Here is a 72,089-nt window from a genome sequence, read left to right as displayed (position 1 = left end):
TAGTATTGTCATGTCATGTCATGTCATTTGCCGTGAGATTGATGTTATGTCATGTCCCGAGAAATTCATGTCATGTCATGCACCTTGAAATTCATGTCATGTCCAAAAATATCATGTCATGTCATGGCCCGAGAAATTCATGCTTTGTCAAGTCCCCAGAAATTCATGCCATGTCATGTCCACAGAAATTTATGTCATGTCATGTCTTGTCATGTCCCGAGAAATTCATGTCATGTCATGTCTTGCCCCAGAAATACATGTCATGTCATGTCCCCAGATATTTATGTCATGTCATGTCTTGTCATGTCCTGAGAAATTCGTGTCATGTTATGTCATCCTTCGAGAAATTCATGTCCTGTCATGTCCCGAGAAATTCATGCCATGTCAAGTTTCCAGAAATTCATGCCAGGTCATGTCCCCAGAAATTTATTTCATGTCATGTCTTGTCATGTCCCGAGAAATTCATGCCATGTCAAGTTTCCAGAAATTCGTGCCAGGTCATGTCCCCAGAAATTTATTTCATGTCATGTCATGTCAAGTCCCCACAAATTCATGCCATTTCATGTCCACACAAATTTATGTCATCTCATGTCTTGTCATGTACTGAGAAATTCATGTTATGTCATGTCATGTCCCGAGAAATCCATGTCATGTCATGTCTTTTCCAGAGAAATAAATGTCAGGTCATGTCCCCAGATATTTATGTCATGTCTTGTTTTGTCATGTCCTGAGAAATTCATGTCATGTCAAGTCCCGAGAAATTCATGTCATGTCATGTCCCGATAAATTCGTGTCATATCCCGAGAATTTATGACGTGTCATTCCAGAGAAATTCATATCATGTCATGTCCCGAGAAATTCATGTCATCTCTTGTGCCCATTAATTTATGTCATGTCATGTCCTGAGACATACATGTCATTTCATGTCCCTAGATAGTATTGTCATGTCATGTCATGTCATTTGCCGTGAGATTGATGTCATGTCATGTCCCGAGAAATTCATGTCATGTCATGCGCCTAGAAATTCATGTCATGTCCAAAAATATCATGTCATGTCATGGCCCGAGAAATTCATGCCATGTCAAGTCCCCAGAAATTCATGCCATGTCATGTCCCCAGAAATTTAAGTCATGTCATGTCTTGTCATTTCCCGAGAAATTTTTGTCATGTCATGTCATCTCCCGAGAAATTCTTGTCATGTCATGTCCCGAGAAATTCATGTCATGTCATGTCCACAGAAATTTATGTCATGTCCTGTCTTGTCATGTCCCGAGAAATTCATGTCATGTCATGTCTTGTCCCGCGAAATACATGTCAAATCATGTCCCCAGATATTTATGTCATGTCATGTCTTGTCATGTCCTGAGAAATTCGTGTCATGTTATGTCATCCTTCGAGAAATTCATGTCCTGTCATGTCCCGAGAAATTCATGCCATGTCAAGTTTCCAAAAATTCGTGCCAGGTCATGTCCCCAGAAATTTATTTCATGTCATGTCTTGTCATGTCCCGAGAAATTCATGTCATGTCATGTCCACACAAATTTATGTCATGTCATGTCTTGTCATGTACTGAGAAATTCATGTTATGTCATGTCATGTCCCGAGAAATCCATGTCATGTCATGTCTTTTCCAGAGAAATAAATGTCAGGTCATGTCCCCAGATATTTATGTCATGTCTTGTTTTGTCATGTCCTGAGAAATTCATGTCATGTCAAATCCCGAGAAATTCATGTCATGTCATGTCCCGATAAATTCGTGTCATATCCCGAGAATTTATGACGTGTCATTCCAGAGAAATTCATATCATGTCATGTCCCGAGAAATTCATGTCATCTCTTGTGCCCATTAATTTATGTCATGTCATGTCCTGAGACATACATGTCATTTCATGTCCCTAGATAGTATTGTCATGTCATGTCATGTCATTTGCCGTGAGATTGATGTCATGTCATGTCCCGAGAAATTCATGTCATGTCATGCGCCTAGAAATTCATGTCATGTCCAAAAATATCATGTCATGTCATGGCCCGAGAAATTCATGCCATGTCAAGTCCCCAGAAATTCATGCCATGTCATGTCCCCAGAAATTTATGTCATGTCATGTCTTGTCATTTCCCGAGAAATTTTTGTCATGTCATGTCATCTCCCGAGAAATTCTTGTCATGTCATGTCCCGAGAAATTCATGTCATGTCATGTCCACAGAAATTTATGTCATGTCATGTCTTGTCCCGCGAAATACATGTCATGTCATGTCCCCAGATATTTATGTCATGTCATGTCTTGTCATGTCCTGAGAAAATCGTGTCATGTTATGTCATCCTTCGAGAAATTCATGTCCTGTCATGTCCCGAGAAATTCATGCCATGTCAAGTTTCCAGAAATTCATGCCATGTCATGTCCCCAGAAATTTATTTCATGTCATGTCTTGTCATGTCCCGAGAAATTCATGTCATGTCATGTCCACAGAAAATCATGTCATGTCATGTCATGTCATTTCATGTCCCCTGAAACTCATGTCATATCCTGAGAATTCATGACGTGTCATTCCAGAGAAATTCATGTCATGTCATGTGCCGAGAGATTCTCGTCATGTCAATTCATGGCATGTGCCAAGAAATTCATATCAGGTCATGTCCCCTGAAATTCATGTCATATCCCGAGAATTCATGACGTGTCATTCCAGATAAATTCATGTCATGTCATGTGCCGAGAGTTTCTTGTCATGTCATGTCATGTCATGTGCCAAGAAATTCCTATCACGTCATGTCCCGAGAAATTCATGTCATCTCATGTGCCCATTAATTTATGTCATGTCATGTCCTGAGACATACATGTCATTTCATGTCCCTAGATAGTATTGTCATGTCATGTCATGTCATTTGCCGTGAGATTGATGTCATGTCATGTCCCGAGAAATTCATGTCATGTCATGCGCCTTGAAATTCATGTCATGTCCAAAAATATCATGTCATGTCATGGCCCGAGAAATTCATGCCATGTCAAGTCCCCAGAAATTCATGCCATGTCATGTCCCCAGAAATTTATGTCATGTCATGTCTTGTCATTTCCCGAGAAATTTTTGTCATGTCATGTCATCTCCCGAGAAATTCTTGTCATGTCACGTCCCGAGAAATTCATGTCATGTCATGTCCACAGAAATTTATGTCATGTCCTGTCTTGTCATGTCCCAAGAAATTCATGTCATGTCATGTCTTGTCCCGCGAAATACATGTCATGTCATGTCCCCAGATATTTAGGTCATGTCATGTCTTGTCATGTCCTGAGAAATTCATGCCATGTCAAGTTTCCAGAAATTCATGCCATGTCATGTCCCCAGAAATTTATTTCATGTCATGTCTTGTCATGTCCCGAGAAATTCATGTCATGTCATGTCCACAGAAAATCATATCATGTCATGTCATGTCATTTCATGTCCCCTGAAAATCATGTCATATCCTGAGAATTCATGACGTGTCATTCCAGAGAAATTCATGTCATGTCATGTGCCGAGAGATTCTCGTCATGTCAAGTCATGGCATGTGCCAAGAAATTCATATCAGGTCATGTCCCCTGAAATTCATGTCATATCCCGAGAATTCATGACCTGTCTTTCCAGATAAATTCATGTCATGTCATGTGCCGAGAGTTTCTTGTCATGTCATGTCATGTCATGTGCCAAGAAATTCCTATCACGTCATGTCCCGAGCAATTCTTGTCATCTCATGTGCCCAATAATTTATGTCATGTCATGTCCTGAGACATACATGTCATTTCATGTCCCTAGATAGTATTGTCATGTCATGTCATGTCATTTGCCGTGAGATTGATGTCATGTCATGTCCCGAGAAATTCATGTCATGTCATGCGCCTTGAAATTCATGTCATGTCCAAAAATATCATGTCATGTCATGGCCCGAGAAATTCATGCCATGTCAAGTCCCCAGAAATTCATGCCATGTCATGTCCCCAGAAACTTATGTCATGTCATGTCTTGTCATGTCCCGAGAAATTCATGTCATGTCATGTCTTGCCCCCGAAATACATGTCATGTCATGTCCCCAGATATTTATGTCATGTCATGTCTTGTCATGTCCTGAGAAATCCATGTCATGTCATGTCTTTTCCAGAGAAATAAATGTCAGGTCATGTCCCCAGATATTTATGTCATGTCTTGTTTTGTCATGTCCTGAGAAATTCATGTCATGTCAAATCCCGAGAAATTCATGTCATGTCATGTCCCGATAAATTCGTGTCATATCCCGAGAATTTATGACGTGTCATTCCAGAGAAATTCATATCATGTCATGTCCCGAGAAATTCATGTCATCTCTTGTGCCCATTAATTTATGTCATGTCATGTCCTGAGACATACATGTCATTTCATGTCCCTAGATAGTATTGTCATGTCATGTCATATCATTTGCCGTGAGATTGATGTCATGTCATGTCCCGAGAAATTCATGTCATGTCATGCGCCTAGAAATTCATGTCATGTCCAAAAATATCATGTCATGTCATGGCCCGAGAAGTTCATGCCATGTCATGTCCCCAGAAATTTATGTCATGTCATGTCTTGTCATTTCCCGAGAAATTTTCGTCATGTCATGTCATCTCCCGAGAAATTCTTGTCATGTCATGTCCCGAGAAATTCATGTCATGTCATGTCCACAGAAATTTATGTCATGTCATGTCTTGTCCCGCGAAATACATGTCATGTCATGTCCCCAGATATTTATGTCATGTCATGTCTTGTCATGTCCTGAGAAAATCGTGTCATGTTATGTCATCCTTCGAGAAATTCATGTCCTGTCATGTCCCGAGAAATTCATGCCATGTCAAGTTTCCAGAAATTCATGCCATGTCATGTCCCCAGAAATTTATTTCATGTCATGTCTTGTCATGTCCCGAGAAATTCATGTCATGTCATGTCCACAGAAAATCATGTCATGTCATGTCATGTCATTTCATGTCCCCTGAAACTCATGTCATATCCTGAGAATTCATGACGTGTCATTCCAGAGAAATTCATGTCATGTCATGTGCCGAGAGATTCTCGTCATGTCAATTCATGGCATGTGCGAAGAAATTCATATCAGGTCATGTCCCCTGAAATTCATGTCATATCCCGAGAATTCATGACGTGTCATTCCAGATAAATTCATGTCATGTCATGTGCCGAGAGTTTCTTGTCATGTCATGTCATGTCATGCGCCAAGAAATTCCTATCACGTCATGTCCCGAGAAATTCATGTCATCTCATGTGCCCATTAATTTATGTCATGTCATGTCCTGAGACATACATGTCATTTCATGTCCCTAGATAGTATTGTCATGTCATGTCATGTCATTTGCCGTGAGATTGATGTCATGTCATGTCCCGAGAAATTCATGTCATGTCATGCGCCTTGAAATTCATGTCATGTCCAAAAATATCATGTCATGTCATGGCCCGAGAAATTCATGCCATGTCAAGTCCCCAGAAATTCATGCCATGTCATGTCCCCAGAAATTTATGTCATGTCATGTCTTGTCATTTCCCGAGAAATTTTTGTCATGTCATGTCATCTCCCGAGAAATTCTTGTCATGTCACGTCCCGAGAAATTCATGTCATGTCATGTCCACAGAAATTTATGTCATGTCCTGTCTTGTCATGTCCCAAGAAATTCATGTCATGTCATGTCTTGTCCCGCGAAATACATGTCATGTCATGTCCCCAGATATTTAGGTCATGACATGTCTTGTCATGTCCTGAGAAATTCGTGTCATGTTATGTCATCCTTCGAGAAATTCATGTCCTGTCATGTCCTGAGAAATTCATGCCATGTCAAGTTTCCAGAAATTCATGCCATGTCATGTCCCCAGAAATTTATTTCATGTCATGTCTTGTCATGTCCCGAGAAATTCATGTCATGTCATGTCCACAGAAAATCATATCATGTCATGTCATGTCATTTCATGTCCCCTGAAACTCATGTCATATCCTGAGAATTCATGACGTGTCATTCCAGAGAAATTCATGTCATGTCATGTGCCGAGAGATTCTCGTCATGTCAAGTCATGGCATGTGCCAAGAAATTCATATCAGGTCATGTCCCCTGAAATTCATGTCATATCCCGAGAATTCATGACCTGTCTTTCCAGATAAATTCATGTCATGTCATGTGCCGAGAGTTTCTTGTCATGTCATGTCATGTCATGTGCCAAGAAATTCCTATCACGTCATGTCCCGAGCAATTCATGTCATCTCATGTGCCCAATAATTTATGTCATGTCATGTCCTGAGACATACATGTCATTTCATGTCCCTAGATAGTATTGTCATGTCATGTCATGTCATTTGCCGTGAGATTGATGTCATGTCATGTCCCGAGAAATTCATGTCATGTCATGCGCCTTGAAATTCATGTCATGTCCAAAAATATCATGTCATGTCATGGCCCGAGAAATTCATGCCATGTCAAGTCCCCAGAAATTCATGCCATGTCATGTCCACAGAAATTTATGTCATGTCATGTCTTGTCATGTCCCGAGAAATTCATGTCATGTCATGTCTTGCCCCCGAAATACATGTCATGTCATGTCCCCAGATATTTATGTCATGTCATGTCTTGTCATGTCCTGAGAAATTCGTGTCATGTTATGTCATCCTTCGAGAAATTCATGTCCTGTCATGTCCCGAGAAATTCATGCCATGTCAAGTTTCCAGAAATTCATGCCAGGTCATGTCCCCAGAAATTTATTTCATGTCATGTCTTGTCATGTCCCGAGAAATTCATGTCATGTCATGTCCACACAAATTTATGTCATGTCATGTCTTGTCATGTACTGAGAAATTCATGTTATGTCATGTCATGTCCCGAGAAATCCATGTCATGTCATGTCTTTTCCAGAGAAATAAATGTCAGGTCATGTCCCCAGATATTTATGTCATGTCTTGTTTTGTCATGTCCTGAGAAATTCATGTCATGTCAAGTCCCGAGAAATTCATGTCATGTCATGTCCCGAGAAATTCGTGTCATATCCCGAGAATTTATGACGTGTCATTCCAGAGAAATTCATATCATGTCATGTCCCGAGAAATTCATGTCATCTCTTGTGCCCATTAATTTATGTCATGTCATGTCCTGAGACATACATGTCATTTCATGTCCCTAGATAGTATTGTCATGTCATGTCATGTCATTTGCCGTGAGATTGATGTCATGTCATGTCCCGAGAAATTCATGTCATGTCATGTCTTGTCCCGCAAAATACATGTCATGTCATGTCCCCAGATATTTATGTCATGTCATGTCTTGTCATGTCCTGAGAAATTCGTGTCATGTTATGTCATCCTTCGAGAAATTCATGTCCTGTCATGTCCCGAGAAATTCATGCCATGTCAAGTTTCCATAAATTCATGCCATGTCATGTCCCCAGAAATTTATTTCATGTCATGTCTTGTCATGTCCCGAGAAATTCATGTCATGTCATGTCCACAGAAAATCATGTCATGTCATGTCATGTCATTTCATGTCCCCTGAAACTCATGTCGTATCCTGAGAATTCATGACGTGTCATTCCAGAGAAATTCATGTCATGTCATGTGCCGAGAGATTCTCGTCATGTCAAGTCATGGCATGTGCCATGAAATTCATATCAGGTCATGTCCCCTGAAATTCATGTCATATCCCGAGAATTCATGACGTGTCTTTCCAGATAAATTCATGTCATGTCATGTGCCGAGAGTTTCTTGTCATGTCATGTCATGTCATGTGCCAAGAAATTCCTATCACGTCATGTCCCGAGAAATTCATGTCATCTCATGTGCCCATTAATTTATGTCATGTCATGTCCTGAGACATACATGTCATTTCATGTCCCTAGATAGTATTGTCATGTCATGTCATGTCATTTGCCGTGAGATTGATGTCATGTCATGTCCCGAGAAATTCATGTCATGTCATGCGCCTTGAAAATCATGTCATGTCCAAAAATATCATGTCATGTCATGGCCCGAGAAATTCATGCCATGTCAAGTCCCCAGAAATTCATGCCATGTCATGTCCCCAGAAATTTATGTCATGTCATGTCTTGTCATTTCCCGAGAAATTTTTGTCATGTCATGTCATCTCCCGAGAAATTCTTGTCATGTCACGTCCCGAGAAATTCATGTCATGTCATGTCCACAGAAATTTATGTCATGTCCTGTCTTGTCATGTCCCAAGAAATTCATGTCATGTCATGTCTTGTCCCGCGAAATACATGTCATGTCATGTCCCCAGATATTTATGTCATGTCATGTCCTGTCATTTCCTGAGAAATTCGTGTCATGTTATGTCATCCTTCGAGAAATTCATGTCCTGTCATGTCCTGAGAAATTCATGCCATGTCAAGTTTCCAGAAATTCATGCCATGTCATGTCCCCAGAAATTTATTTCATGTCATGTCTTGTCATGTCCCGAGAAATTCATGTCATGTCATGTCCACAGAAAATCATATCATGTCATGTCATGTCATTTCATGTCCCCTGAAACTCATGTCATATCCTGAGAATTCATGACGTGTCATTCCAGAGAAATTCATGTCATGTCATGTGCCGAGAGATTCTCGTCATGTCAAGTCATGGCATGTGCCAAGAAATTCATATCAGGTCATGTCCCCTGAAATTCATGTCATATCCCGAGAATTCATGACCTGTCTTTCCAGATAAATTCATGTCATGTCATGTGCCGAGAGTTCCTTGTCATGTCATGTCATGTCATGTGCCAAGAAATTCCTATCACGTCATGTCCCGAGAAATTCATGTCATCTCATGTGCCCAATAAGTTATGTCATGTCATGTCCTGAGACATACACGTCATTTCATGTCCCTAGATAGTATTGTCATGTCATGTCATGTCATTTGCCGTGAGATTGATGTCATGTCATGTCCCGAGAAATTCATGTCATGTCATGCGCCTTGAAATTCATGTCATGTCCAAAAATATCATGTCATGTCATGGCCCGAGAAATTCATGCCATGTCAAGTCCCCAGAAATTCATGCCATGTCATGTCCACAGAAATTTATGTCATGTCATGTCTTGTCATGTCCCGAGAAATTCATGTCATGTCATGTCTTGCCCCCGAAATACATGTCATGTCATGTCCCCAGATATTTATGTCATGTCATGTCTTGTCATGTCCTGAGAAATTCGTGTCATGTTATGTCATCCTTCGAGAAATTCATGTCCTGTCATGTCCCGAGAAATTCATGCCATGTCAATTTTCCAGAAATTCATGCCAGGTCATGTCCCCAGAAATTTACTTCATGTCATGTCATGTCAAGTCCCCAGAAATTCATGCCATTTCATGTCCACACAAATTTATGTCATGTCATGTCTTGTCATGTCCTGAGAAATTTTTGTTATGTCATGTCATGTCCCGAGAAATCCATGTCATGTCATGTCTTTTCCAGAGAAATAAATGTCAGGTCATGTCGCCAAATATTTATGTCATGTCATGTTTTGTCATGTCCTGAGAAATTCATGTCATGTCAAGTCCCGAGAAATTCATGTCATGTCATGTCCCGATAAATTCGTGTCATATCCCGAGAATTTATGACGTGTCATTCCAGAGAAATTCATATCATGTCATGTCCCGAGAAATTCATGTCATCTCTTGTGCCCATTAATTTATGTCATGTCATGTCCTGAGACATACATGTCATTTCATGTCCCTAGATAGTATTGTCATGTCATGTCATGTCATTTGCCGTGAGATTGATGTCATGTCATGTCCCGAGAAATTCATGTCATGTCATGCGCCTAGAAATTCATGTCATGTCCAAAAATATCATGTCATGTCATGGCCCGAGAAATTCATGCCATGTCAAGTCCCCAGAAATTCATGCCATGTCATGTCCCCAGAAATTTATGTCATGTCATGTCTTGTCATTTCCCGAGAAATTTTTGTCATGTCATGTCATCTCCCGAGAAATTCTTGTCATGTCATGTCCCGAGAAATTCATGTCATGTCATGTCCACAGAAATTTATGTCATGTCCTGTCTTGTCATGTCCCGAGAAATTCATGTCATGTCATGTCTTGTCCCGCGAAATACATGTCATGTCATGTCCCCAGATATTTATGTCATGTCATGTCTTGTCATGTCCTGAGAAATTCGTGTCATGTTATGTCATCCTTCGAGAAATTCATGTCCTGTCATGTCCCGAGAAATTCATGCCATGTCAAGTTTCCAGAAATTCATGCCATGTCATGTCCCCAGAAATTTATTTCATGTCATGTCTTGTCATGTCCCGAGAAATTCATGTCATGTCATGTCCACAGAAAATCATGTCATGTCATGTCATGTCATTTCATGTCCCCTGAAACTCATGTCATATCCTGAGAATTCATGACGTGTCATTCCAGAGAAATTCATATCATGTCATGTCCCGAGAAATTCATGTCATCTCATGTGCCCATTAATTTATGTCATGTCATGTCCTGAGAAATTCATGTCATGTCATGTCCTGAGAAATTCATGTCATATCCCGAAAATTCATGACATGTCATTCCCGAACAATTAATGTCATGTCATGTCCCGAGAAATTCATGTCATGTCACGTGCCAAGAAAATCATGTCATGTCCCAAGAAAATAATGTCACGTCATGTCCCGAGAAATTCATGCCATGTCAAGTCCCGAGAAATTCATGCCATGTCATGTCCCCAGAAATTTATGTCATGTCATGTCTTGTCATGTTCCGAGAAATTCATGTCATCTCCCGAGAAATCCATAACATGTCATGTCCCGAAAAATTCATGTCACATCATGTCCACACAATTTATGTCATGTCCTGTCTTGCCATTTCCCGAGAAATTCTTGTCATGTCATGCCATGTCCCGAGAAATTCATGTCATGTCATTCCACTGAAATTCATGTCATGTCATGTCATGTCATGTCATGTCATTTCTTGTCCCCTGAAATTCATGTCATATCCCGAGAATTAATGACGTGTCATTCCAGAGAAATTCATGACATGTCATGTGCCGAGAGATTCTTGTCAAGTCATGTCATGGCATGAGCCAAGAAATTCATAACACATCATGTCCTGAGAAATTCATGTCATCTCATGTGCCCATTAATTTATGTCATGTCCTGTCCTGAGAAATTCATGTCATGTCATGTCCTGAGAAATTCATGTCATATCCCAAGAATTCATGACGTGTCATTCCCGAGCAATTCATGTCATGTCATGTCCCGAGAGATTCTTGTCATATCATGTCATGTCATGTGCCAAGAAATTCATGTCATGTCATGTCCCAAGAAATTCGTGTCATGTCATGTCCCAAGAAATTCGTGTCACGTCACGAGAAAATCTTTTCCTATCCTGAGAAATTCATGACATGTCATGCCGCGATAAATTCATGTCATATCGCCAGAATTCATGAGGCGTCATTCACCAGAAATTCATGTCATGTCAAGTCCCCAGAAATTCATGCCATTTCATGTCCACACAAATTTATGTCATGTCATGTCTTGTCATGTCCTGAGAAATTCATGTTATGTCATGTCATGTCCCGAGAAATCCATGTCATGTCATGTCTTGTCCAGAGAAATAAATGTCAGGTCATGTCCCCAGATATTTATGTCATGTCATGTTTTGTCATGTCCTGAGAAATTCATGTCATGTCAAGTCCCGAGAAATTCATGTCATGTCATGTCCCCAGAAATTCGTGTCATATCCCGAGAATTTATGACGTGTCATTCCAGAGAAATTCATATCATGTCATGTCCCGAGAATTTCATGTCATCTCATGTGCCCATTAATTTATGTCATGTCATGTCCTGAGACATACATGTCATTTCATGTCCCTAGATAGTATTCTCATGTCATGTCATGTCATTTGCCGTGAGATTGATGTCATGTCATGTCCCGAGAAATTCATGTCATGTCATGCGCCTAGAAATTCATGTCATGTCCCAATAATATCATGTCATGTCATGGCCCGAGAAATTCATGCCATGTCAAGTCCCCAGAAATTCATGCCATGTGATGTCCCCAGAAAGCTATGTCATGTCATGTCTTGTCATTTCCCGAGAAATTTTTGTCATGTCATGTCATGGCCCGAGAAATTCTTGTCAAGTCATGTCCCGAGAAATTCATGTCATGTCATGTACACAGAAATTTATGTCATGTCCTGTCTTGTCATGTCCCGAGAAATTCATATCATGTCATGTCTTGTCCCGCGAAATACATGTCATGTCATGTCCCCAGATATTTATGTCATGTCATGTCTTGTCATGTCCTGAGAAATTCGTGTCATGTTATGTCATCCTTCGAGAAATTCATGTCCTGTCATGTCCCGAGAAATTCATGCCATGTCAAGTTTCCAGAAATTCATGCCATGTCATGTCCCCAGAAATTTATTTCATGTCATGTCTTGTCATGTCCCGAGAAATTCATGTCATGTCATGTCCACAGAAAATCATGTCATGTCATGTCATGTCATTTCATGTCCCCTGAAACTCATGTCATATCCTGAGAATTCATGACGTGTCATTCCAGAGAAATTCATGTCATGTCATGTGCCGAGAGATTCTCGTCATGTCAATTCATGGCATGTGCCAAGAAATTCATATCAGGTCATGTCCCCTGAAATTCATGTCATATCCCGAGAATTCATGACGTGTCATTCCAGATAAATTCATGTCATGTCATGTGCCGAGAGTTTCTTGTCATGTCATGTCATGTCATGTGCCAAGAAATTCCTATCACGTTATGTCCCGAGAAATTCATGTCATCTCATGTGCCCATTAATTTATGTCATGTCATGTCCTGAGACATTCATGTCATGTCATGTCCCTAGATAGTATTGTCATGTCATGTCATGTCATTTGCCGTGTGATTGATGTCATGTCATGTCCCGAGAAATTCATGTCATGTCATGTGCCTAGAAATTCATGTCATGTCCCAATAATATCATGTCATGTCATGTCCCGAGAAATTCATGCCATGACAATTCCCCAGAAATTCATGCCATGTCATGTCCCCAGAAATTTATGTCATGTCATGTCGTGTCATGTCCCGCGAAATTTTTGTCACGTCATGTCATCTCCCGAGAAATTCTTGTCATGTCATGTCCCGAGAAATTCATGTCATATCATGTCCACAGAAATTTATGTCATGTCATGTCTTGTCATGTCCCGAGAAATTCATGTCATGTCATGTCTTGCCCCGCGAAATACATGTCATGTCATGTCCCCAGATATTTATGTCATGTCATGTCTTGTCATGTCCTGAGAAATTCGTGTCATGTTATGTCATCCTTCGAGAAATTCATGTCCTGTCATGTCCCGAGAAATTCATGCCATGTCAAGTTTCCAGAAATTCGTGCCAGGTCATGTCCCCAGAAATTTATTTCATGTCATGTCATGTCAAGTCCCCAGAAATTCATGCCATTTCATGTCCACACAAATTTATGTCATGTCATGTCTTGTCATGTACTGAGAAATTCATGTTATGTCATGTCATGTCCCGAGAAATCCATGTCATGTCATGTCTTTTCCAGAGAAATAAATGTCAGGTCATGTCCCCAGATATTTATGTCATGTCTTGTTTTGTCATGTCCTGAGAAATTCATGTCATGTCAAGTCCCGAGAAATTCATGTCATGTCATGTCCCGAGAAATTCGTGTCATATCCCGAGAATTTATGACGTGTCATTCCAGAGAAATTCATATCATGTCATGTCCCGAGAAATTCATGTCATCTCATGTGCCCATTAATTTATGTCATGTCATGTCCTGAGACATACATGTCATTTCATGTCCCTAGATAGTATTGTCATGCCATGTCATGTCATTTGCCGTGAGATTGATGTCATGTCATGTCCCGAGAAATTCATGTCATGTCATGCGCCTAGAAATTCATGTCAGGTCCAAAAATATCATGTCATGTCATGGCCCGAGAAATTCATGCCATGTCAAGTCCCCAGAAATTCATGCCATGTCATGTCCCCAGAAATTTATGTCATGTCATGTCTTGTCATTTCCCGAGAAATTTTTGTCATGTCATGTCATCTCCCGAGAAATTCTTGTCATGTCATGTCCCGAGAAATTCATGTCATGTCATGTCCACAGAAATTTATGTCATGTCCTGTCTTGTCATGTCCCGAGAAATTCATGTCATGTCATGTCTTGTCCCGCAAAATACATGTCATGTCATGTCCCCAGATATTTATGTCATGTCATGTCTTGTCATGTCCTGAGAAATTCGTGTCATGTTATGTCATCCTTCGAGAAATTCATGTCCTGTCATGTCCCGAGAAATTCATGCCATGTCAAGTTTCCAGAAATTCATGCCATGTCATGTCCCCAGAAATTTATTTCATGTCATGTCTTGTCATGTCCCGAGAAATTCATGTCATGTCATGTCCACAGAAAATCATGTCATGTCATGTCATGTCATTTCATGTCCCCTGAAACTCATGTCGTATCCTGAGAATTCATGACGTGTCATTCCAGAGAAATTCATGTCATGTCATGTGCCGAGAGATTCTCGTCATGTCAAGTCATGGCATGTGCCAAGAAATTCACATCAGGTCATGTCCCCTGAAATTCATGTCATATCCCGAGAATTCATGACGTGTCTTTCCAGATAAATTCATGTCATGTCATGTGCCGAGAGTTTCTTGTCATGTCATGTCATGTCATGTGCCAAGAAATTCCTATCACGTCATGTCCCGAGAAATTCATGTCATCTCTTGTGCCCATTAATTTATGTCATGTCATGTCCTGAGACATACATGTCATTTCATGTCCCTAGATAGTATTGTCATGTCATGTCATGTCATTTGCCGTGAGATTGATGTCATGTCATGTCCCGAGAAATTCATGTCATGTCATGCGCCTTGAAATTCATGTCATGTCCAAAAATACCATGTCATGTCATGGCCCGAGAAATTCATGCCATGTCAAGTCCCCAGAAATTCATGCCATGTCATGTCCCCAGAAATTTATGTCATGTCATGTCTTGTCATTTCCCGAGAAATTTTTGTCATGTCATGTCATCTCCCGAGAAATTCTTGTCATGTCATGTCCCGAGAAATTCATGTCATGTCATGTCCACAGAAATTTATGTCATGTCCTGTCTTGTCATGTCCCGAGAAATTCATGTCATGTCATGTCTTGTCCCGCAAAATACATGTCATGTCATGTCCCCAGATATTTATGTCATGTCATGTCTTGTCATGTCCTGAGAAATTGGTGTCATGTTATGTCATCCTTCGAGAAATTCATGTCCTGTCATGTCCCGAGAAATTCATGCCATGTCAAGTTTCCAGAAATTCATGCCATGTCATGTCCCCAGAAATTTATTTCATGTCATGTCTTGTCATGTCCCGAGAAATTCATGTCATGTCATGTCCACAGAAAATCATGTCATGTCATGTCATGTCATTTCCTGTCCCCTGAAACTCATGTCATATCCTGAGAATTCATGACGTGTCATTCCAGAGAAATTCATGTCATGTCATGTGCCGAGAGATTCTCGTCATGTCAATTCATGGCATGTGCCAAGAAATTCATATCAGGTCATGTCCCCTGAAATTCATGTCATATCCCGAGAATTCATGACGTGTCATTCCAGATAAATTCATGTCATGTCATGTGCCGAGAGTTTCTTGTCATGTCATGTCATGTCATGTGCCAAGAAATTCCTATCACGTTATGTCCCGAGAAATTCATGTCATCTCATGTGCCCATTAATTTATGTCATGTCATGTCCTGAGACATTCATGTCATGTCATGTCCCTAGATAGTATTGTCATGTCATGTCATGTCATTTGCCGTGTGATTGATGTCATGTCATGTCCCGAGAAATTCATGTCATGTCATGTGCCTAGAAATTCATGTCATGTCCCAATAATATCATGTCATGTCATGTCCCGAGAAATTCATGCCATGTCAATTCCCCAGAAATTCATGCCATGTCATGTCCCCAGAAATTTATGTCATGTCATGTCGTGTCATGTCCCGCGAAATTTTTGTCATGTCATGTCATCTCCCGAGAAATTCTTGTCATGTCATGTCCCGAGAAATTCATGTCATATCATGTCCACAGAAATTTATGTCATGTCATGTCTTGTCATGTCCTGAGAAATTCATGTCATGTCATGTCTTGCCCCGCGAAATACATGTCATGTCATGTCCCCAGATATTTATGTCATGTCATGTCTTGTCATGTCCTGAGAAATTCGTGTCATGTTATGTCATCCTTCGAGAAATTCATGTCCTGTCATGTCCCGAGAAATTCATGCCATGTCAAGTTTCCAGAAATTCGTGCCAGGTCATGTCCCCAGAAATTTATTTCATGTCATGTCATGTCAAGTCCCCACAAATTCATGCCATTTCATGTCCACACAAATTTATGTCATGTCATGTCTTGTCATGTACTGAGAAATTCATGTTATGTCATGTCATGTCCCGAGAAATCCATGTCATGTCATGTCTTTTCCAGAGAAATAAATGTCAGGTCATGTCCCCAGATATTTATGTCATGTCTTGTTTTGTCATGTCCTGAGAAATTCATGTCATGTCAAGTCCCGAGAAATTCATGTCATGTCATGTCCCGAGAAATTCGTGTCATATCCCGAGAATTTATGACGTGTCATTCCAGAGAAATTCATATCATGTCATGTCCCGAGAAATTCATGTCATCTCATGTGCCCATTAATTTATGTCATGTCATGTCCTGAGACATACATGTCATTTCATGTCCCTAGATAGTATTGTCATGTCATGTCATGTCATTTGCCGTGAGATTGATGTCATGTCATGTCCCGAGAAATTCTTGTCATGTCATGCGCCTAGAAATTCATGTCATGTCCAAAAATATCATGTCATGTCATGGCCCGAGAAATTCATGCCATGTCAAGTCCCCAGAAATTCATGCCATGTCATGTCCCCAGAAATTTATGTCATGTCATGTCTTGTCATTTCCGAGAAATTTTTGTCATGTCATGTCATCTCCCGAGAAATTCTTGTCATGTCATGTCCCGAGAAATTCATGTCATGTCATGTCCACAGAAATTTATGTCATGTCCTGTCTTGTCATGTCCCGAGAAATTCATGTCATGTCATGTCTTGTCCCGCGAAATACATGTCATGTCATGTCCCCAGATATTTATGTCATGTCATGTCTTGTCATGTCCTGAGAAATTCGTGTCATGTTATGTCATCCTTCGAGAAATTCATGTCCTGTCATGTCCCGAGAAATTCATGCCATGTCAAGTTTCCAGAAATTCATGCCATGTCATGTCCCCAGAAATTTATTTCATGTCATGTCTTGTCATGTCCCGAGAAATTCATGTCATGTCATGTCCACAGAAAATCATGTCATGTCATGTCATGTCATTTCATGTCCCCTGAAACTCATGTCATATCCTGAGAATTCATGACGTGTCATTCCAGAGAAATTCATATCATGTCATGTCCCGAGAAATTCATGTCATCTCATGTGCCCATTAATTTATGTCATGTCATGTCCTGAGAAATTCATGTCATGTCATGTCCTGAGAAATTCATGTCATATCCCGAAAATTCATGACATGTCATTCCCGAACAATTAATGTCATGTCATGTCCCGAGAAATTCATGTCATGTCACGTGCCAAGAAAATCATGTCATGTCCCAAGAAAATAATGTCACGTCATGTCCCGAGAAATTCATGCCATGTCAAGTCCCGAGAAATTCATGCCATGTCATGTCCCCAGAAATTTATGTCATGTCATGTCTTGTCATGTTCCGAGAAATTCATGTCATCTCCCGAGAAATCCATAACATGTCATGTCCCGAAAAATTCATGTCACATCATGTCCACACAATTTATGTCATGTCCTGTCTTGCCATTTCCCGAGAAATTCTTGTCATGTCATGCCATGTCCCGAGAAATTCATGTCATGTCATTCCACTGAAATTCATGTCATGTCATGTCATGTCATGTCATGTCATTTCTTGTCCCCTGAAATTCATGTCATATCCCGAGAATTAATGACGTGTCATTCCAGAGAAATTCATGACATGTCATGTGCCGAGAGATTCTTGTCAAGTCATGTCATGGCATGAGCCAAGAAATTCATAACACATCATGTCCTGAGAAATTCATGTCATCTCATGTGCCCATTAATTTATGTCATGTCCTGTCCTGAGAAATTCATGTCATGTCATGTCCTGAGAAATTCATGTCATATCCCAAGAATTCATGACGTGTCATTCCCGAGCAATTCATGTCATGTCATGTCCCGAGAGATTCTTGTCATATCATGTCATGTCATGTGCCAAGAAATTCATGTCATCTCATGTGACCATTAATTTATGTCATGTCATGTCCCGAGAAATTCATGTCATGTCATGTCCCAAGAAATTCGTGTCACGTCACGAGAAAATCTTTTCCTATCCTGAGAAATTCATGACATGTCATGCCGCGATAAATTCATGTCATATCGCCAGAATTCATGAGGCGTCATTCACCAGAAATTCATGTCATGTCAAGTCCCCAGAAATTCATGCCATTTCATGTCCACACAAATTTATGTCATGTCATGTCTTGTCATGTCCTGAGAAATTCATGTTATGTCATGTCATGTCCCGAGAAATCCATGTCATGTCATGTCTTGTCCAGAGAAATAAATGTCAGGTCATGTCCCCAGATATTTATGTCATGTCATGTTTTGTCATGTCCTGAGAAATTCATGTCATGTCAAGTCCCGAGAAATTCATGTCATGTCATGTCCCCAGAAATTCGTGTCATATCCCGAGAATTTATGACGTGTCATTCCAGAGAAATTCATATCATGTCATGTCCCGAGAATTTCATGTCATCTCATGTGCCCATTAATTTATGTCATGTCATGTCCTGAGACATACATGTCATTTCATGTCCCTAGATAGTATTCTCATGTCATGTCATGTCATTTGCCGTGAGATTGATGTCATGTCATGTCCCGAGAAATTCATGTCATGTCATGCGCCTAGAAATTCATGTCATGTCCCAATAATATCATGTCATGTCATGGCCCGAGAAATTCATGCCATGTCAAGTCCCCAGAAATTCATGCCATGTCATGTCCCCAGAAAGCTATGTCATGTCATGTCTTGTCATTTCCCGAGAAATTTTTGTCATGTCATGTCATGGCCCGAGAAATTCTTGTCAAGTCATGTCCCGAGAAATTCATGTCATGTCATGTCCACAGAAATTTATGTCATGTCCTGTCTTGTCATGTCCCGAGAAATTCATGTCATGTCATGTCTTGTCCCGCGAAATACATGTCATGTCATGTCCCCAGATATTTATGTCATGTCATGTCTTGTCATGTCCTGAGAAATTCGTGTCATGTTATGTCATCTTTCGAGAAATTCATGTCCTGTCATGTCCCGAGAAATTCATGCCATGTCAAGTTTCCAGAAATTCATGCCATGTCATGTCCCCAGAAATTTATTTCATGTCATGTCTTGTCATGTCCCGAGAAATTCATGTCATGTCATGTCCACAGAAAATCATGTCATGTCATGTCATGTCATTTCATGTCCCCTGAAACTCATGTCATATCCTGAGAATTCATGACGTGTCATTCCAGAGAAATTCATGTCATGTCATGTGCCGAGAGATTCTCGTCATGTCAATTCATGGCATGTGCCAAGAAATTCATATCAGGTCATGTCCCCTGAAATTCATGTCATATCCCGAGAATTCATGACGTGTCATTCCAGATAAATTCATGTCATGTCATGTGCCGAGAGTTTCTTGTCATGTCATGTCATGTCATGTGCCAAGAAATTCCTATCACGTTATGTCCCGAGAAATTCATGTCATCTCATGTGCCCATTAATTTATGTCATGTCATGTCCTGAGACATTCATGTCATGTCATGTCCCTAGATAGTATTGTCATGTCATGTCATGTCATTTGCCGTGTGATTGATGTCATGTCATGTCCCGAGAAATTCATGTCATGTCATGTGCCTAGAAATTCATGTCATGTCCCAATAATATCATGTCATGTCATGTCCCGAGAAATTCATGCCATGTCAATTCCCCAGAAATTCATGCCATGTCATGTCCCCAGAAATTTATGTCATGTCATGTCGTGTCATGTCCCGCGAAATTTTTGTCACGTCATGTCATCTCCCGAGAAATTCTTGTCATGTCATGTCCCGAGAAATTCATGTCATATCATGTCCACAGAAATTTATGTCATGTCATGTCTTGTCATGTCCCGAGAAATTCATGTCATGTCATGTCTTGCCCCGCGAAATACATGTCATGTCATGTCCCCAGATATTTATGTCATGTCATGTCTTGTCATGTCCTGAGAAATTCGTGTCATGTTATGTCATCCTTCGAGAAATTCATGTCCTGTCATGTCCCGAGAAATTCATGCCATGTCAAGTTTCCAGAAATTCGTGCAAGGTCATGTCCCCAGAAATTGATTTCATGTCATGTCATGTCAAGTCCCCAGAAATTCATGCCATTTCATGTCCACACAAATTTATGTCATGTCATGTCTTGTCATGTACTGAGAAATTCATGTTATGTCATGTCATGTCCCGAGAAATCCATGTCATGTCATGTCTTTTCCAGAGAAAAAATGTCAGGTCATGTCCCCAGATATTTATGTCATGTCTTGTTTTGTCATGTCCTGAGAAATTCATGTCATGTCAAGTCCCGAGAAATTCATGTCATGTCATGTCCCGAGAAATTCGTGTCATATCCCGAGAATTTATGACGTGTCATTCCAGAGAAATTCATATCATGTCATGTCCCGAGAAATTCATGTCATCTCATGTGCCCATTAATTTATGTCATGTCATGTCCTGAGACATACATGTCATTTCATGTCCCTAGATAGTATTGTCATGCCATGTCATGTCATTTGCCGTGAGATTGATGTCATGTCATGTCCCGAGAAATTCATGTCATGTCATGCGCCTAGAAATTCATGTCAGGTCCAAAAATATCATGTCATGTCATGGCCCGAGAAATTCATGCCATGTCAAGTCCCCAGAAATTCATGCCATGTCATGTCCCCAGAAATTTATGTCATGTCATGTCTTGTCATTTCCCGAGAAATTTTTGTCATGTCATGTCATCTCCCGAGAAATTCTTGTCATGTCATGTCCCGAGAAATTCATGTCATGTCATGTCCACAGAAATTTATGTCATGTCCTGTCTTGTCATGTCCCGAGAAATTCATGTCATGTCATGTCTTGTCCCGCAAAATACATGTCATGTCATGTCCCCAGATATTTATGTCATGTCATGTCTTGTCATGTCCTGAGAAATTCGTGTCATGTTATGTCATCCTTCGAGAAATTCATGTCCTGTCATGTCCCGAGAAATTCATGCCATGTCAAGTTTCCAGAAATTCATGCCATGTCATGTCCCCAGAAATTTATTTCATGTCATGTCTTGTCATGTCCCGAGAAATTCATGTCATGTCATGTCCACAGAAAATCATGTCATGTCATGTCATGTCATTTCATGTCCCCTGAAACTCATGTCGTATCCTGAGAATTCATGACGTGTCATTCCAGAGAAATTCATGTCATGTCATGTGCCGAGAGATTCTCGTCATGTCAAGTCATGGCATGTGCCAAGAAATTCACATCAGGTCATGTCCCCTGAAATTCATGTCATATCCCGAGAATTCATGACGTGTCTTTCCAGATAAATTCATGTCATGTCATGTGCCGAGAGTTTCTTGTCATGTCATGTCATGTCATGTGCCAAGAAATTCCTATCACGTCATGTCCCGAGAAATTCATGTCATCTCATGTGCCCATTAATTTATGTCATGTCATGTCCTGAGACATACATGTCATTTCATGTCCCTAGATAGTATTGTCATGTCATGTCATGTCATTTGCCGTGAGATTGATGTCATGTCATGTCCCGAGAAATTCATGTCATGTCATGCGCCTTGAAATTCATGTCATGTCCAAAAATACCATGTCATGTCATGGCCCGAGAAATTCATGCCATGTCAAGTCCCCAGAAATTCATGCCATGTCATGTCCCCAGAAATTTATGTCATGTCATGTCTTGTCATTTCCCGAGAAATTTTTGTCATGTAATGTCATCTCCCGAGAAATTCTTGTCATGTCATGTCCCGAGAAATTCATGTCATGTCATGTCCACAGAAATTTATGTCATGTCCTGTCTTGTCATGTCCCGAGAAATTCATGTCATGTCATGTCTTGTCCCGCAAAATACATGTCATGTCATGTCCCCAGATATTTATGTCATGTCATGTCTTGTCATGTCCTGAGAAATTCGTGTCATGTTATGTCATCCTTCGAGAAATTCATGTCCTGTCATGTCCTGAGAAATTCATGCCATGTCAAGTTTCCAGAAATTCATGCCATTTCATGTCCCCAGAAATTTATTTCATGTCATGTCTTGTCATGTCCCGAGAAATTCATGTCATGTCATGTCCACAGAAAATCATGTCATGTCATGTCATGTCATTTCATGTCCCCTGAAACTCATGTCATATCCTGAGAATTCATGACGTGTCATTCCAGAGAAATTCATGTCATGTCATGTGCCGAGAGATTCTCGTCATGTCAATTCATGGCATGTGCCAAGAAATTCATATCAGGTCATGTCCCCTGAAATTCATGTCATATCCCGAGAATTCATGACGTGTCATTCCAGATAAATTCATGTCATGTCATGTGCCGAGAGTTTCTTGTCATGTCATGTCATGTCATGTGCCAAGAAATTCCTATCACGTTATGTCCCGAGAAATTCATGTCATCTCATGTGCCCATTAATTTATGTCATGTCATGTCCTGAGACATTCATGTCATGTCATGTCCCTAGATAGTATTGTCATGTCATGTCATGTCATTTGCCGTGTGATTGATGTCATGTCATGTCCCGAGAAATACATGTCATGTCATGTGCCTAGAAATTCATGTCATGTCCCAATAATATCATGTCATGTCATGTCCCGAGAAATTCATGCCATGTCAATTCCCCAGAAATTCATGCCATGTCATGTCCCCAGAAATTTATGTCATGTCATGTCGTGTCATGTCCCGCGAGATTTTTGTCATGTCATGTCATCTCCCGAGAAATTCTTGTCATGTCATGTCCCGAGAAATTCATGTCATATCATGTCCACAGAAATTTATGTCATGTCATGTCTTGTCATGTCCTGAGAAATTCATGTCATGTCATGTCTTGCCCCGCGAAATACATGTCATGTCATGTCCCCAGATATTTATGTCATGTCATGTCTTGTCATGTCCTGAGAAATTCGTGTCATGTTATGTCATCCTTCGAGAAATTCATGTCATGTCATGTCATGTCATTTCATGTCCCCTGAAACTCATGTCATATCCTGAGAATTCATGACGTGTCATTCCAGAGAAATTCATGTCATGTCATGTGCCGAGAGATTCTCGTCATGTCAATTCATGGCATGTGCCAAGAAATTCATATCAGGTCATGTCCCCTGAAATTCATGTCATATCCCGAGAATTCATGACGTGTCATTCCAGATAAATTCATGTCATGTCATGTGCCGAGAGTTTCTTGTCATGTCATGTCATGTCATGTGCCAAGAAATTCCTATCACGTTATGTCCCGAGAAATTCATGTCATCTCATGTGCCCATTAATTTATGTCATGTCATGTCCTGAGACATTCATGTCATGTCATGTCCCTAGATAGTATTGTCATGTCATGTCATGTCATTTGCCGTGTGATTGATGTCATGTCATGTCCCGAGAAATTCATGTCATGTCATGTGCCTAGAAATTCATGTCATGTCCCAATAATATCATGTCATGTCATGTCCCGAGAAATTCATGCCATGTCAATTCCCCAGAAATTCATGCCATGTCATGTCCCCAGAAATTTATGTCATGTCATGTCGTGTCATGTCCCGCGAAATTTTTGTCATGTCATGTCATCTCCCGAGAAATTCTTGTCATGTCATGTCCCGAGAAATTCATGTCATATCATGTCCACAGAAATTTATGTCATGTCATGTCTTGTCATGTCCTGAGAAATTCATGTCATGTCATGTCTTGCCCCGCGAAATACATGTCATGTCATGTCCCCAGATATTTATGTCATGTCATGTCTTGTCATGTCCTGAGAAATTCGTGTCATGTTATGTCATCCTTCGAGAAATTCATGTCCTGTCATGTCCCGAGAAATTCATGCCATGTCAAGTTTCCAGAAATTCGTGCCAGGTCATGTCCCCAGAAATTTATTTCATGTCATGTCATGTCAAGTCCCCACAAATTCATGCCATTTCATGTCCACACAAATTTATGTCATGTCATGTCTTGTCATGTACTGAGAAATTCATGTTATGTCATGTCATGTCCCGAGAAATCCATGTCATGTCATGTCTTTTCCAGAGAAATAAATGTCAGGTCATGTCCCCAGATATTTATGTCATGTCTTGTTTTGTCATGTCCTGAGAAATTCGTGTCATGTCAAGTCCCGAGAAATTCATGTCATGTCATGTCCCGAGAAATTCGTGTCATATCCCGAGAATTTATGACGTGTCATTCCAGAGAAATTCATATCATGTCATGTCCCGAGAAATTCATGTCATCTCATGTGCCCATTAATTTATGTCATGTCATGTCCTGAGACATACATGTCATTTCATGTCCCTAGATAGTATTGTCATGTCATGTCATGTCATTTGCCGTGAGATTGATGTCAAGTCATGTCCCGAGAAATTCATGTCATGTCATGCGCCTAGAAATTCATGTCATGTCCAAAAATATCATGTCATGTCATGGCCCGAGAAATTCATGCCATGTCAAGTCCCCAGAAATTCATGCCATGTCATGTCCCCAGAAATTTATGTCATGTCATGTCTTGTCATTTCCCTAGAAATTTTTGTCATGTCATGTCATCTCCCGAGAAATTCTTGTCATGTCATGTCCCGAGAAATTCATGTCATGTCATGTCCACAGAAATTTATGTCATGTCCTGTCTTGTCATGTCCCGAGAAATTCATGTCATGTCATGTCTTGTCCCGCGAAATACATGTCATGTCATGTCCCCAGATATTTATGTCATGTCATGTCTTGTCATGTCCTGAGAAATTCGTGTCATGTTATGTCATCCTTCGAGAAATTCATGTCCTGTCATGTCCCGAGAAATTCATGCCATGTCAAGTTTCCAGAAATTCATGCCATGTCATGTCCCCAGAAATTTATTTCATGTCATGTCTTGTCATGTCCCGAGAAATTCATGTCATGTCATGTCCACAGAAAATCATGTCATGTCATGTCATGTCATTTCATGTCCCCTGAAACTCATGTCGTATCCTGAGAATTCATGACGTGTCATTCCAGAGAAATTCATGTCATGTCATGTGCCGAGAGATTCTCGTCATGTCAAGTCATGGCATGTGCCAAGAAATTCACATCAGGTCATGTCCCCTGAAATTCATGTCATATCCCGAGAATTCATGACGTGTCTTTCCAGATAAATTCATGTCATGTCATGTGCCGAGAGTTTCTTGTCATGTCATGTCATGTCATGTGCCAAGAAATTCCTATCACGTCATGTCCCGAGAAATTCATGTCATCTCATGTGCCCATTAATTTATGTCATGTCATGTCCTGAGACATACATGTCATTTCATGTCCCTAGATAGTATTGTCATGTCATGTCATGTCATTTGCCTTGAGATTGATGTCATGTCATGTCCCGAGAAATTCATGTCATGTCATGCGCCTTGAAATTCATGTCATGTCCAAAAATACCATGTCATGTCATGGCCCGAGAAATTCATGCCATGTCAAGTCCCCAGAAATTCATGCCATGTCATGTCCCCAGAAATTTATGTCATGTCATGTCTTGTCATTTCCCGAGAAATTTTTGTCATGTCATGTCATCTCCCGAGAAATTCATGTCATGTCATGTCCACAGAAATTTATGTCATGTCCTGTCTTGTCATGTCCCGAGAAATTCATGTCATGTCATGTCTTGTCCCGCAAAATACATGTCATGTCATGTCCCCAGATATTTATGTCATGTCATGTCTTGTCATGTCCTGAGAAATTCGTGTCATGTTATGTCATCCTTCGAGAAATTCATGTCCTGTCATGTCCTGAGAAATTCATGCCATGTCAAGTTTCCAGAAATTCATGCCATGTCATGTCCCCAGAAATTTATTTCATGTCATGTCTTGTCATGTCCCGAGAAATTCATGTCATGTCATGTCCACAGAAAATCATGTCATGTCATGTCATGTCATTTCATGTCCCCTGAAACTCATGTCATATCCTGAGAATTCATGACGTGTCATTCCAGAGAAATTCATGTCATGTCATGTGCCGAGAGAGTCTCGTCATGTCAATTCATGGCATGTGCCAAGAAATTCATATCAGGTCATGTCCCCTGAAATTCATGTCATATCCCGAGAATTCATGACGTGTCATTTCAGATAAATTCATGTCATCTCATGTGCCGAGAGTTTCTTGTCATGTCATGTCATGTCATGTGCCAAGAAATTCCTATCACGTTATGTCCCGAGAAATTCATGTCATCTCATGTGCCCATTAATTTATGTCATGTCATGTCCTGAGACATTCATGTCATGTCATGTCCCTAGATAGTATTGTCATGTCATGTCATGTCATTTGCCGTGTGATTGATGTCATGTCATGTCCCGAGAAATTCATGTCATGTCATGTGCCTAGAAATTCATGTCATGTCCCAATAATATCATGTCATGTCATGTCCCGAGAAATTCATGCCATGTCAATTCCCCAGAAATTCATGCCATGTCATGTCCCCAGAAATTTATGTCATGTCATGTCGTGTCATGTCCCGCGAAATTTTTGTCATGTCATGTCATCTCCCGAGAAATTCTTGTCATGTCATGTCCCGAGAAATTCATGTCATATCATGTCCACAGAAATTTATGTCATGTCATGTCTTGTCATGTCCTGAGAAATTCATGTCATGTCATGTCTTGCCCCGCGAAATACATGTCATGTCATGTCCCCAGATATTTATGTCATGTCATGTCTTGTCATGTCCTGAGAAATTCGTGTCATGTTATGTCATCCTTCGAGAAATTCATGTCCTGTCATGTCCCGAGAAATTCATGCCATGTCAAGTTTCCAGAAATTCGTGCCAGGTCATGTCCCCAGAAATTTATTTCATGTCATGTCATGTCAAGTCCCCACAAATTCATGCCATTTCATGTCCACACAAATTTATGTCATGTCATGTCTTGTCATGTACTGAGAAATTCATGTTATGTCATGTCATGTCCCGAGAAATCCATGTCATGTCATGTCTTTTCCAGAGAAATAAATGTCAGGTCATGTCCCCAGATATTTATGTCATGTCTTGTTTTGTCATGTCCTGAGAAATTCATGTCATGTCAAGTCCCGAGAAATTCATGTCATGTCATGTCCCGAGAAATTCGTGTCATATCCCGAGAATTTATGACGTGTCATTCCAGAGAAATTCATATCATGTCATGTCCCGAGAAATTCATGTCATCTCATGTGCCCATTAATTTATGTCATGTCATGTCCTGAGACATACATGTCATTTCATGTCCCTAGATAGTATTGTCATGTCATGTCATGTCATTTGCCGTGAGATTGATGTCATGTCATGTCCCGAGAAATTCATGTCATGTCATGCGCCTAGAAATTCATGTCATGTCCAAAAATATCATGTCATGTCATGGCCCGAGAAATTCATGCCATGTCAAGTCCCCAGAAATTCATGCCATGTCATGTCCCCAGAAATTTATGTCATGTCATGTCTTGTCATTTCCCTAGAAATTTTTGTCATGTCATGTCATCTCCCGAGAAATTCTTGTCATGTCATGTCCCGAGAAATTCATGTCATGTCATGTCCACAGAAATTTATGTCATGTCCTGTCTTGTCATGTCCCGAGAAATTCATGTCATGTCATGTCTTGTCCCGCGAAATACATGTCATGTCATGTCCCCAGATATTTATGTCATGTCATGTCTTGTCATGTCCTGAGAAATTCGTGTCATGTTATGTCATCCTTCGAGAAATTCATGTCCTGTCATGTCCCGAGAAATTCATGCCATGTCAAGTTTCCAGAAATTCATGCCATGTCATGTCCCCAGAAATTTATTTCATGTCATGTCTTGTCATGTCCCGAGAAATTCATGTCATGTCATGTCCACAGAAAATCATGTCATGTCATGTCATGTCATTTCATGTCCCCTGAAACTCATGTCATATCCTGAGAATTCATGACGTGTCATTCCAGAGAAATTCATGTCATGTCATGGGCCGAGAGATTCTCGTCATGTCAATTCATGGCATGTGCCAAGAAATTCATATCAGGTCATGTCCCCTGAAATTCATGTCATATCCCGAGAATTCATGACGTGTCATTCCAGATAAATTCATGTCATCTCATGTGCCGAGAGTTTCTTGTCATGTCATGTCATGTCATGTGCCAAGAAATTCCTATCACGTTATGTCCCGAGAAATTCATGTCATCTCATGTGCCCATTAATTTATGTCATGTCATGTCCTGAGACATTCATGTCATGTCATGTCCCTAGATAGTATTGTCATGTCATGTCATGTCATTTGCCGTGTGATTGATGTCATGTCATGTCCCGAGAAATTCATGTCATGTCATGTGCCTAGAAATTCATGTCATGTCCCAATAATATCATGTCATGTCATGTCCCGAGAAATTCATGCCATGTCAATTCCCCAGAAATTCATGCCATGTCATGTCCCCAGAAATTTATGTCATGTCATGTCGTGTCATGTCCCGCGAAATTTTTGTCATGTCATGTCATCTCCCGAGAAATTCTTGTCATGTCATGTCCCGAGAAATTCATGTCATATCATGTCCACAGAAATTTATGTCATGTCATGTCTTGTCATGTCCTGAGAAATTCATGTCATGTCATGTCTTGCCCCGCGAAATACATGTCATGTCATGTCCCCAGATATTTATGTCATGTCATGTCTTGTCATGTCCTGAGAAATTCGTGTCATGTTATGTCATCCTTCGAGAAATTCATGTCCTGTCATGTCCCGAGAAATTCATGCCATGTCAAGTTTCCAGAAATTCGTGCCAGGTCATGTCCCCAGAAATTTATTTCATGTCATGTCATGTCAAGTCCCCACAAATTCATGCCATTTCATGTCCACACAAATTTATGTCATGTCATGTCTTGTCATGTACTGAGAAATTCATGTTATGTCATGTCATGTCCCGAGAAATCCATGTCATGTCATGTCTTTTCCAGAGAAATAAATGTCAGGTCATGTCCCCAGATATTTATGTCATGTCTTGTTTTGTCATGTCCTGAGAAATTCGTGTCATGTAAGTCCCGAGAAATTCATGTCATGTCATGTCCCGAGAAATTCGTGTCATATCCCGAGAATTTATGACGTGTCATTCCAGAGAAATTCATATCATGTCATGTCCCGAGAAATTCATGTCATCTCATGTGCCCATTAATTTATGTCATGTCATGTCCTGAGACATACATGTCATTTCATGTCCCTAGATAGTATTGTCATGTCATGTCATGTCATTTGCCGTGAGATTGATGTCATGTCATGTCCCGAGAAATTCATGTCATGTCATGCGCCTAGAAATTCATGTCATGTCCAAAAATATCATGTCATGTCATGGCCCGAGAAATTCATGCCATGTCAAGTCCCCAGAAATTCATGCCATGTCATGTCCCCAGAAATTTATGTCATGTCATGTCTTGTCATTTCCCGAGAAATTTTTGTCATGTCATGTCATCTCCCGAGAAATTCTTGTCATGTCATGTCCCGAGAAATTCATGTCATGTCATGTCCACAGAAATTTATGTCATGTCCTGTCTTGTCATGTCCCGAGAAATTCATGTCATGTCATGTCTTGTCCCGCGAAATACATGTCATGTCATGTCCCCAGATATTTATGTCATGTCATGTCTTGTCATGTCCTGAGAAATTCGTGTCATGTTATGTCATCCTTCGAGAAATTCATGTCCTGTCATGTCCCGAGAAATTCATGCCATGTCAAGTTTCCAGAAATTCATGCCATGTCATGTCCCCAGAAATTTATTTCATGTCATGTCTTGTCATGTCCCGAGAAATTCATGTCATGTCATGTCCACAGAAAATCATGTCATGTCATGTCATGTCATTTCATGTCCCCTGAAACTCATGTCGTATCCTGAGAATTCATGACGTGTCATTCCAGAGAAATTCATGTCATGTCATGTGCCGAGAGATTCTCGTCATGTCAAGTCATGGCATGTGCCAAGAAATTCACATCAGGTCATGTCCCCTGAAATTCATGTCATATCCCGAGAATTCATGACGTGTCTTTCCAGATAAATTCATGTCATGTCATGTGCCGAGAGTTTCTTGTCATGTCATGTCATGTCATGTGCCAAGAAATTCCTATCACGTCATGTCCCGAGAAATTCATGTCATCTCATGTGCCCATTAATTTATGTCATGTCATGTCCTGAGACATACATGTCATTTCATGTCCCTAGATAGTATTGTCATGTCATGTCATGTCATTTGCCGTGAGATTGATGTCATGTCATGTCCCGAGAAATTCATGTCATGTCATGCGCCTTGAAATTCATGTCATGTCCAAAAATACCATGTCATGTCATGGCCCGAGAAATTCATGCCATGTCAAGTCCCCAGAAATTCATGCCATGTCATGTCCCCAGAAATTTATGTCATGTCATGTCTTGTCATTTCCCGAGAAATTTTTGTCATGTCATGTCATCTCCCGAGAAATTCTTGTCATGTCATGTCCCGAGAAATTCATGTCATGTCATGTCCACAGAAATTTATGTCATGTCCTGTCTTGTCATGTCCCGAGAAATTCATGTCATGTCATGTCTTGTCCCGCGAAATACATGTCATGTCATGTCCCCAGATATTTATGTCATGTCATGTCTTGTCATGTCCTGAGAAATTCGTGTCATGTTATGTCATCCTTCGAGAAATTCATGTCCTGTCATGTCCTGAGAAATTCATGAAATGTCAAGTTTCCAGAAATTCATGCCATGTCATGTCCCCAGAAATTTATTTCATGTCATGTCTTGTCATGTCCCGAGAAATTCATGTCATGTCATGTCCACAGAAAATCATGTCATGTCATGTCATGTCATTTCATGTCCCCTGAAACTCATGTCATATCCTGAGAATTCATGACGTGTCATTCCAGAGAAATTCATGTCATGTCATGTGCCGAGAGATTCTCGTCATGTCAATTCATGGCATGTGCCAAGAAATTCATATCAGGTCATGTCCCCTGAAATTCATGTCATATCCCGAGAATTCATGACGTGTCATTCCAGATAAATTCATGTCATGTCATGTGCCGAGAGTTTCTTGTCATGTCATGTCATGTCATGTGCCAAGAAATTCCTATCACGTTATGTCCCGAGAAATTCATGTCATCTCATGTGCCCATTAATTTATGTCATGTCATGTCCTGAGACATTCATGTCATGTCATGTCCCTAGATAGTATTGTCATGTCATGTCATGTCATTTGCCGTGTGATTGATGTCATGTCATGTCCCGAGAAATTCATGTCATGTCATGTGCCTAGAAATTCATGTCATGTCCCAATAATATCATGTCATGTCATGTCCCGAGAAATTCATGCCATGTCAATTCCCCAGAAATTCATGCCATGTCATGTCCCCAGAAATTTATGTCATGTCATGTCGTGTCATGTCCCGCGAAATTTTTGTCATGTCATGTCATCTCCCGAGAAATTCTTGTCATGTCATTTCCCGAGAAATTCATGTCATATCATGTCCACAGAAATGTATGTCATGTCATGTCTTGTCATGTCCCGAGAAATTCATGTCATGTCATGTCTTGCCCCGCGAAATACATGTCATGTCATGTCCCCAGATATTTATGTCATGTCATGTCTTGTCATGTCCTGAGAAATTCGTGTCATGTTATGTCATCCTTCGAGAAATTCATGTCCTGTCATGTCCCGAGAAATTCATGCCATGTCAAGTTTCCAGAAATTCGTGCCAGGTCATGTCCCCAGAAATTTATTTCATGTCATGTCATGTCAAGTCCCCACAAATTCATGCCATTTCATGTCCACACAAATTTATGTCATGTCATGTCTTGTCATGTACTGAGAAATTCATGTTATGTCATGTCATGTCCCGAGAAATCCATGTCATGTCATGTCTTTTCCAGAGAAATAAATGTCAGGTCATGTCCCCAGATATTTATGTCATGTCTTGTTTTGTCATGTCCTGAGAAATTCATGTCATGTCAAGTCCCGAGAAATTCATGTCATGTCATGTCCCGAGAAATTCGTGTCATATCCCGAGAATTTATGACGTGTCATTCCAGAGAAATTCATATCATGTCATGTCCCGAGAAATTCATGTCATCTCATGTGCCCATTAATTTATGTCATGTCATGTCCTGAGACATACATGTCATTTCATGTCCCTAGATAGTATTGTCATGTCATGTCATGTCATTTGCCGTGAGATTGATGTCATGTCATGTCCCGAGAAATTCATGTCATGTCATGCGCCTAGAAATTCATGTCATGTCCAAAAATATCATGTCATGTCATGGCCCGAGAAATTCATGCCATGTCAAGTCCCCAGAAATTCATGCCATGTCATGTCCCCAGAAATTTATGTCATGTCATGTCTTGTCATTTCCCGAGAAATTTTTGTCATGTCATGTCATCTCCCGAGAAATTCTTGTCATGTCATGTCCCGAGAAATTCATGTCATGTCATGTCCACAGAAATTTATGTCATGTCCTGTCTTGTCATGTCCCGAGAAATTCATGTCATGTCATGTCTTGTCCCGCAAAATACATGTCATATCATGTCCCCAGATATTTATGTCATGTCATGTCTTGTCATGTCCTGAGAAATTCGTGTCATGTTATGTCATCCTTCGAGAAATTCATGTCCTGTCATGTCCCGAGAAATTCATGCCATGTCAAGTTTCCAGAAATTCATGCCATGTCATGTCCCCAGAAATTTATTTCATGTCATGTCTTGTCATGTCCCGAGAAATTCATGTCATGTCATGTCCACAGAAAATCATGTCATGTCATGTCATGTCATTTCATGTCCCCTGAAACTCATGTCGTATCCTGAGAATTCATGACGTGTCATTCCAGAGAAATTCATGTCATGTCATGTGCCGAGAGATTCTCGTCATGTCAAGTCATGGCATGTGCCAAGAAATTCACATCAGGTCATGTACCCTGAAATTCATGTCATATCCCGAGAATTCATGACGTGTCTTTCCAGATAAATTCATGTCATGTCATGTGCCGAGAGTTTCTTGTCATGTCATGTCATGTCATGTGCCAAGAAATTCCTATCACGTCATGTCCCGAGAAATTCATGTCATCTCATGTGCCCATTAATTTATGTCATGTCATGTCCTGAGACATACATGTCATTTCATGTCCCTAGATAGTATTGTCATGTCATGTCATGTCATTTGCCGTGAGATTGATGTCATGTCATGTCCCGAGAAATTCATGTCATGTCATGCGCCTTGAAATTCATGTCATGTCCAAAAATACCATGTCATGTCATGGCCCGAGAAATTCATGCCATGTCAAGTCCCCAGAAATTCATGCCATGTCATGTCCCCAGAAATTTATGTCATGTCATGTCTTGTCATTTCCCGAGAAATTTTTGTCATGTCATGTCATCTCCCGAGAAATTCTTGTCATGTCATGTCCCGAGAAATTCATGTCATGTCATGTCCACAGAAATTTATGTCATGTCCTGTCTTGTCTTGTCCCGAGAAATTCATGTCATGTCATGTCTTGTCCCGCGAAATACATGTCATGTCATGTCCCCAGATATTTATGTCATGTCATGTCTTGTCATGTCCTGAGAAATTCGTGTCATGTTATGTCATCCTTCGAGAAATTCATGTCCTGTCATGTCCTGAGAAATTCATGCCATGTCAAGTTTCCAGAAATTCATGCCATGTCATGTCCCCAGAAATTTATTTCATGTCATGTCTTGTCATGTCCCGAGAAATTCATGTCATGTCATGTCCACAGAAAATCATATCATGTCATGTCATGTCATTTCATGTCCCCTGAAACTCATGTCATATCCTGAGAATTCATGACGTGTCATTCCAGAGAAATTCATGTCATGTCATGTGCCGAGAGATTCTCGTCATGTCAAGTCATGACATGTGCCAAGAAATTCATATCAGGTCATGTCCCCTGAAATTCATGTCATATCCCGAGAATTCATGACGTGTCATTCCAGATAAATTCATGTCATGTCATGTGCCGAGAGTTTCTTGTCATGTCATGTAATGTCATGTGCCAAGAAATTCCTATCACGTCATGTCCCGAGAAATTCATGTCATCTCATGTGCCCATTAATTTATGTCATGTCATGTCCTGAGAAATTCATGTCATGTCATGTCCTGAGAAATTCATGTCATATCCCGAGAATTCATGACATGTCATTCCCGAACAATTAATGTCATGTCATGTCTCGAGAGATTCTTGTAATATCATGTCATTTCATGTGCCAAGAAATTCATGTCACCTCATGTGCCAATTAATTTATGTCATGTCATGTCCCGAGAAATTCATGTCATGTCATGTCCCAAGAAATTCGTGTCACGGCACGAGAAAATCATTTCCTATCCTGAGAAATTCATGACATGTCATGTCGGGATAAATTCATGTCATATCGCCAGAATTCATGAGGCGTCATTCCCCAAAAATTCATGTCATGTCAAGTCCCCAGAAATTCATGCCATTTCATGTCCACACAAATTTATGTCATGTCATGTCTTGTCATGTCCTGAGAAATTCATGTTATGTCATGTCATGTCCCGAGAAATCCATGTCATGTCATGTCTTGTCCAGAGAAATAAATGTCAGGTCATGTCCCCAGATATTTATGTCATGTCATGTTTTGTCATGTCCTGAGAAATTCATGTCATGTCATGTCCCCAGAAATTCGTGTCATATCCCGAGAATTTATGACGTGTCATTCCAGAGAAATTCATATCATGTCATGTCCCGAGAAATTCATGTCATCTCATGTGCCCATTAATTTATGTCATGTCATGTCTTGAGACATTCATGTCATGTCATGTCCCAAGATAGTATTGTCATATCATGTCATGTCATTTGCCGTGAGATTGATGTCATGTCATGTCCAGAGAAATTCATGTCATGTCATGTGCCTAGAAATTCATGTCATGTCCCAATAATATCATGTCATGTCATGTCCCGAGAAATTCATGCCATTTCATGTCCCCAGAAATTCATGCCATGTCATGTCCCCAGAAATTTATGTCATTTCATGTCTTGTCATTTCCCGAGAAATTTTTGTCATGTCATGTCATCTCCCGTGAAATTCTTGTCATGTCATGTCCCGAGAAATTCATGTCATGTCATGTCCCGAGAAATTCATGTCATGTCATCTCTTGTCCCACAAAATACATGTCATGTCATGTCCCCAAATATTTATGTCATGTCATGTCTTGTCATGTCCTGAGAAATTCGTGTCATGTTATGTCAGCCTTCAAGAAATTCATGTCCTGTCATGTCCCGAGAAATACATGCCATGTCAAGTTTCCAGAAATTCATGCCATGTCATGTCCCCAGAAATTTATTTCATGTCATGTCTTGTCATGTCCCGAGAAATTCATGTCATGTCATGTCCACAGAAAATCATGTCATGTCATATCATGTCATTTCATTTCCCCTGAAACTCATGTCATATCCCGAGAATTCATGACGTGTCATTCCGGAGAAATTCATGTCATGTCATGTGCCGAGAGATTCTCGTCATGTCAAGTCATGACATGTGCCAAGAAATTCATATCAGGTCATGTCCCCTGAAATTCATGTCATATCCCGAGAATTCATGACGTGTCATTACAGATAAATTCATGTCATGTCATGTGCCGAGAGTTTCTTGTCATGTCATGTCATGTCATGTGCCAAGAAATTCCTATCACGTCATGTCCCGAGAAATTCATGTCATCTCATGTGCCCATTAATTTATGTCATGTCATGTCCTGAGAAATTCATGTCATGTCATGTCCTGAGAAATTCATGTCATATCCCGAGAATTCATGACATGTCATTACCGAACAATTAATGTCATGTCATGTCTCGAGAGATTCTTGTCATATCATGTCATGTCATGTGCCAAGAAATTCATGTCATCTCATGTGCCCATTAATTTATGTCATTTCATGTCCTGAGACATTCATGTCATGTCATGTCCCTAGATAGTATTGTCATGTCATGTCATGTCATTTGCCGTGAGATTGATGTCATGTCATGTCCAGAGAAATTCATGTCATGTCACGTGCCAAGAAAATCATGTCATGTCCCAAGAAAATAATGTCATGTCATGTCCCGAGAAATTCATGCCATCTCAAGTCCCGAGAAATTCTTGCCATGTCATGTCCCCAGAAATTTATGTCATGTCATGTCTTGTCATGTCCCGGGAAATTCATATCATCTCCCGAGAAATCCATAACATGTCATGTCCCGAGAAATTCATGTCATGTCATGTCCACACAATTTATGTCATGTCATGTCTTGTTATGTCCCGAGAAATTCTTGTCATGTCTTGTCATGTCCCGAGAAATTCTTGTCATATCATGTCATGTCCCGAGAAATTCATGTCATGTCATTGCACAGAAATTCATGTCATGTCATGTCATGTCATGTCATGTCATTTCTTGTCCCCTGAAATTCATGTCATATCCCGAGAATTCATGACGTGTCATTCCAGAGAAATTCATGTCATGTCATGTGCCGAGAGATTCTTGTCATGTCATGTCATGGCATGTGCCAAGAAATTCATATCACATCATGTCCCCTGAAATCATGTCATATCCCGAGAATTCATGACGTGTCATTCCAGATAAATTCATGTCATGTCATGTGCCGAGAGTTTCTTGTCATGTCATGTCATGTCATGTGCCAAGAAATTCCTATCACGTCATGTCCCGAGAAATTCATGTCATCTCATGTGCCCATTAATTTATGTCATGTCATGTCCTGAGAAATTCATGTCATGTCATGTCCTGAGAAATTCATGTCATATCCCGAGAATTCATGACATGTCATTCCCGAACAATTAATGTCATGTCATGTCTCGAGAGATTCTTGTCATATCATGTCATGTCATGTGCCAAGAAATTCATGTCATCTCATGTGCCCATTAATTTATGTCATGTCATGTCCTGTGACATTCATGTCTGTCATGTCCCTAGATAGTATTGTCAAGTCATGTCATGTCATTTGCCGTGAGAGTGATGTCATGTCATTTCCCGAGAAATTCATGTCATGTCATGTGCCTAGAAATTAATGTCATGTCCCAATAATATCATGTCATGTCATGTCCCGAGAAATTCATGCCATGTCAAGTCCCGAGAAATTCATGCCATGTCATGTCCCAGAAATTTATGTCATGTCATGTCGTGTCATGTCCCGAGAAATATTTGTCATGTCATGTCATCTCCCGAGAAATTCTTGTCATGTCATGTCCCGAGAAATTCATGTCATGTCATGTCCACAGAAATTTATGTCATGTCATGTCTTGTCATTTCCCGAGAAATTTTTGTCATGTCATGTCATCTCCCGAGAAATTCTTGTCATGTCATGTCCCGAGAAATTCATGTCATGTCATGTCCACAGAAATTTATGTCATGTCCTCTCTTGTCATGTCCCGAGAAATTCATGTCATGTCATGTCTTGTCCCGCGAAATACATGTCATGTCATGTCCCCAGATATTTATGTCATGTCATGTCTTGTCATGTCCTGAGAAATTCGTGTCATGTTATGTCATCCTTCGAGAAATTCATGTCCTGTCATGTCCCGAGAAATTCATGCCATGTCAAGTTTCCAGAAATTCATGCCATGTCATGTCCCCAGAAATTTATTTCATGTCATGTCTTGTCATGTCCCGAGAAATTCATGTCATGTCATGTCCACAGAAAATCATGTCATGTCATGTCATGTCATTTCATGTCCCCTGAAACTCATGTCATATCCTGAGAATTCATGACGTGTCATTCCAGAGAAATTCATGACATGTCATGTGCCGAGAGATTCTCGTCATGTCAAGTCATGGCATTTGCCAAGAAATTCATATCAGGTCATGTCAGCTGAAATTCATGTCATATCCCGAGAATTCATGACCTGTCTTTCCAGATAAATTCATGTCATGTCATGTGCCGAGAGTTTCTTGTCATGTCATGTCATGTCATGTCATGTGCCAAGAAATTCCTATCACGTCATGTCCCGAGAAATTCATGTCATCTCATGTACCCATTAATTTATGTCATGTCATGTCGTGAGACATACATGTCATTTCATGTCCCTAGATAGTATTGTCATGTCATGTCATGTCATTTGCCGTGAGATTGATGTCATGTCATGTCCCGAGAAATTCATGTCATGTCATGCGCCTTGAAATTCAAGTCATGTCCAAAAATATCATGTCATGTCATGGCCCGAGAAATTCATGCCATGTCAAGTCCCCAGAAATTCATGCCATGTCATGTACCCAGAAATTTATGTCATGTCATGTCTTGTCATTTCCCGAGAAATTTTTGTCATGTCATGTCATCTCCCGAGAAATTCTTGTCATGTCATGTCCCGAGAAATTCATGTCATGTCATGTCCACAGAAATTTATGTCATGTCCTGTCTTGTCATGTCCCGAGAAATTCATGTCATGTCATGTCTTGTCCCGCGAAATACATGTCATGTCATGTGCCCAGATATTTATGTCATGTCATGTCTTGTCATGTCCTGAGAAATTCGTGTCATGTTATGTCATCCTTCGAGAAATTCATGTCCTGTCATGTCCTGAGAAATTCATGCCATGTCAAGTTTCCAGAAATTCATGCCATGTCATGTCCCCAGAAATTTATTTCATGTCATGTCTTGTCATGTCCCGAGAAATTCATGTCATGTCATGTCCACAGAAAATCATATCATGTCATGTCATGTCATTTCATGTCCCCTGAAACTCATGTCATATCCTGAGAATTCATGACGTGTCATTCCAGAGAAATTCATGTCATGTCATGTGCCGAGAGATTCTCGTCATGTCAAGTCATGACATGTGCCAAGAAATTCATATCAGGTCATGTCCCCTGAAATTCATGTCATATCCCGAGAATTCATGACGTGTCATTCCAGATAAATTCATGTCATGTCATGTGCCGAGAGTTTCTTGTCATGTCATGTCATGTCATGTCATGTGCCAAGAAATTCCTATCACGTCATGTCCCGAGAAATTCATGTCATCTCATGTGCCCATTAATTTATGTCATGTCATGTCCTGAGAAATTCATGTCATGTCATGTCCTGAGAAATTCATGTCATATCCCGAGAATTCATGACATGTCATTCCCGAACAATTAATGTCATGTCATGTCTCGAGAGATTCTTGTAATATCATGTCATTTCATGTGCCAAGAAATTCATGTCACCTCATGTGCCAAGTAATTTATGTCATGTCATGTCCCGAGAAATTCATGTCATGTCATGTCCCAAGAAATTCGTGTCACGGCACGAGAAAATCATTTCCTATCCTGAGAAATTCATGACATGTCATGTCGGGATAAATTCATGTCATATCGCCAGAATTCATGAGGCGTCATTCCCCAAAAATTCATGTCATGTCAAGTCCCCAGAAATTCATGCCATTTCATGTCCACACAAATTTATGTCATGTCATGTCTTGTCATGTCCTGAGAAATTCATGTTATGTCATGTCATGTCCCGAGAAATCCATGTCATGTCATGTCTTGTCCAGAGAAATAAATGTCAGGTCATGTCCCCAGATATTTATGTCATGTCATGTTTTGTCATGTCCTGAGAAATTCATGTCATGTCAATTCCCGAGAAATTCATGTCATGTCATGTCCCCAGAAATTCGTGTCATATCCCGAGAATTTATGACGTATCATTCCAGAGAAATTCATATCATGTCATGTCCCGAGAAATTCATGTCATCTCATGTGCCCATTAATTTATGTCATGTCATGTCCTGAGACATACATGTCATTTCATGTCCCTAGATAGTATTGTCATGTCATGTCATGTCATTTGCCGTGAGATTGATGTCATGTCATGTCCCGAGAAATTCATGTCATGTCATGTGCCTAGAAATTCATGTCATGTCCCAATAATATCATGTCATGTCATGTCCCGAGAAATTCATGCCATGTCATGTCCCCAGAAATTCATGCCATGTCATGTCCCCAGAAATTTATGTCATGTCATGTCTTGTCATTTCGCGAGAAATTTTTGTCACGTAATGTCATCTCCCGAGAAATTCTTGTCATGTCATGTCCCGAGAAATTCATGTCATGTCATGTCCCGAGAAATTCTTGTCATGTCATCTCTTGTCCCACAAAATACATGTCATGTCATGTCCCCAAATATTTATGTCATGTCATGTCTTGTCATGTCCTGAGAAATTCGTGTCATGTTATGTCAGCCTTCAAGAAATTCATGTCCTGTCATGTCCCGAGAAATACATGCCATGTCAAGTTTCCAGAAATTCATGCCATGTCATGTCCCCAGAAATTTATTTCATGTCATGTCTTGTCATGTCCCGAGAAATTCATGTCATGTCATGTCCACAGAAAATCATGTCATGTCATATCATGTCATTTCATGTCCCCTGAAACTCATGTCATATCCCGAGAATTCATGACGTGTCATTCCGGAGAAATTCATGTCATGTCATGTGCCGAGAGATTCTCGTCATGTCAAGTCATGACATGTGCCAAGAAATTCATATCAGGTCATGTCAGCTGAAATTCATGTCATATCCCGAGAATTCATGACGTGTCATTCCAGATAAATTCATGTCATGTCATGTGCCGAGAGTTTCTTGTCATGTCATGTCATGTCATGTGCCAAGAAATTCCTATCACGTCATGTCCCGAGAAATTCATGTCATCTCATGTGCCCATTAATTTATGTCATGTCATGTCCTGAGAAATTCATGTCATGTCATGTCCTGAGAAATTCATGTCATATCCCGAGAATTCATGACATGTCATTCCCGAACAATTAATGTCATGTCATGTCTCGAGAGATTCTTGTCATATCATGTCATGTCATGTGCCAAGAAATTCATGTCATCTCATGTGCCCATTAATTTATGTCATTTCATGTCCTGAGACATTCATGTCATGTCATGTCCCTAGATAGTATTGTCATGTCATGTCATGTCATTTGCCGTGAGATTGATGTCATGTCATGTCCCGAGAAATTCATGTCATGTCACGTGCCAAGAAAATCATGTCATGTCCCAAGAAAATAATGTCATGTCATGTCCCGGGAAATTCATGCCATGTCAAGTCCCGAGGAATTCATGCCATGTCATGTCCCCAGAAATTTATGTCATGTCATGTCTTGTCATGTCCCGGGAAATTCATGTCATCTCCCGAGAAATCCATAACATGTCATGTCCTGAGAAATTCATGTCATGTCATGTCCACACAATTTATGTCATGTCATGTCTTGTCATGTCCCGAGAAATTCTTGTCATGTCTTGTCATGTCCCGAGAAATTCATGTCATATCATGTCATGTCCCGAGAAATTCATGTCATGTCATTGCACAGAAATTCATGTCATGTCATGTCATGTCATGTCATTTCTTGTCCCCTGAAATTCATGTCACATCCCGAGAATTCATGACGTGTCATTCCAGAGAAATTCATGTCATGTCATGTGCCGAGAGATTCTTGTCATGTCATGTCATGGCATGTGCCAAGAAATTCATATCACATCATGTCCCCTGAAATCATGTCATATCCCGAGAATTCATGACGTGTCATTCCAGATAAATTCATGTCATGTCATGTGCCGAGAGTTTCTTGTCATGTCATGTCATGTCATGTGCCAAGAAATTCCTATCACGTCATGTCCCGAGAAATTCATGTCATCTCATGTGCCCATTAATTCTTGTCATGTCATGTCGGGAGAAATTCATGTCATGTCATGTCCCCAGATATTTATGTCATGTCATGTCTTGTCCTGTCCCGCGAAATACATGTCATGTCATGTCCCCAGATATTTATGTCATGTCATGTCTTGTCATGTCCTGAGAAATTCGTGTCATGTTATGTCTTCCTTCGAGAAATTCATGTCCTGCCATGTCCCGATAAATTCATGCCATGTCAAGTTTCCAGAAATTCATGCCATGTCATGTCCCTAGAAATTTATTTCATGTCATGTCTTGTCATGTCCCGAGAAATTCATGTCATGTCATGTCCACAGAAAATCATGTCATGTCATGTCATGTCATGTCATGTCCCCTGAAACTCATGTCATATCCTGAGAATTCATGACGTGTCATTCCAGAGAAATTCATGTCATGTCATGTGCCGAGAGATTCTCGTCATGTCAATTCATGGCATGTGCCAAGAAATTCATATCAGGTCATGTCCCCTGAAATTCATGTCATATCCCGAGAATTCATGACGTGTCATTCCAGATAAATTCATGTCATGTCATGTGCCGAGAGTTTCTTGTCATGTCATGTCATGTCATGTGCCAAGAAATTCCTATCACGTCATGTCCCGAGAAATTCATGTCATCTCATGTGCCCATTAATTTATGTCATGTCATGTCCTGAGAAATTCATGTCATGTCATGTCCTGAGAAATTCATGTCATATCCCGAGAATTCATGACATGTCATTCCCGAACAATTAATGTCATGTTATGTCTCGAGAGATTCTTGTCATATCATGTCATGTCATGTGCCAAGAAATTCATGTCATCTCATGTGCCCATTAATTTATGTCATGTCATGTCCTGAGACATTCATGTCATGTCATGTCCCTAGATAGTATTGTCATGTCATGTCATGTCATTTGCCGTGAGATTGATGTCATGTCATGTCCCGAGAAATTCATGTCATGTCACGTGCCAAGAAAATCATGTCATGTCCCAAGAAAATAACGTCATGTCATGTCCCGAGAAATTCATGCCATCTCAAGTCCCGAGAAATTCATGCCATGTCATGTCCCCAGAAATTTATGTCATCTCATGTCTTGTCATGTCCCGAGAAATTCATGTCATCTCCTGAGAAATCCATAACATGTCATGTCCCGAGAAATTCATGTCATGTCATGTCCACACAATTTATGTCATGTCATGTCTTGTCATGTCCCGAGAAATTCTTGTCATGTCTTGTCTTGTCCCGAGAAATTCTTGTCATATCATGTCATGTCCCGAGAAATTCATGTCATGTCATGTCCACAGAAATTTATGTCATGTCATGTCTTGTTCCGCGAAATACATGACATGTCATGTCCCCAGATATTTATGTCATGTCATGTCTTGTCTTGTCCCGCGAAATACATGTCATGTCATGTCCCCAGATATTTATGTCATGTCATGTCTTGTCATGTCCTGAGAAATTCGTGTCATGTTATGTCTTCCTTCGAGAAATTCATGTCCTGCCATGTCCCGATAAATTCATGCCATGTCAAGTTTCCAGAAATTCATGCCATGTCATGTCCCCAGAAATTTATTTCATGTCATGTCTTGTCATGTCCCGAGAAATTCATGTCATGTCATGTCCACAGAAAATCATGTCATGTCATGTCATGTCATGTCATGTCCCCTGAAACTCATGTCATATCCTGAGAATTCATGACGTGTCATTCCAGAGAAATTCATGTCATGTCATGTGCCGAGAGATTCTCGTCATGTCAATTCATGGCATGTGCCAAGAAATTCATATCAGGTCATGTCCCCTGAAATTCATGTCATATCCCGAGAATTCATGACGTGTCATTCCAGATAAATTCATGTCATGTCATGTGCCGAGAGTTTCTTGTCATGTCATGTCATGTCATGTGCCAAGAAATTCCTATCACGTCATGTCCCGAGAAATTCATGTCATCTCATGTGCCCATTAATTTATGTCATGTCATGTCCTGAGAAATTCATGTCATGTCATGTCCTGAGAAATTCATGTCATATCCCGAGAATTCATGACATGTCATTCCCGAACAATTAATGTCATGTCATGTCTCGAGAGATTCTTGTCATATCATGTCATGTCATGTGCCAAGAAATTCATGTCATCTCATGTGCCCATTAATTTATGTCATTTCATGTCCTGAGACATTCATGTCATGTCATGTCCCTAGATAGTATTGTCATGTCATGTCATGTCATTTGCCGTGAGATTGATGTCATGTCATGTCCCGAGAAATTCATGTCATGTCACGTGCCAAGAAAATCATGTCATGTCCCAAGAAAATAATGTCATGTCATATCCCGGGAAATTCATGCCATGTCAAGTCCCGAGGAATTCATGCCATGTCATGTCCCCAGAAATTTATGTCATGTCATGTCTTGTCATGTCCCGGGAAATTCATGTCATCTCCCGAGAAATCCATAACATGTCATGTCCTGAGAAATTCATGTCATGTCATGTCCACACAATTTATGTCATGTCATGTCTTGTCATGTCCCGAGAAATTCTTGTCATGTCTTGTCATGTCCCGAGAAATTCTTGTCATATCATGTCATGTCCCGAGAAATTCATGTCATGTCATTGCACAGAAATTCATGTCATGTCATGTCATGTCATGTCATTTCTTGTCCCCTGAAATTCATGTCATATCCCGAGAATTCATGACGTGTCATTCCAGAGAAATTCATGTCATGTCATGTGCCGAGAGATTCTTGTCATGTCATGTCATGGCATGTGCCAAGAAATTCATATCACATCATGTCCCCTGAAATCATGTCATATCCCGAGAATTCATGACGTGTCATTCCAGATAAATTCATGTCATGTCATGTGCCGAGAGTTTCTTGTCATGTCATGTCATGTCATGTGCCAAGAAATTCCTATCACGTCATGTCCCGAGAAATTCATGTCATCTCATGTGCCCATTAATTCTTGTCATGTCATGTCGGGAGAAATTCATGTCATGTCATGTCCCCAGATATTTATGTCATGTCATGTCTTGTCTTGTCCCGCGAAATACATGTCATGTCATGTCCCCAGATATTTATGTCATGTCATGTCTTGTCATGTCCTGAGAAATTCGTGTCATGTTATGTCTTCCTTCGAGAAATTCATGTCCTGCCATGTCCCGATAAATTCATGCCATGTCAAGTTTCCAGAAATTCATGCCATGTCATGTCCCCAGAAATTTATTTCATGTCATGTCTTGTCATGTCCCGAGAAATTCATGTCATGTCATGTCCACAGAAAATCATGTCATGTCATGTCATGTCATGTCATGTCCCCTGAAACTCATGTCATATCCTGAGAATTCATGACGTGTCATTCCAGAGAAATTCATGTCATGTCATGTGCCGAGAGATTCTCGTCATGTCAAGTCATGGCATGTGCCAAGAAATTCATATCAGGTCATGTCCCCTGAAATTCATGTCATATCCCGAGAATTCATGACGTGTCATTCCAGATAAATTCATGTCATGTCATGTGCCGAGAGTTTCTTGTCATGTCATGTCATGTCATGTGCCAAGAAATTCCTATCACGTCATGTCCCGAGAAATTCATGTCATCTCATGTGCCCATTAATTTATGTCATGTCATGTCCTGAGAAATTCATGTCATGTCATGTCCTGAGAAATTCATGTCATATCCCGAGAATTCATGACATGTCATTCCCGAACAATTAATGTCATGTCATGTCTCGAGAGATTCTTGTCATATCATGTCATGTCATGTGCCAAGAAATTCATGTCATCTCATGTGCCCATTAATTTATGTCATGTCATGTCCTGAGACATTCATGTCATGTCATGTCCCTAGATAGTATTGTCATGTCATGTCATGTCATTTGCCGTGAGATTGATGTCATGTCATGTCCCGGGAAATTCATGTCATGTCACGTGCCAAGAAAATCATGTCATGTCCCAAGAAAATAACGTCATGTCATGTCCCGAGAAATTCATGCCATCTCAAGTCCCGAGAAATTCATGCCATGTCATGTCCCCAGAAATTTATGTCATGTCATGTCTTGTCATGTCCCGAGAAATTCATGTCATCTCCCGAGAAATCCATAACATGTCATGTCCCGAGAAATTCATGTCATGTCATGTCCACACAATTTATGTCATGTCATGTCTTGTCATGTCCCGAGAAATTCTTGTCATGTCTTGTCATGTCCCGAGAAATTCTTGTCATATCATGTCATGTCCCGAGAAATTCATGTCATGTCATGTCCACAGAAATTTATGTCATGTCATTTCTTGTTCCGCGAAATACATGTCATGTCATGTCCCCAGATACTTATGTCATGTCATGTCTTGTCTTGTCCCGCGAAATACATGTCATGTCATGTCCCCAGATATTTATGTCATGTCATGTCTTGTCATGTCCTGAGAAATTCGTGTCATGTTATGTCTTCCTTCGAGAAATTCATGTCCTGCCATGTCCCGATAAATTCATGCCATGTCAAGTTTCCAGAAATTCATGCCATGTCATGTCCCCAGAAATTTATTTCATGTCATGTCTTGTCATGTCCCGAGAAATTCATGTCATATCCTGAGAATTCATGACGTGTCATTCCAGAGAAATTCATGTCATGTCATGTCATGTCATGTCATGTCCCCTGAAACTCATGTCATATCCTGAGAATTCATGAAGTGTCATTCCAGAGAAATTCATGTCATGTCATGTGCCGAGAGATTCTCGTCATGTCAAGTCATGGCATGTGCCATGAAATTCATATCAGGTCATGTCCCCTGAAATTCATGTCATATCCCGAGAATTCATGACGTGTCATTCCAGATAAATTCATGTCATGTCATGTGCCGAGAGTTTCTTGTCATATCATGTCATGTCATGTGCCAAGAAATTCATGTCATCTCATGTGCCCATTAATTTATGTCATGTCATGTCCTGAGACATTCATGTCATGTCATGTCCCTAGATAGTATTGTCATGTCATGTCATGTCATTTGCCGTGAGATTGATGTCATCTCATGTCCCGAGAAATTCATGTCATGTCACGTGCCAAGAAAATCATGTCATGTCCCGAGAAATTCATGCCATCTCAAGTCCCGAGAAATTCATGCCAAGTCATGTCCCCAGAAATTTATGTCATGTCATGTCTTGTCATGTCCCGAGAAATTCATGTCATCTCCCGAGAAATCCATAACATGTCATGTCCCGAGAAATTCATGTCATGTCATGTCCACACAATTTATGACATGTCATGTCTTGTCATGTCCCGAGAAATTCTTGTCATGTCATGTCATGTCCCGAGAAATTCATGTCATGTCATTCCACAGAAATTCATGTCATGTCATGTCATGTCATTTCTTGTCCCCTGAAATTCATGTCATTTCCCGAGAATTCATGACGTGTCATTCCACAGAAATTCATGTCATGTCATGTGCTGAGAGATTCTTGTCATGTCATGTCATGGCATGTGCCAAGAAAATCATATCACATCATGTCCCCTGAAATCATGTCATATCCCGAGAATTCATGACGTGTCATTCCAGATAAATTCATGTCATGTCATGTGCCGAGAGTTTCTTGTCATGTCATGTCATGTCATGTGCCAAGAAATTCCTATCACGTCATGTCCCGAGAAATTCATGTCATCTCATGTGCCCAATAATTTATGTCATGTCATGTCCTGAGAAATTCATGTCATGTCATGTCCTGAGAAATTCATGTCATATCCCGAGAATTCATGACATGTCATTCCCGAACAATTAATGTCATGTCATGTCTCGAGAGATTCTTGTCATATCATGTCATGTCATGTGCCAAGAAATTCATGTCATCTCATGTGCCCATTAATTTATGTCATGTCATGTCCTGTGACATTCATGTCTGTCATGTCCCTAGATAGTATTGTCATGTCATGTCATGTCATTTGCCGTGAGAGTGATGTCATGTCATTTCCCGAGAAATTCATGTCATGTCATGTGCCTAGAAATTAATGTCATGTCCCAATAATATCATGTCATGTCATGTCCGGAGAAATTCATGCCATGTCAAGTCCCGAGAAATTCATGCCATGTCATGTCCCCAGAAATTTATGTCATGTCATGTCGTGTTATGTCCAGAGAAATATTTGTCATGTCATGTCATCTCCCGAGACATTCTTGACATGTCATGTCCCGAGAAATTCATGTCATGTCATGTCCACAGAAATTTATGTCATGTCATGTCTTGTCCCGCGAAATACATGTCATGTCATGTCCCCAGATATTTATGTCATGTCATGTCTTGTCTTGTCCCGCGAAATACATGTCATACCATGTCCCCAGATATTTATGTCATGTCATGTCTTGTCATGTCCTGAGAAATTCGTGTCATGTTATGTCTTCCTTCGAGAAATTCATGTCCTGCCATGTCCCGATAAATTCATGCCATGTCAAGTTTCCAGAAATTCATGCCATGTCATCTCCCCAGAAATTTATTTCATGTCATGTCTTGTCATGTCCCGAGAAATTCATGTCATGTCATGTCCACAGAAAATCATGTCATGTCATGTCATGGCATGTCATGTCCCCTGAAACTCATGTCATATCCTGAGAATTCATGACGTGTCATTCCAGAGAAATTCATGTCATGTCATGTGCCGAGAGATTCTCGTCATGTCAAGTCATGGCATGTGCCAAGAAATTCATATCAGGTCATGTCCCCTGAAATTCATGTCATATCCCGAGAATTCATGACGTGTCATTCCAGATAAATTCATGTCATGTCATGTGCCGAGAGTTTCTTGTCATGTCATGTCATGTCATGTGCCAAGAAATTCCTATCACGTCATGTCCCGAGAAATTCATGTCATCTCATGTGCCCTTTAATTTATGTCATGTCATGTCCTGCGAAATTCATGTCATGTCATGTCCTGAGAAATTCATGTCATATCCCGAGAATTCATGACATGTCATTCCCGAACAATTAATGTCATGTCATGTCTCGAGAGATTCTTGTCATATCATGTCATGTCATGTGCCAAGAAATTCATGTCATCTCATGTGCCCATTAATTTATGTCATGTCATGTCCTGAGACATTCATGTCATGTCATGTCCCTAGATAGTATTGTCATGTCATGTCATGTCATTTGCCGTGAGATTGATGTCATCTCATGTCCCGAGAAATTCATGTCATGTCACGTGCCAAGAAAATCATGTCATGTCCCGAGAAATTCATGCCATCTCAAGTCCCGAGAAATTCATGCCAAGTCATGTCCCCAGAAATTTATGTCATGTCATGTCTTGTCATGTCCCGAGAAATTCTTGTCATGTCATGTCATGTCCCGAGAAATTCATGTCATGTCATTCCACAGAAATTCATGTCATGTCATGTCATGTCATTTCTTGTCCCCTGAAATTCATGTCATTTCCCGAGAATTCATGACGTGTCATTCCACAGAAATTCATGTCATGTCATGTGCCGAGAGATTCTTGTCATGTCATGTCATGGCATTTGCCAAGAAAATCATATCACATCATGTCCCCTGAAATCATGTCATATCCCGAGAATTCATGACGTGTCATTCCAGATAAATTCATGTCATGTCATGTCATGTGCCAAGAAATTCCTATCACGTCATGTCCCGAGAAATTCATGTCATCTCATGTGCCCATTAATTTCTGTCATGTCATGTCCTGAGAAATTCATGTCATGTCATGTCCTGAGAAATTCATGTCATATCCCGAGAATTCATGACATGTCATTCCCGAACAATTAATGTCATGTCATGTCTTGAGAGATTCTTGTCATATCATGTCATTTCATGTGCCAAGAAATTCATGTCATCTCATGTGCAGATTAATTTATGTCATGTCATGTCCTGAGACATTCATGTCACGTCATGTCCCTAGATAGTATTGTCATGTCATGTCATGTCATTTGCCGTGAGAGTGATGTCATGTCATGTCCCGAGAAAGTCATGTCATCTCATTTGGCTAGAAATTAATGTCATGTCCCAATAATATCATGTCATGTCATGTCCCGAGAAATTCATGCCATGTCAAGTCCCCAGAAATTTATGTCATGTCATGTCTTGTCATGTCCCGTGAAATTCATGTCATGTCATGTCTTGTCCCGCGAAATACATGTCATGTCATGTCCCCAGATATTTATGTCATGTCATGTCTTGTCATGTCCTGAGAAATTCGTGTCATGTTATGTCATCCTTCGAGAAATTCATGTCCTGCCATGTCCCGATAAATTCATGCCATGTCAAGTTTCCAGAAGTTCATGCCATGTCATGTCCCCAGAAATTTATGTCATGTCATGTCTTGTCATGTCCCGAGAAATTCATGTCATGTCATGTCCACAGAAAATCATGTCATGTCATGTCATGGCATGTCATGTCCCCTGAAACACATGTCATATCCTGAGAATTCATGACGTGTCATTCCAGAGAAATTCATGTCATGTCATGTGCCGAGAGATTCTCGTCATGTCAAGTCATGGCATGTGCCAAGAAATTCATATCAGGTCATGTCCCCTGAAATTCATGTCATATCCCGAGAATTCATGACGTGTCATTCCAGATAAATTCATGTCATGTCATGTGCCGAGAGTTTCTTGTCATGTCATGTCATGTCATGTGCCAAGAAATTCCTATCACGTCATGTCCCGAGAAATTCATGTCATCTCATGTGCCCTTTAATTTATGTCATGTCATGTCCTGCGAAATTCATGTCATGTCATGTCCTGAGAAATTCATGTCATATCCCGAGAATTCATGACATGTCATTCCCGAACAATTAATGTCATGTCATGTCTCGAGAGATTCTTGTCATATCATGTCATGTCATGTGCCAAGAAATTCATGTCATCTCATGTGCCCATTAATTTATGTCATGTCATGTCCTGAGACATTCATGTCATGTCATGTCCCTAGATAGTATTGTCATGTCATGTCATGTCATTTGCCGTGAGATTGATGTCATGTCATGTCCCGAGAAATTCATGTCATGTCACGTGCCAAGAAAATCATGTCATGTCCCAAGAAAATAACGTCATGTCATGTCCCGAGAAATTCATGCCATCTCAAGCCCCGAGAAATTCATGCCAAGTCATGTCCCGTGAAATTTATGTCATGTCATGTCTTGTCATGTCCCGAGAAATTCATGTCATCTCCCGAGAAATCCATAACATGTCATGTCCCGAGAAATTCATGTCATGTCATGTCCACACAATTTATGACATGTCATGTCTTGTCATGTCCCGAGAAATTCTTGTCATGTCATGTCATGTCTCGAGAAATTCATGTCATGTCATTCCACAGAAATTCATGTCATGTCATGTTATGTCATTTCTTGTCCCCTGAAATTCATGTCATTTCCCGAGAATTCATGACGTGTCATTCCAGAGAAATTCATGTCATGTCATGTGCCGAGAGATTCTTGTCATGTCATGTCATGGCATGTGCCAAGAAAATCATATCACATCATGTCCCCTGAAATCATGTCATATCCCGAGAATTCATGACGTGTCATTCCAGATAAATTCATGTCATGTCATGTCATGTGCCAAGAAATTCCTATCACGTCATGTCCCGAGAAATTCATGTCATCTCATGTGCCCATTAATTTCTGTCATGTCATGTCCTGAGAAATTCATGTCATGTCATGTCCTGAGAAATTCATGTCATATCCCGAGAATTCATTACATGTCATTCCCGAACAATTAATGTCATGTCATGTCTTGAGAGATTCTTGTCATATCATGTCATTTCATGTGCCAAGAAATTCATGTCATCTCATGTGCCCATTAATTTATGTCATGTCATGTCCTGAGACATTCATGTCATGTCATGTCCCTAGATAGTATTGTCATGTCATGTCATGTCATTTGCCGTGAGAGTGATGTCATGTCATGTCCCGAGAAAGTCATGTCATGTCATTTGGCTAGAAATTAATGTCATGTCCCAATAATATCATGTCATGTCATGTCCCGAGAAATTCATGCCATGTCAAGTCCCCAGAAATTTATGTCATGTCATGTCTTGTCATGTCCCGTGAAATTCATGTCATGTCATGTCTTGTCCCGCGAAATACATGTCATGTCATGTCCCCAGATATTTATGTCATGTCATGTCTTGTCATGTCCTTAGAAATTCGTGTCATGTTATGTCATCCTTCGAGAAATTCATGTCCTGCCATGTCCCGATAAATTCATACCATGTCAAGTTTCCAGAAATTCATGCCATGTCATGTCCCCAGAAATTTATGTCATGTCATGTCTTGTCATGTCCCGAGAAATTCATGTCATGTCATGTCCACAGAAAATCATTTCATGTCATGTCATGTCATGTCCCCTAAAACTCATGTCATATCCTGAGAATTCATGACGTGTCATTCCAGAGAAATTCATGTCATGTCATGTGCCCAGAGATTCTCGTCATGTCAAGTCATGGCATGTGCCAAGAAATTCATATCAGGTCATTTCCCCTGAAATTCATGTCATATTCCGAGAATTCATGACGTGTCATTCCAGATAAATTCATGTCATGTCATGTGCCGAGATTTTCTTGTCATGTCATGTCATGTCATGTGCCAAGAAATTCCTATCACGTCATGTCCCGAGAAATTCAAGTAATCTCATGTGCCCATTAATTTGTCATGTCATGTCCTGAGAAATTCATGTCATGTCATGTCCTGAGAAATTCATGCCATATCCCGAGAATTCATGACATGTCATTCCCGAACAATTAATGTCATGTCATGTCTCGAGAGATTCTTGTCATATCATGTCATCTCATGTGCCCATTAATTTATGTCATGTCATGTCCTGAGACATTCCTGTCATGTCATGTCCCTAGATAGTATTGTCATGTCATGTCATGTCATTTGCCGTGAGATTGATGTCATGTCATGTCCCGAGAAATTCATGTCATGTCACGTGCCAAGAACATCATGTCATGTCCCAAGAAAATAATGTCATGTCATGTCCCGAGAAATTCATGCCATGTCAAGTCCCGAGAAATTCATGCCATGTCATGTCCCCAGAATTTTATGTCATGTCATGTCCAGTCATGTCCCGAGAAATTCATGTCATCTCCCGAGAAATCCATAACATGTCATATCCCGAGAAATTCATGTCATGTCATGTCCACACAATTTATGTCATGTCATGTCTTGTCATGTCCCGAGAACTTCTTGTCATATCATGTCATGTCCCGAGAAATTCATGTCATGTCATTCCACAGAAATTCATGTCATGTCATGTCATGCCATGTCATGTCATTTCTCGTCCCCTGAAATTCATGTCATATCCCGAGAATTCATGACGTGTCATTCCAGAGAAATTCATGTCATGTCATGTGCCGAGAGATTCTTGTCATGTCATGTCATGGCATGTGCCAAGAAATTCATATCACATCATGTCCCGAGAAATTCATGTCATCTCATGTACCCATTAATTTATGTCAAGTCATGCCCTGAGAAATTCATGTCATGTCATGTCATGTCCTGAGAAATTCATGTCATATCTCGAGAATTCATGACGTGTCATTCCCGAGCAATTCATGGCATGTCCTCTCCCGAGAGATTCTTGTCATGTCATGTCATGTGCCAAGAAATTCATGTCATGTCATGTGCAGATTATTTTATGTCATGTCATGTCCCGAGAAATTCATGTCATGTCATGTCCCAAGAAATTCGTGTCACGTCACGAGAAAATCATTTCCTATCCTGAGAAATTCATGACATGTCATGTCGTGATAGAGTCATGTCATATCCCCAGAATTCATGAGGCGTCATTCCCCAGAAATTCATGTCATGTCATGTCATGAGAGATTCTTGCCATGTCATGTCATGTCAGGTGCCAAGAAATTCATGTCATGTCATGTGCCGAATAATTTATGTCATGTCATTTCCCGAAAAATTCATGTCATGTCATCTCCCGAGAAATCCATGTCATGTGATGTCCCAAGGAATTCATGTCATGTCATGTTCACAGAAATTTAAGTTATGTCATTTCATGTCATGTCATGTCCCGAGAAATTCGTGTCATATCCCGAGAATTTATGACCTGTCATTCCAGAGAAATTCATGTCATGTCATGTCCCGAGAAATTCATGTCATCTCATGTGCCCATTAATTTATGTCATGTCATGTCCTGAGACATTCATGTCATGTCATGTCCCTAGATAGTATTGTCATGTCATGTCATGTCATTTGCCGTGAGATTGATGTCATGTCATGTCCCGAGAAATTCATGTCATGTCACGTGCCAAGAACATCATGTCATGTCCCAAGAAAATAATGTCATGTCATGTCCCGAGAAATTCATGCCATGTCAAGTCCCGAGAAATTCATGCCATGTCATGTCCCCAGAATTTTATGTCATGTCATGTCCAGTCATGTCCCGAGAAATTCATGTCATCTCCCGAGAAATCCATAACATGTCATATCCCGAGAAATTCATGTCATGTCATGTCCACACAATTTATGTCATGTCATGTCTTGTCATGTCCCGAGAACTTCTTGTCATATCATGTCATGTCCCGAGAAATTCATGTCATGTCATTCCACAGAAATTCATGTCATGTCATGTCATGCCATGTCATGTCATTTCTCGTCCCCTGAAATTCATGTCATATCCCGAGAATTCATGACGTGTCATTCCAGAGAAATTCATGTCATGTCATGTGCCGAGAGATTCTTGTCATGTCATGTCATGGCATGTGCCAAGAAATTCATATCACATCATGTCCCGAGAAATTCATGTCATCTCATGTACCCATTAATTTATGTCATGTCATGCCCTGAGAAATTCATGTCATGTCATGTCATGTCCTGAGAAATTCATGTCATATCTCGAGAATTCATGACGTGTCATTCCCGAGCAATTCATGGCATGTCCTCTCCCGAGAGATTCTTGTCATGTCATGTCATGTGCCAAGAAATTCATGTCATGTCATGTGCAGATTATTTTATGTCATGTCATGTCCCGAGAAATTCATGTCATGTCATGTCCCAAGAAATTCGTGTCACGTCACGAGAAAATCATTTCCTATCCTGAGAAATTCATGACATGTCATGTCGTGATAAATTCATGTCATATCCCGAGAATTCATGAGGCGTCATTCCCCAGAAATTCATGTCATGTCATGTCACGAGAGATTCTTGCCATGTCATGTCATGTCAGGTGCCAAGAAATTCATGTCATGTCATGTGCCGAATAATTTATGTCATGTCATTTCCCGAAAAATTCATGTCATGTCATCTCCCGAGAAATCCATGTCATGTGATGTCCCAAGGAATTCATGTCATGTCATGTTCACAGAAATTTAAGTTATGTCATTTCATGTCATTTCATGCCCCGAGAAATTCATGTCATCTCATGTGCCCATTAATTTATGTCATGTCATGTCCTGAGACATTCATGTCATGTCATGTCCCTAGATAGTATTGTCACGTCATGTCATGTCATTTGCCGTGAGATTGATGTCATGTCATGTCCCGAGAAATTCATGTCATATCATGTGCCTAGAAATTCATGTCATGTCCCAATAATATCATGTCATGTCATGTCCCGAGAAATTCATGCCATGTCAAGTCCCCAGAAATTCATGCAATGTCATGTCCCAAGAAATTTATGTCATGTCATGTCTTGTCATGTCCCGAGAAATTTTTGTCATGTCATGCCATCTCCAGAGAAATTCATGTCATGTCATGTCCCGAGAAATTCATGTCATGCCATGTCCACAGAAAGTTATGTCATGTCATGTCTTGTCATGTCCTGAGAAATTCATGTCAGGTCATGTCTTGTCCAGAGAAATAAATGTCATGTCATGTCCCCAGATATTTATGTCATGTCATGTCTTGTCATGTCCTGAGAAATTCGTGTCACGTCATGTCATCTCCCGAGAAATTCATGTCATGCCATGTCCCGAAGAATTCATGTCATGTCATGTCCAAACAAATTTATGTCATGTCATGTCTTGTCATGTCCCGAGAAATTCTTGTCATGTCATGACATGTCCTGAGAAATTCATGTCATGTCATGTCCACAGAAAATCATGTCATGTCATGTCATGTCATGTCCCCTGAAACTCATGTCATATCCTGAGAATTCATGACGTGTCATTCCAGAGAAATTCATGTCATGTCATGTGCCGAGAGATTCTTATCATGTCATGTCATGGCATGTGCCAAGAAATTCATATCACGTCATGTCCCCTGAAATCATGTCATATCCCGAGAATTCATGACGTGTCATTCCAGATAAATTCATGTCATGTCATGTGCCGAGAGTTTCTTGTCAAGTCATGTCATGTTATGTGCCAAGAAATTCCTATCACGTCATGTCCCTTGAAATTCATGTCATCTCATGTGCCCATTAATTTATGTCATGTCATGTCCTGAGAAATTCAAGTCATGTCATGTCCCGAGAAATTCGTCTCATATCCCGAGAATTTATGACGTGTCATTGCAGCGAAATTCATATCATGTCATGTCCCGAGAAATTCATGTCATCTCATGTGCCCATTAATTTATGTCATGTCATGTCCTGAGACATTCATGTCATGTCATGTCCCTAGATAGTATTGTCATGTCATGTCATGTCATTTGCCGTGAGATTGATGTCATGTCATGTCCCGACAAATTCATGTCATGTCATGTGCCTAGAAATTCATGTCATGTCCCAATAATATCATGTCATGTCATGTCCCGAGAAATTCATGCCATGTCAAGTCCCCAGAAATTCATGCAATGTCATGTCCCAAGAAATTTATGTCATGTCATGTCTTGTCATGTCCCGAGAAATTTTTGTCATGTCATGCCATCTCCAGAGAAATTCATATCATGTCATGTCCCGAGAAATTCATGTCATGCCATGTCCACAGAAATTCATGTCATGTCATGTCTTGTCCAGAGAAATAAATGTCATGTCATGTCCCCAGATATTTATGTCATGTCATGTCTTGTCATGTCCTGAGAAATTCGTGTCATGTCATGTCATCTCCCGATAAATTCATGTCATGTCATGTCCCGAGAAATTCATGTCATGTCATGTCCAAACAAATTTATGTCATGTCATGTCTTGTCATGTCCCGAGAAATTCTTGTCATGTCATGTCATGTCTCGAGAAATTCATGTCATGTCATGTCCACAGAAAATCATGTCATGTCATGTCATGTCATGTCCCCTGAAGCTCATGTCATATCCTGAGAATTCATGACGTGTCATTCCAGAGAAATTCATGTCATGTCATGTGCCGAGAGATTCTTGTCATGTCATGACATGGCATGTGCCAAGAAATTCATATCACATCATGTCCCCTGAAATCATGTCATATCCCGAGAATTCATGACGTGTCATTCCAGATAAATGCATGTCATGTCATGTGCCGAGAGTTTCTTGTCATGTCATGTCATCTTATGTGCCAAGAAATTCCTATCACGTCATGTCCCGAGAAATTCATGTCATCTCATGTGCCCATTAATTTATGTCATGTCATGTCCTGAAAAATTCATGTCATGTCATGTCCCGAGAAATTCGTGTCATATCCCGAGAATTTATGACCTGTCATTCCAGAGAAATTCATATCATGTCATGTCCCGAGAAATTCATGTCATCTCATGTGCCCATTAATTTATGTCATGTCATGTCCTGAGACATTCATGTCATGTCATGTCCCTAGATAGTATTGTCATGTCATGTCATGTCATTTGCCGTGAGATTGATGTCATGTCATGTCCCGAGAAATTCATGTCATGTCATGTGGCTAGAAATTCATGTCATGTCCCAATAATATCATGTCATGTCATGTCCCGAGAAATTCATGCCATGTCAAGTCCCCAGAAATTCATGCAATGTCATATCCCAAGAAATTTATGTCATGTCATGTCTTGTCATGTCCCGAGAAATTTTTGTCATGTCATGCCATCTCCAGAGAAATTCATGTCATGTCATGTCCCGAGAAATTCATGTCATGCCATGTCCACAGAAATTTATGTCATGTCATGTTTGTCATGTCCTGAAAAATTCATATCATGTCATGTCTTGTCCATAGAAATAAATGTCATGTCATGTCCCCAGATATTTATGTCATATCATGTCTTGTCATGTCCTGAGAAATTCGGGTCATGTCATGTCCTGAGAAATTCATGCCATATCCCGAGAATTCATGACATGTCATTCCCGAACAATTAATGTCATGTCATGTCTCGAGAGATTCTTGTCATATCATATCATCTCATGTGCCCATTAATTTATGTCATGTCATGTCCTGGGAAATTCATGTCATGTCATGTCCTGAGAAATTCATGCCATATCCCGAGAATTCATGACATGTCATTCCCGAACAATTAATGTCATGTCATGTCTCGAGAAATTCTTGTCATATCATGTCATCTCATGTGCCCATTAATTTATGTCATGTCATGTCCTGAGACATTCATGTCATGTCATGTCCCTAGATAGTATTGTCATGTCATGTCATGTCATTTGCCGTGAGATTGATGTCATGTCATGTCCCGAGAAATTCATGTCATGTCACGTGCCAAGAACATCATGTCATGTCCCAAGAAAATAATGTCATGTCATGTCCCGAGAAATTCATGCCATGTCAAGTCCCGAGAAATTCATGCCATGTCATGTCCCCAGAATTTTATGTCATGTCATGTCCAGTCATGTCCCGAGAAATTCATGTCATCTCCCGAGAAATCCATAACATGTCATATCCCGAGAAATTCATGTCATGTCATGTCCACACAATTTATGTCATGTCATGTCTTGTCATGTCCCGAGAACTTCTTGTCATATCATGTCATGTCCCGAGAAATTCATGTCATGTCATTCCACAGAAATTCATGTCATGTCATGTCATGCCATGTCATGTCATTTCTCGTCCCCTGAAATTCATGTCATATCCCGAGAATTCATGACGTGTCATTCCAGAGAAATTCATGTCATGTCATGTGCCGAGAGATTCTTGTCATGTCATGTCATGGCATGTGCCAAGAAATTCATATCACATCATGTCCCGAGAAATTCATGTCATCTCATGTACCCATTAATTTATGTCATGTCATGCCCTGAGAAATTCATGTCATGTCATGTCATGTCCTGAGAAATTCATGTCATATCTCGAGAATTCATGACGTGTCATTCCCGAGCAATTCATGGCATGTCCTCTCCCGAGAGATTCTTGTCATGTCATGTCATGTGCCAAGAAATTCATGTCATGTCATGTGCAGATTATTTTATGTCATGTCATGTCCCGAGAAATTCATGTCATGTCATGTCCCAAGAAATTCGTGTCACGTCACGAGAAAATCATTTCCTATCCTGAGAAATTCATGACATGTCATGTCGTGATAAATTCATGTCATATCCCCAGAATTCATGAGGCGTCATTCCCCAGAAATTCATGTCATGTCATGTCACGAGAGATTCTTGCCATGTCATGTCATGTCAGGTGCCAAGAAATTCATGTCATGTCATGTGCCGAATAATTTATGTCATGTCATTTCCCGAAAAATTCATGTCATGTCATCTCCCGAGAAATCCATGTCATGTGATGTCCCAAGGAATTCATGTCATGTCATGTTCACAGAAATTTAAGTTATGTCATTTCATGTCATTTCATGCCCCGAGAAATTCATGTCATCTCATGTGCCCATTAATTTATGTCATGTCATGTCCTGAGACATTCATGTCATGTCATGTCCCTAGATAGTATTGTCACGTCATGTCATGTCATTTGCCGTGAGATTGATGTCATGTCATGTCCCGAGAAATTCATGTCATATCATGTGCCTAGAAATTCATGTCATGTCCCAATAATATCATGTCATGTCATGTCCCGAGAAATTCATGCCATGTCAAGTCCCCAGAAATTCATGCAATGTCATGTCCCAAGAAATTTATGTCATGTCATGTCTTGTCATGTCCCGAGAAATTTTTGTCATATCATGCCATCTCCAGAGAAATTCATGTCATGTCATGTCCCGAGAAATTCATGTCATGCCATGTCCACAGAAAGTTATGTCATGTCATGTCTTGTCATGTCCTGAGAAATTCATGTCATGTCATGTCTTGTCCAGAGAAATAAATGTCATGTCATGTCCCCAGATATTTATGTCATGTCATGTCTTGTCATGTCCTGAGAAATTCGTGTCACGTCATGTCATCTCCCGAGAAATTCATGTCATGCCATGTCCCGAAAAATTCATGTCATGTCATGTCCAAACAAATTTATGTCATGTCATGTCTTGTCATGTCCCGAGAAATTCTTGTCATGTCATGTCATGTCTCGAGAAATTCATGTCATGTCATGTCCATGGAAAATCATGTCATGTCATGTCATGTCATGTCCCCTGAAACTCATGTCATATCCTGAGAATTCATGACGTGTCATTCCAGAGAAATTCATGTCATGTCATGTGCCGAGAGATTCTTGTCATGTCATGTCATGGCATGTGCCAAGAAATTCATATCACATCATGTCCCCTGAAATCATGTCATATCCCGAGAATTCATGACGTGTCATTCCAGATAAATTCATGTCATGTCATATGCCGAGAGTTTCTTGTCAAGTCATGTCATGTTATGTGCCAAGAAATTCCTATCACGTCATGTCCCGAGAAATTCATGTCATCTCATGTGCCCATTAATTTATGTCATGTCATGTCCTGAGAAATTCAAGTCATGTCATGTCCTGAGAAATTCATGTCATTTCCCGAGAAATTCATGTCATGTCATGTCCCGAGAAATTCGTGTCATATCCCGAGAATTTATGACGTGTCATTCCAGAGAAATTCATATCATGTCATGTCCCGAGAAATTCATGTCATCTCATGTGCCCATTAATTTATGTCATGTCATGTCCTGAGACATTCATGTCATGTCATGTCCCTAGATAGTATTGTCATGTCATGTCATGTCATTTGCCGTGAGTTTGATGTCATGTCATGTCCCGACAAATTCATGTCATGTCATGTGCCTAGAAATTCATGTCATGTCCCAATAATATCATGTCATGTCATGTCCCGAGAAATTCATGCCATGTCAAGTCCCCAGAAATTCATGCAATGTCATGTCCCAAGAAATTTATGTCATGTCATGTCTTGTCATGTCCCGAGAAATTTTTGTCATGTCATGCCATCTCCAGAGAAATTCATATCGTGTCATGTCCCGAGAAATTCATGTCATGCCATGTCCACAGAAATTCATGTCATGTCATGTCTTGTCCAGAGAAATAAATGTCATGTCATGTTCCCAGATATTTATGTCATGTCATGTCTTGTCATGTCCTGAGAAATTCGTGTCATGTCATGTCATCTCCCGATAAATTCATGTCATGTCATGTCCCGAGAAATTCATGTCATGTCATGTCATGTCCTGAGAAATTCATGTCATGTCATGTCCACAGAAAATCATGTCATGTCATGTCATGTCATGTCCCCTGAAGCTCATGTCATATCCTGAGAATTCATGACGTGTCATTCCAGAGAAATTCATGTCATGTCATGTGCCGAGAGATTCTTGTCATGTCATGACATGGCATGTGCCAAGAAATTCATAGCACGTCATGTCCCCTGAAATCATGTCATATCCCGAGAATTCATGACGTGTCATTCCAGATAAATGCATGTCATGTCATGTGCCGAGAGTTTCTTGTCATGTCATGTCATCTTATGTGCCAAGAAATTCCTATCACGTCATGTCCCGAGAAATTCATGTCATCTCATGTGCCCATTAATTTATGTCATGTCATGTCCTGAAAAATTCATGTCATGTCATGTCCCGAGAAATTCGTGTCATATCCCGAGAATTTATGACCTGTCATTCCAGAGAAATTCATATCATGTCATGTCCCGAGAAATTCATGTCATCTCATGTGCCCATTAATTTATGTCATGTCATGTCCTGAGACATTCATGTCATGTCATGTCCCTAGATAGTATTGTCATGTCATGTCATGTCATTTGCCGTGAGATTGATGTCATGTCATGTCCCGAGAAATTCATGTCATGTCATGTGGCTAGAAATTCATGTCATGTCCCAATAATATCATGTCATGTCATGTCCCGAGAAATTCATGCCATGTCAAGTCCCCAGAAATTAATGCAATGTCATATCCCAAGAAATTTATGTCATGTCATGTCTTGTCATGTCCCGAGAAATTTTTGTCATGTCATGCCATCTCCAGAGAAATTCATGTCATGTCATGTCCCGAGAAATTCATGTCATGCCATGTCCACAGAAATTTATGTCATGTCATGTTTGTCATGTCCTGAAAAATTCATATCATGTCATGTCTTGTCCATAGAAATAAATGTCATGTCATGTCCCCAGATATTTATGTCATATCATGTCTTGTCATGTCCTGAGAAATTCGGGTCATGTCATGTCATCTCCCGAGAAATTCATGTCATGTCTTGTCCCGAGAAATTCATGTCATGTCATGTCCAAACAAATTTATGTCATGTCATGTCTTGTCATTTCCCGAGAAATTCTTGTCATGTCATGTCATGTCATGTCCCGAGAAATTCATGTCATGTCATGTCCACAGAAAATCATGTCATGTCATGTCATGTCATGTGCCCTGAAACTCATGTCATATCCTGAGAATTCATGACGTGTCATTCCAGAGAAATTCATGTCATGTCATGTGCCGAGAGATTCTTGTCGTGTCATGTCATGGCATGTGCCAAGAAATTCTTATCACAACATGTCCCCTGAAATCATGTCATATCCCGAGAATTCATGACGTGTCATTCCAGATAAATTCATGTCATGTCATGTGCCGAGAGTTTCTTTTCATGTCATGTCATGTCATGTGCCAAGAAATTCCTATCACGTCATGTCCCGAGAAATTCATGTCATCTCATGTGCCCATTAATTTATGTCATGTCATGTCCTGAGAAATTCATGTCATGTCATGTCCTGAGAAATTCATGTCATATCCCGAGAATTCATGACATGTCATTCCCGAACAATTAATGTCATGTCATGTCTCGAGAGATTCTTGTCATATCATGTCATGTCATGTCCCCTGAAACTCATGTCATATCCTGAGAATTCATGACGTGTCTTTCCAGAGAAATTCATGTCATGTCATGTGCCGAGAGATTCTTGTCATGTCATGTCATGGCATTTGCCAAGAAATTCATATCACATCATGTTCCCTGAAATCGTGTCATATCCCGAGAATTCATGACGTGTCATTCCAGATAAATTCATGTCATGTCATGTGCCTAGAGTTTCTTGTCATGTCATGTCATGTCATGTGCCAAGAAATTCCTATCAGGTCATGTCCCGACAAATTCATGTCATCTCATGTGCCCACTAATTTATGTCATGTCATGTCCTGAGAAATTCATGTCATGACATGTCCTGAGAAATTCATGTCATATCCCGAGAATTCATGACATGTCATTCCCGAACAATTAATGTCATGTCATGTCTCGAGAGATTCTTGTCATATCATGTCATGTCATGTGCCAAGAAATTCATGTCATCTCATGTGCCCATTAATTTATGTCATGTCATGTCCTGAGACATTCATGTCATGTCATGACCCTAGTTAGTATTGTCATGTCATGTCATGTCATTTGCCGTGAGATTGATGTCATGTCATGTCCCGAGAAATTCATGTCATTTCACGTGCCTAGAAATTCATTTCATGTCCCAAGAAAATCATGTCATGTCATGTCCCGAGAAATTCATGTCATGTCATGTCTTGTCATGTTCTGAGAAATTCATGTCATGTTATGTCTTGTCCCGAGAAATACATGTCATGTCATGTCCCCAGAAATTTATGTCATGTCATGTCTTGTCATGTCCCGAGAAATTCATGTCATGTCATGCCATCTCCCGAGAAATTCATGTCATGTCATGTCCCGAGAAATTCATGTCATGTCATGTCAAAACAATTCATGTCATGTCATGTCCACAGAAATTTATGTCATGTCATGTCTTGTCATGTCCCGAGAAATTCATGTCATGTCATGTCTTGTCCTGCGAAATACATGTCATGTCATGTCCCCAGATATTTATGTTATGTGATGTCTTGTCATGTCCTGAGAAATTCGTGTCATGTTATGTCATCCTTCGAGAAATTCATCTCCTGCCATGTCCCGATAAATTCATGCCATGTCAATTTTCCAGAAATTCATGCCATGTCGTGTCCCCAGAAATTTATTTCATGTCTTGTCTTGTCATGTCCCGAGAAATTCATGTCATGTCATGTCCACAGAAAATCATGTCATGTCATGTCATGTCATGTCATGTCCCCTGAAACTCATGTCATTATCCTGAGAATTCATGATGTGTCATTCCAGAGAAATTCATGTCATGTCATGTGCCGAGAGATTCTCGTCATGTCAAGTCATGGCATGTGCCAAGAAATTCATATCAGGTCATGTCCCCTGAAATTCATGTCATATCCCGAGAATTCATGACGTGTCATTCCAGATAAATTCATGTCATGTCATGTGCCGAGAGTTTCTTGTCATGTCATGTCATGTCATGTGCCAAGAAATTCCTATCACGTCATGTCCCGAGAAATTCATGTCATCTCATGTGCCCATTAATTTATTTCATGTCATGTCCTGAGAAATTCATGTCATGTCATGTCCTGAGAAATTCATGTCATATCCCGAGAATTCATGACATGTCATTCCCGAACAATTAACGTCATGTCATGTCTCGAGAGATTCTTGTCATATCATGTCATGTCATGTGCCAAGAAATTCATGTCATCTCATGTGCCCATTAATTTATGTCATGTCATGTCCTGAGACATTCATGTCATGTCATGTCCCTAGATAGTATTGTCATGTCATGTCATGTCATTTGCCGTGAGATTGATGTCATGTCATGTCCCGAGAAGTTCATGTCATGTCACGTGCCAAGAAAATCATGTCATGTCCCAAGAAAATAATGTCATGTCATGTCCCGAGAAATTCATGCCATGTCAAGTCCCGAGAAATTCATGCCATGTCATGTCCCCAGATATTTATGTCATGTCATGTCTTGTCATCTCCCGAGAAATTCATGTCATCTCCCGCGAAATCCATAACATGTCATGTCCCGATAAATTCATGTCATGTCATGTCCACACAATTTATGTCATGTCATGTCTTGTCATGTCCCGAGAAATTCTTGTCATGTCATGTCATGTCCCGAGAAATTCATGTCATGTCATTCCACAGAAATTCATGTCATGTCATGTCATGTCATGTCATGTTATTTCTTGTCACCTGAAATTCATGTCATATCCCGAGAATTCATGAGGCGTCATTCCCCAGAAATTCACGTCATGTCATGTCACGAGAGATTCTTGCCATGTCATGTCATGTCAGGTGCCAAGAAAATCATGTCATGTCATGTGCTGAATAAATTATGTCATGTCATTTCCTGAGAAATTCATGTCATGTCATTTCCTGAGAAATTCATGTCATGTCATTTCCTGAGAAATTCATGTCATGTCATTTCCCGAGATATTCGTGTCATGTCATGAGAAATTCATGTCATGTCATGTCATCTCCTGAGAAATCCATGTCATGTGATGTCCCAAGAAATTCATGTCATGTCATGTCCACATAAATTTAAGTTATGTCATTTCATGTCATGTCATGTCCCGAGAAATTCATGTCATGTCACGTGCCTAGAAATTCATTTCATGTCCCAAGAAAATCATGTCATGTCATGTCCCGAGAAATTCCTGCCATGTCATGTCTTGTCATGTCCTGAGAAATTCATGTCATGTTATGTCTTGTCCCGAGAAATACGTGTCATGTCATTTCCCCAGAAATTTATGTCATGTCATGTCTTGTCATGTCCCGAGAAATTCATGTCATGTCGTGCCATCTCCCGAGAAATTCATGTCATGTCATGTCCACACAATTCATATCATGTCATGTCCACAGAAATTTATGTCATGTCATGTCATGTCATGTCCCGAGAAATTCATATCATGTCATGGCTTGTCCCGCGAAATACATGTCATGTCATGTCCCCAGATATTTATGTCATGTCATGTCTTGTCATGTCCTGAGAAATTCGTGTCATGTTATGTCAACCTTCGAGAAATTCATGTCCTGCCATGTCCCGATAAATTCATGCCATGTCAAGTTTCCAGAAATTCATGCCATGTCATGTCCCCAGAAATTTATTTCATGTCATGTCTTGTCATGTCCTGAGAAATTCATGTCATGTCATGTCCACAGAAAATCATGTCATGTCATGTCATGTCATGTCATGTCATGTCCCCTGAAACTCATGTCATATCCTGAGAATTCATGACGTGTCATTCCAGAGAAATTCATGTCATGTCATGTGCCCAGAGATTCTCGTCATGTCAAGTCATGGCATGTGCCAAGAAATTCATATCAGGTCATGTCCCCTGAAATTCATGTCATATCCCGAGAATTCATGACATGTTATTCCAGATAAATTCATGTCATGTGCCGAGAGTTTCTTGTCATGTCATGTCATGTCATGTGCCAAGAAATTCCTATCACGTCATGTCCCGAGAACTTCAAGTCATCTCATGTGCCCATTAATTTATGTCATGTCATGTCCTGAGACATTCATGTCATGTCATGTCCTGAGAAATTCATGTCATATACTGAGAATTCATGACGTGTCATTCCCGAGCAATTCATGTCATATCCTCTCCCGAGGGATTCTTGTCATTTCATGTCATGTCATCTGCCAAGAAATTCATGTCATGTCCCAAGAAAATAATGTCATGTCATGTCCCGAGAATTTCATGCTATGTCAAGTCCCGAGAAATTCATGCCATGTCATGTCCCCAGAAATTTATGTCATGTCATGTCTTGTCATGTCCCGAGAAATTCATGTCATCTCCCGAGAAATCCATAACATGTCATGTCCCGAGAAATTCATGTTATTTCATGTCCACACAATTTATGTCATGTCATGTCTTGTCATGTCCCGAGAAATTCTTGTCATGTCATGTCATGTCCCCAGAAATACATGTCATGTCATTCCACAGAAATTCATGTCATGTCATGTCATGTCATGTCATGTCATTTCTTGTCCCCTGAAATTCATGTCATATCCCGAGAATTCATGACGTGTAATTCCAGAGAAATTCATGTCATGTCATGTGCCGAGAGTTTCTTGTCATGTCATGTCATGGCATGTGCCAAGAAATTCATATCACATCATGTTCCGAGAAATTCATGTCATCTCATGTGCCCATTAATTTATGTCATGTCATGTCCTGAGAAATTCATGTCATGTCATTACCTGAGAAATTCATGTCATATCCCGAGAATTCATGACGTGTCATTCCCGAGCAATTCATGTCATATCCTCTCCCGAGGGATTCTTGTCATTTCATGTCATGTCATCTGCCAACAAATTCATGTCATGTCATGTTCCGATTAATTTATGTCATGTCATATCCTGAGAAATTCATGTCATGTCATGTCCTGATAAGTTCTTGTCATATCCCAAGAATTCATGACGTGTTATTCCCGAGCAATTCATGTCATGTCATGTCCCGAGAGATTCTTGTCATATCATGTCATGTCATGTGCCAAGAAATTCATGTCATGTCATGTGCAGATTAATTTATGTCATATCATGTCCCGAGAAATTCATGTCATGTCATGTCCCAAGAAATTCGTGTCACGTCACGAGAAAATTTTTCCTATCCTGAGAAATTCATGACATGTCATGTCGCGATAAATTCATGTCATATCCCCAGAATTCATGAGGCGTCATTCCCCAGAAATTCATGTCATGTCATGTCACGAGAGATTCTTGCCATGTCATGTCATGTCAGGTGCCAAGAAATTCATGTCATGTCATGTGCCAAATAATTTATGTCATGTCATTTCCCGAGAAATTCATGTCATGTCATTTCCCGAGATATTCGTGTCATGTCACGAGAAATTCATGTCATGTCATGTCATCTCCCGAGAAATCCATGTCATGTGATGTCCCAAGGAATTCATGTCATGTCATGTCCACAGAAATTTAAGTTATATCATTTCATGTCATGTCATGTCCCGAGAAATTCGTGTCATATCCCGAGAATTTATGACGTTTCATTCGAGAGAAATTCATATCATGTCATGTCCCGAGAAATTCATGTCATCTCATGTGCCCATTAATTTATGTCATGTCATGTCCTGAGACATTCATGTCATGTCATGTCCCTAGATAGTATTGTCATGTCATGTCATGTCATTTGCCGTGAGATTGATGTCATGTCATGTCCGAGAAATTCATGTCATGTCACGTGCCAAGAAAATCATGTCATGTCCCAAGAAAATAATGTCATGTCATGTCCCGAGAATTTCATGCTATGTCAAATCCCGAGAAATTCATGCCATGTCATGTCCCCAGAAATTTATGTCATGTCATGTCTTGTCATGTCCCGAGAAATTCATGTCATCTCCCGAGAAATCCATAACATGTCATGTCCCGAGAAATTCATGTTATTTCATGTCCACACAATTTATGTCATGTCATGTCTTGTCATGTCCCGAGAAATTCTTGTCATGTCATGTCATGTCCCGAGAAATACATGTCATGTCATTCCACAGAAATTCATGTCATGTCATGTCATGTCATGTCATTTCTTGTCCCCTGAAATTCATGTCATATCCCGAGAATTCATGACGTGTAATTCCAGAGAAATTCATGTCATGTCATGTGCCGAGAGTTTCTTGTCATGTCATGTCATGGCATGTGCCAAGAAATTCATATCACATCATGTTCCGAGAAATTCATGTCATCTCATGTGCCCATTAATTTATGTCATGTCATGTCCTGAGAAATTCATGTCATGTCATTACCTGAGAAATTCATGTCATATCCCGAGAATTCATGACGTGTCATTCCCGAGCAATTCATGTCATATCCTCTCCTGAGGGATTCTTGTCATTTCATGTCATGTCATCTGCCAAGAAATTCATGTCATGTCATGTTCCGATTAATTTATGTCATGTCATATCCTGAGAAATTCATGTCATGTCATGTCCTGATAAGTTCTTGTCATATCCCAAGAATTCATGGCGTGTTATTCCCGAGCAATTCATGTCATGTCATGTCCCGAGAGATTCTTGTCATATCATGTCATGTCATGTGCCAAGAAATTCATGTCATGTCATGTGCAGATTAATTTATGTCATATCATGTCCCGAGAAATTCATGTCATGTCATGTCCCAAGAAATTCGTGTCACGTCACGAGAAAATTTTTCCTATCCTGAGAAATTCATGAGATGTCATGTCGCGATAAATTCATGTCATATCCCCAGAATTCATGAGGCGTCATTCCCCAGAAATTCATGTCATGTCATGTCACGAGAGATTCTTGCCATGTCATGTCATGTCAGGTGCCAAGAAATTCATGTCATGTCATGTGCCAAATAATTTATGTCATGTCATTTCCCGAGAAATTCATGTCATGTCATTTCCCGAGATATTCGTGTCATGTCACGAGAAATTCATGTCATGTCATGTCATCTCCCGAGAAATCCATGTCATGTGATGTCCCAAGGAATTCATGTCATGTCATGTCCACAGAAATTTAAGTTATGTCATTTCATGTCATGTCATGTCCCGAGAAATTCGTGTCATATCCCGAGAATTTATGACGTTTCATTCGAGAGAAATTCATATCATGTCATGTCCCGAGAAATTCATGTCATCTCATGTGCCCATTAATTTATGTCATGTCATGTCCTGAGACATTCATGTCATGTCATGTCCCTAGATAGTATTGTCATGTCATGTCATGTCATTTGCCGTGAGATTGATGTCATGTCATGTCCGAGAAATTCATGTCATGTCACGTGCCAAGAAAATCATGTCATGTCCCAAGAAAATAATGTCATGTCATGTCCCGAGAATTTCATGCTATGTCAAGTCCCGAGAAATTCATGCCATGTCATGTCCCCAGAAATTTATGTCATGTCATGTCTTGTCATGTCCCGAGAAATTCATGTCATCTCCCGAGAAATCCATAACATGTCATGTCCCGAGAAATTCATGTTATCTCATGTCCACACAATTTATGTCATGTCATGTCTTGTCATGTCCCGAGAAATTCTTGTCATGTCATGTCATGTCCCGAGAAATACATGTCATGTCATTCCACAGAAATTCATGTCATGTCATGTCATGTCATGTCATGTCATTTCTTGTCCCCTGAAATTCATGTCATATCCCGAGAATTCATGACGTGTAATTCCAGAGAAATTCATGTCATGTCATGTGCCGAGAGTTTCTTGTCATGTCATGTCATGGCATGTGCCAAGAAATTCATATCACATCATGTTCCGAGAAATTCATGTCATCTCATGTGCCCATTAATTTATGTCATGTCATGTCCTGAGAAATTCATGTCATGTCATTACCTGAGAAATTCATGTCATATCCCGAGAATTCATGACGTGTCATTCCCGAGCAATTCATGTCATTTCCTCTCCCGAGGGATTCTTGTCATTTCATGTCATGTCATCTGCCAAGAAATTCATGTCATGTCATGTTCCGATTAATTTATGTCATGTCATATCCTGAGAAATTCATGTCATGTCATGTCCTGATAAGTTCTTGTCATATCCCAAGAATTCATGACGTGTTATTCCCGAGCAATTCATGTCATGTCATGTCCCGAGAGATTCTCGTCATATCATGTCATGTCATGTGCCAAGAAATTCATGTCATGTCATGTGCAGATTAATTTATGTCATATCATGTCCCGAGAAATTCATGTCATGTCATGTCCCAAGAAATTCGTGTCACGTCACGAGAAAATTTTTCCTATCCTGAGAAATTCATGACATGTCATGTCGCGATAAATTCATGTCATATCCCCAGAATTCATGAGGCGTCATTCCCCAGAAATTCATGTCATGTCATGTCACGAGAGATTCTTGCCATGTCATGTCATGTCAGGTGCCAAGAAATTCATGTCATGTCATGTGCCAAATAATTTATGTCATGTCATTTCCCGAGAAATTCATGTCATGACATTTCCCGAGATATTCGTGTCATGTCACGAGAAATTCATGTCATGTCATGTCATCTCCCGAGAAATCCATGTCATGTGATGTCCCAAGGAATTCATGTCATGTCATGTCCACAGAAATTTAAGTTATGTCATTTCATGTCATGTCATGTCCCGAGAAATTCGTGTCATATCCCGAGAATTTATGACGTTTCATTCGAGAGAAATTCATATCATGTCATGTCCCGAGAAATTCATGTCATCTCATGTGCCCATTAATTTATGTCATGTCATGTCCTGAGACATTCATGTCATGTCATGTCCCTAGATAGTATTGTCATGTCATGTCATGTCATTTGCCGTGAGATTGATGTCATGTCATGTCCCGACAAATTCATGTCATGTCATGTGCCTAGAAATTCATGTCATGTCCCAATAATATCATGTCATGTCATGTCCCGAGAAATTCATGCCATGTCAAGTCCCCAGAAATTCATGCAATGTCATGTCCCAAGAAATTTATGTCATGTCATGTCTTGTCATGTCCCGAGAAATTTTTGTCATGTCATGCCATCTCCAGAGAAATTCATGTCATGTCATGTCCCGAGAAATTCATGTCATGCCATGTCCACAGAAATTTATGTCATGTCATGTCTTGTCATGTCCTGAGAAATTCATGTCATGTCATGTCTTGTCCAGAGAAATAAATGTCATGTCATGTCCCCAGATATGTATGTCATGTCATGTCTTGTCATGTCCTGAGAAATTCGTGTCATGTCATGTCATCTCCCGAGAAATTCATGTCATGTCATGTCCCGAGAAATTCATGTCATGTCATGTCCAAACAAATTTATGTCATGTCATGTCGTGTCATGTCCCGAGAAATTCTTGTCATGTCATGTCATGTCTCGAGAAATTCATGTCATGTCATGTCCACAAAAAATCATGTCATGTCATGTCATGTCATGTCCTGTCCCCTGAAACTCATGTCATATCCTGAGAATTCATGACGAGTCATTCCAGAGAAATTCATGTCATGTCATGTGCCGAGAGATTCTTGTCATGTCATGTCATGGCATGTGCCAAGAAATTCATATCAC

Source organism: Carcharodon carcharias, chromosome 34 (genome assembly GCF_017639515.1).
Source record: "Carcharodon carcharias isolate sCarCar2 chromosome 34, sCarCar2.pri, whole genome shotgun sequence".
Taxonomy (NCBI): Eukaryota; Metazoa; Chordata; class Chondrichthyes; order Lamniformes; family Lamnidae; genus Carcharodon; species Carcharodon carcharias.
Note: the sequence above shows the minus strand (reverse complement) of the source record.